Source organism: Aegilops tauschii, chromosome 7 (assembly GCF_002575655.3).
Source record: "Aegilops tauschii subsp. strangulata cultivar AL8/78 chromosome 7, Aet v6.0, whole genome shotgun sequence".
NCBI lineage: Eukaryota > Viridiplantae > Streptophyta > Magnoliopsida > Poales > Poaceae > Aegilops > Aegilops tauschii.
Window position 1 is genome coordinate 182,634,097 of NC_053041.3, and position 72,089 is coordinate 182,706,185.

Sequence of the window (72,089 nt, forward strand, 5' to 3'; positions counted from 1 at the left end):
ATGCAATACTCTTCTAATCTGCATGGCAGGTTGATGTATATCTTAATGTGTTCTAAGTGGCTCTTTTAAGCAGAGATGTTGTCCTGCAGAACATCTTTTGAAGAACACACATATATGAGTCTGATTGTTAAACGTCGCAATCTATGAGAGTAGGGTTCTCTCTAGTAAACTCATGAAAGGTCTCGGAGTATGACGCATAAGCTCCACCCGCGGGGAAGACCCACGGTAGCCACGTATCGGTCAAGGCTTTATGTGAAGCTAGATTCGCAGAAAACTTGCAGTTCAAGGCCCAATCTACTGTTCAAGTTGCTTACTAGTGTAGCATAGAGTTCTAGGTGGAAGTTCAACTTAACGGTCTCGACTGTAGTACCGGTATATAAAACAGTATTTTGGAACCAAAGGCAAATTTTGTGTGCCTCTGGGATCTGGTGAGGGATTGCTGGAATTTTGTCTATTTTTGGGCCTAGCCCAATAGCAGTTTCAGAAACTCCTAATAAATCCTAGAGGCCCACGCAGCCCATTCGTGCAAGGCAAGAGGAGGAACAAAAGTTTAGTCCCACATTGCTAGTTTATAGGGAGTTGGACCTCTTTATAAGGGAGGCTCTTTATCCACATGTATGAGGATGAGAACAAGAGGGACATCCACGCGCGCTCCTCCTCTGCCGCGCGCCTCGCCACGCCACGCCTCGACGCGCCGCGGGTTGCGGGAATGAGCTGAGCCGATGTCTAAGTTTTTGCCACGCACGACGGGTATACGAAAGGTCATGCGGGAGCTGAAACGTTTTCTGTAGTGGACACTGAATTCGAACGGCGCGCCTCTTTGGCCGCTGCCTGTTCGCTTCGTCTCCCTCCGTTGCTTCACCTCCCGTCGCAGCCTGTTCGCGTCCCTCTCTTGTGCCTATAAAAGGGAGGTCGCTCCTCCCAGAGAGACACACCAGAACAACGCAACCCTCTCGCCTCCAAGTTCCTGACCACCGAGCTACTGCTACGATCTTCCTCATCCCAGCTTGCGGCGTGCACCGCAGGTCGGGACAGTAGTCCTCCGGAACCGCACCTTTTGAGTCCTGTACGGGAGAAGGGTGATAAGATATTTGGGGAGCGCTCCGCGCGACTACTGGCCTCCTCATCACGGACTCCGACGACTACTTCCCTGACGACGACTTCTTCCCCGACGTCGACTACCTCAGCAACGACATGGCTGGAGAGGATGTCGACCCCAAGTCCAGTGCTTCTGCTGCTGTCTCGTACGTGTTTTTGCTCTTTCTGTTAGATGTCATGACACAGTTCTTTGCTCTAGTTTCTGCCCTACATATGATAGGTTCTACTTCATATATGCAACTTCACCTAGTGTCTGTTCTAGATGTGTTTAGTTCAAGTTCATATATGCAGATGCTATTTACCTTCACTCTGTCAGATTGCATGACTTACTTTATCTCTGCTATATTAGTCATGCTTTATCTAGTATTTCTGTTAATAAAATCATTTGGTAAATTGCTCATATTTCCAACACATCCAAACCGTGTACTGGTAAAAACTGAAAGAGAAGCAAGTGGGGTAGGCCCCAGAGCACGCGGAAACAGTATTTTTGTGTGTGTGTAAAAGCACGTGGAAAGAGTAGCAGCTCTGGGACCTCATCTTTTTTTTTGAGGGGTAGCTCTACGATCTCCCGTGTCGGCACCTGCGCGCCAAAAACCTGCCCTGCGCCCTTCTGGGTAGGCCCATGTGCGGGCGCCCCCTATTTTTCTTTACCTTTTTTCAATAATTCAGGATATCAAAATGTTATAAATTTTAAAAAGCTGTCAATTTTGAAAAGATATCTATAAATTCAAAAAACTTCATGATTTCACAGTAAATGTTCAGGAATTTAGAAAATGTTCATGAATCTAAACACTGTTCACGATTCAAAAAAATGTTCATGATTTCCAGAAAGTTCGTGAATTTAAAAAAGATCATCAATTCGTAATTTTTTTACGAACTTAAAAAATGTTAAACATTTCAAAAAAATCATGAATTTATAAAATATTCACAATTTAAAAAGATGAAATTTGAAAATGTTCAACATTTAAGAGAATGTTCACGAATTTGTAAAACATGTCAAAAAGTTCATGATTTCAGAAATTGTTTGTGCATTTAAAAAATATTCATGATTTCAAATAATGTGCATGATTTAAGAGAATGTTCATAAATTTGGAAAAAAAATTATCAAGATTTAAGAGAATGTTCACGACTTTTTAAAACATGTTCCCGAATTCAAAAAATGTTCACGATTTCAGAAATTGTTCATGAATATAAAAAATATTCAAGATTTAAAAAATGTCATAATTTAAGAGAATGTTCATGATTTTGCAAAAGAAATGTTCATGATTTAAGTGAATGTTCACAAATTTGTAAAAGATGTTCATGAATTTTAAAAATGTTCACAACTTCAAAAATTATTCGTGAATTTAAAAAATAATCATGAGTTCAAAAAATGTTCAATATTTAATAAAATGTTAAAAGTTTTGTAAAAAAATGATCATGATTTAAGAGAATATTCATGAATTTTTCAACACATGTTCACGAATTTCTAAAATGTTCGAGATTTTGGAAATTGTTTGTGAATTTAAAAAATATTCATGATTCCAAAAATGTTCATGCTTTAAGAGAATGTTCACAAAATTGTGAATGTTCATGATTTAAGAGAATGTTCATGAATTTAAAAATGTTCAAAATTTCGGAAATTATTCCTGAATTTTAAAAGTATTCATGATTTAAAAAAATCAATATTGGAGAGAATGTTCACAAATTTGTAAAACAAATGTTCACTATTTTGAAAAAATGTCGTGAATTTATAAAATATTCATGATCTCAAAAAATTTGCATGATTTACAAAATTCTCGAATTTAAAGATTTCCACAAATTAAAATAACAAGAATAAAAATGAAAACTAAAAACAGAAAAAGAAACATAAAAGAAAGAAGGAAAGAAAAAACAAAACAAAAAAGGTTCAGGTAAGATTCTATAACCTTTTCAAAACCGGTTGGGATGAAACCCAAAAAGGGGCTGGCCCATACAAAAACGCGCGCGTGAGGGGGTTACGCATGTGGTCGCTAACCAGCGACCCCCGCGCCAAATAGGATTCCACAACAGCTCTGATGCAGTGTCAATAGAGGAGAGAACGACCGGAATATAGGTCAACGTCTTTGAGCATAAATCGACTAGTAGGATGGTCATGTGAACTATTCCGAACAAGCGAGCGTGGGCCTAGCCGTTCGAATTCAGGTACTGGTTTTGTTTAGTCGAGGGGTGGCCCAAGCCCTGCATCTTGAAGGAGAATGCCATCCTAAAAAAAGGAGAATTTTTTGTGGATGAAGGAGAATGTTAGCACCACTGCAGCTATACTAGGCGTTGCTTTGGTTTTTGCCTCGTTTCTCTCAGTAAGCCAAGCAGTCATGTTTTCTATTCTTCTTTTTCCGGCACTCTTCTTTATGTGGTGCATTTCTTTTCTGGAGGTTGTAACGCCCGAATAATTATGCTACAGTAATCCATGCTAATGACGCCACGTCACCGCGATTACTGTTGTTATCCTCGCGATGATTCGGATTCAAAATTCAAAATTAAGTCAAACAGCAAAAGTAAATAAAAGAAAGGAGAAAGCAATCAAACAAAAAACAAAAGAAGACCCCCTGGCCAACTGGGCCAACAGGCCCAGCTGGCCACCCACGCGGCCCAGCCGGTGTAGGAGATATGCCCTAGAGGCAATAATAAAAGATATTATTTATCTCCGAGTTCATAAGTATGTTTATGTTCCATGCTATAACTGCTATGGTTCTCGAGTCTGCAATAACCACGAGGCTCGGAGGAAGACTCATATGCACGTGTGGAATAATAAACGGTAAAATGTATTCCTAGTCTGGCCTCTAAGACTAGCTCAAGTGTTGCATGATGGTTATGTTTTCCTGATCATGGGCATGTCTATGTCAGCAACCTTGAGGGCATAATGTTAAGAGAACATTTGTGTTGAATCGACCCGGCATGATGTTATGCTATAAGATTCATTCGTCACAAGTTTATTGGTACATAACACAGAGATGGTTAACGTTTGCATGATTCCTTAGACCATGAGAGTATCGAGTTTCTTCATGCTTGCTTCATGAACTTTGGGGTTTGTTAAACGTCATCCGTAAATGGGTGGCTATTACGGCGGCTTACGGGTTCATGGAAAAGTGTGTCAAGTAACTTGATAGCTCAAGATTGGGATTTGCTCCTCCGACGATGGAGAGATATCTCTGGGCCCTCTCGGTGTTACGGTATCCATCATCGTCTGGCCAGACACTTTGTGATTTGATCACGGGGATGCCGGAACACGATAACGAGAAAAGAGAACAATACCGGTAACGAGGTAACTAGCATAGTGGACAAGTTGTTGATCCACGGGAATGCCAACATGTCTCACCTCGGGTATTTGTAACATATCGCGAAGCAACAGGAATAGCACACGACAACTGGAGGTTCACTCGAATATTTATTCGTGTGGGTATAGGGGTCAATATGGGTGTCCACGGCTCCGATGTTGATCATTGATCGGAAGGGGTTCCGGGTCATGTCTATACTTCACCGAACCTATAGGGTCACACACTTAAGGGTCATCTATCTGCTGAATACTAGACAGGGAGTCTGAGAGAAAATCATCGAAAAAGTTTCGGACACCGAAAAGTTTCGGACAGCGGAATCGTACCGCAGAGAGAGGTCATCGGATAAGTTTCGATGATACCGAAAAGTTGTTTCGGGATACACCATTAAGTCAAATTGGTTTCGGCACATGCCTGATAATTCTTGGAGGATGCCAGAATTATTCTGGAAGCTTTTTGGAATTTTCTGAGATAAAAACCGGAAATGTTCTGGAGCTGCCGGAGCCACTTCATATGCGTTTCGCAGATGAAAATCACTAAAACCGGAATTGTTTCGGAACGCGTTGAAAATCATTTTAGTGGGTACTGGAAATGTTCTTAGCCCACATAAATATTTTCAGTTCGATCAGACGCTGAAAAATGTCGTCGTGAATAGTGAAAATCAGCTTTATGGTTACTTTATGGAAAGCCACCTTTTGGGGCTTTGCTCCAAAAGATCTTGGGGATGACATGGATGGATAGGAGCCATTTTTTGGGCCCCTCATAAGGGTGTGGCCGGCCACATGGGGTATCCCCCCTTGGGGACCCTCTTGTTCCTTGGTTTCACTCCTAGGTCCTTGTGGAAGGACTTCATTCATGTGCATTTTGGGTTTTTTTGTGAAACTACCCTACCCCCTTGGGATTTCCTATAAATAGAGGTGGAGGGGCAGCCCTCCACACTCATCCCTTGATCTCATACACATGCCATGCATTATCTGGCTTCTTCTCTCCCTCCCACGAAAAGAGTTTCGTAGGGCCGTAAGGCTGTCTGGGTTCCGGCAGGAACTAGTTCTGGACGGCGAAGCCCTGCCGGATAGATGACACCGTATGTGTGCAACTCTGTAGAGAGATCGTAGTTTCGGTCTTAGTTCGTGAGTGCCTCCCGAAGGGCTGTCCGCGTGACCGTCCGAGTTTCGAAGGTCCTCCCGAAGGGCTGTCCGAGTGACCGTTCGAGTTTCGAAGGTCCTCCCGAAGGGCTGTCCGCGACACCGTCCGGGGGGCTGTTCGACCGCCTCCTGGAGGGCTGTCTGAGGAGCAGATGAGGGTATACATCCTCGCGGTTGGGAGGTTGTAAATCCTAGCTGCGGGGATCTGCACCGCCGATCGTCATCGACTCTACTTCCCGCTGCGCTACGAGTCGGTAACGAAAAAGATCAAACCATGTATGCAGTCTCCATAGTGGTCCTGGGCTGGTGCGTAGGTCGGAAATTTTTTGTTTTCTGCTGCGTTCCCCTACAGCCGGCCCACCCCCGCTACCTCTAGCCTACAAGGCCACCTCCCCGAACCCTAACCCCCCACCCGATCCCCACTTTCCCCACTCTCCCCCTCGCCCCTCCTCTGCCCCGTGATTAGATCAGGGGGGATCGAGTCGCGCCTCGCCGCCTGGACGCCGCTGCCCCTTGGCGCCGCCCCGACGACCGCGCCCCGCCACCCGGTGCTCCTCGACGCCGTCTTCCCCGTTGCGCCGGACCTCGCCGTCGTCGTCCCCATCTCCCCCCGAGCCGCGACATCGCGCCTCGCCGCCCCGTACCCCGGCCACGCATGTGAGGCTTCCGCCCTCCTCTCTTTCCCCCACCCGTGGCCACCGGTGGCCGTCCCGCGCCACCTTGTACGCCCTGCGGCTTGCCTCGCTCGCTCGCCGCTACCGCGTCGCGCTGGCCGCCTCACCGTGCAGCCGCTGCTACTCCTCCACCCGCCGCGCCAAACCACGGCCCTGGGCTCGGCCTCCGCCCCGTCCACCACCCCGCGTTGCGCCCCCACTGCCAAGCGCCACGCTGCCCTGTCCTGCTCCCCGCGGCCGCCACATGCTGCCCCACACCGCCGCCGCCCTAGCGCCCGCGCGCTGCCGCCGCCGCGCTCCGCCAGGACCTCGCTGGCCTTGCCCGCTTCGCCCCCCGCGCCGGCCATGGCCGCTCGCCACGCCGGCGCATCTCCACGGCCAGCGCCCGGGCTCGCCCCATCGGGCGCCCGTGGCTGCGCCGTTCGCCCGCCCGTCGCCCGCTAAGGCTTTGTGGGCGCTGACCACAGGGGCCCACACCCCTGTCCAAAAAAGGATTAAAAAATATAATATAATAATAATTAATTAATTAACTAATCAATTAATAGGCAATTAACTATTTAACTTAATCAACTCTATTTAATTACCCTAATTAACTAGGTTAGCTAATTAAAACTATTTAATTAAGTTGTGCCTATGATAGACAGACACCGGCTGTCATGTTGAGCAGTCAAGGTCCCGTTGACTGCTGACATCACGCTGACCTCATCCTGATGTCATTATTCATTTTTCTGTCGAATTTAATAATTAATAATAATTTCAGGAAATTGCTAAAACTTTAATAATTCGTAGAAAATAAACCGTAGCTTGGATTAAAAAGTTTTATACATGAAAGTTTCTTAGAACAACGAGAGGAGTCCGAATACCCGGTCCGCTCGTCCACATGACCTAGCATAGCGAACATGGAACCGCCCCCCTTCGGTTCGTCTGCCCGAAAAATGCAAACTTCGGGAAAACATTCCCGAATGTCCCCCCTTCAACGGTATCGTGTAGCACCGCATTAGAGAACCCCTAGCGCTGCTTATTGCTTATCATGTATCTGTTTGCTTTGTATTTACTGTTTCTTCCCCCTCTTCTCTCCAGTAGACCCCGAGACCGATGTCGATGCCCTTGTGATCGACTACGTCAACGACGACCCTCCTTCCCTTTGAGCGAAGCTTCTAGGCAAGCCCCCCTTTGATCATCCCGATATCGCCCATTCCATTCTCCCATGCTTGCATTAGATTTTGCTACTGTAATTGATTGCTCCTATTCTGATGCATAGCCTGTTTTTGTAAACTGCTCATTATACCTTACCTGCTTATCCTAAACTGCTTAGTATAGGTTGGTTGGTGATCCATTAGTGACCCCCACCTTGTCCTTGTTGCCCCTTCTTCATGATCGACGATTCGATCAATGTGATTGACGACCAGAGCCCGACACCTCACATCACATCACACCCCTTTTGTTGCTCGACTCTGCAGAGCTACTATCGAGTGTCGAGGGTGATACCTCGTAACGCACTCCTGATGATAATTCTGTAGTGTAGCTATTCGGTCATGGGCAACGAGGGTGATTCCTCCTTCACCGTTCCCGATACGGCTCTGTCGTGCAACCTCTCAAGTGTGGACCTCGAGGGTGATTCCTCCCACGTTCACCTTGATGATTACATCGAGTGGAATCCACCGAGGGTGATTCCTCGGGTTTTCCCCTTGATGTTTTGGACCACGTTTACCCGGACTTTACTTGAGACCTTTGTTTAAGTCGGGTCGGCCCTAAGGGGTACCCTGGAGTTGACGTGAAAGTCAGACGGGCCTGTAGAGCACCCGCGAGTTTTCTACGAGGCACGGTCGGGCATTTTGGGCCCTTGCTACAAGTCCACAAGATGGGGCGACGGGGTCACATTATCTTGAGTCTCTGCTCGTCTCCGCGAGCCCCCAATGCACTAACAGGTTTGGGTATTTGTTCTGAGTTGGCCTTTGTCCTTTACGCACTAACCACCACGCGAGAATAGTTATGGGCCTCGGCATTGTAGTATCAGTTGAAGCTTTGTCCAGTTTAGCATGGCGGCACGGTCGGATCGTGCTGGCCATCCGAGGCAGTGCTGGTATCCACCCTGCGTGGAACGACCCCGAGTGCAACGGGCGATGGGCCCAAGACCCTAGAGCACTTAGGATGCAGACCGGCGGGGACCTCTCTGCTGAGCCTGGGTAGGGTTGCGACGTGTTGATCTTCCGAGGCCAGGCATTAACTCAAAAAGTGTGTCCCGCCAGAGTAATCAAGTGTGTTGGGTAACGCGGTGCACCCCTGCAGGGAAGTTATATATTCAAATGTCGTGTCCACGGTAATGGACGTTCAGACTTGTATCCTGGTCTATTACAACTAGAAATTGATACTTGAGATATGTGATGGATATGTTGGCTCCGGGATTGCTTTCTCGTAGGAAGTCGAGGAAGGATCTCTGGGCGTTAACGTTACAACATGCTTGTTAATTAATATGCTATTATGTACTCTTCTACATGCTGCAAGATGCTTGGAGCTACTTGAAGATGCTAGTGTTCGATAGGATAGGCCTTCCCCTCTATTCTGGCATTCTGCAGTTCAGTCCATAGATACAACCCTTACACTTGATACCAATGCATACTTAGTATAGACTGATGCTTGCGAGTACTTTGGATGAGTACTCACGGTTGCTTTGCTATCCCTCTTCCCCTTTCTTTGTTCTTTCCGGTTGTTGCAACTAGATGATGGATCCTAGGAGCCAGATGCCACCCCGTCGACTACTACTACCCAGAGGGTGCCTACTACTACGTGGAGACCGCCGACGACCAGGACTAGTTAGGAGGTCCCAGGTGAGGGAGTCCTGGACTAAGGGGTCCTCGGGCGTCCGGCCTGTTGGACATGGGCCGGACTAATGGGCTGTGTAGATACAAAGACCGAAGATTCTACCTGTGTCCGGATGGGAATCTCCTTGGCATGGAAGGCAAGCTTGGCGACCGAATATGAAGATTCCTTTCTCTGTAACCAACCTTATGTAACCCTAGATCCCTCCGGTGCCAATATAAACCGGAGGGCTGGGTCTGTAGAGGCGAAGACTCATAGCCATAGTCATACAGGCTAGACTTCTAGGGTTTTAGCCATTACGATCTCGCGGTAGATCAACTCTTGTAATACTCATATTCATCAAGATCAGTCAACCAGGAAGTAGGGTATTACCTCCATAGAGAGGGCCCGACCTGGGTAAACATTATGTCCCCTGTCTCCTGTTACCATCGACCTTAGACGCACAGTTCGGGACCCCCTACCCGAGATCCGCCGGTTTTGACACCGACATTGGGGCTTTCATTGAGAGTTCCACTGTGCCGTCCCCAAAAGGTTTTATGGCTCCTTCAATCATCAACGACGATGCTGTCCAAGGGGAAACTTTCCTCCCCGGACAGATCTTCGTGTTCGGCGGCTTCGCGCTGCGAGCCAACTCGCTTGGCCATCTGGAGCAGATCGACAGCTACGCCCCTGGCCATCAGGTCAGATTTGGGAGCTTGAACTACGTCACGGATATCCGTGGAGACTTGATCTTCGACGGCTTTGAGACCACGGCAGATGCTCCCTATCCCTATGATGAACATGACTTAAATCTGTCATCGGACCGTGCTCGGGAAATTGCACCTGTAACTACTCCGGCCGTAGATCCAGAGCAAATCGCGCCATTCGAGGCCGGGAAGCTCAACCCCGCCACGGAAGCCGCAGACCCCACGGCGTCGAAGCCGCACACAGACCTAACCTCGGGTGATATCTGTGTCTTCGGAACCTCGGACTCGTTTTCGGCCATAAGTTCCGAACCATGCGTGTCCGCACACGTCGAGCTGGATCAATCATCGATCATCGAATTCAGCGCCGCGGACATCTTCCGACACTCGCCTTTAGGCGATCTGCTAAACTCATTAAAAAATCTATCCTTAGCGGAGGGCTCTCAGCTGAATTATATCCGGTTTGAACTGGAGGCAGATGACGGGGAGTTTAGGCCCCCACCCACCATCCACTTCATAGCCACATTCGAAGACTTAACCGACATGCTCGATTACGGCTCCGAAAACATCGACGGTATGGACGATGATGCTGATGAGGAGCAGAGCCAAAACCCGCCATTCACCAGACGCTGGACGGCCACTTCTTCGTACGACGTATACATGGTGGATGCACCTAAAGAAACTAACGACGATGACAAAGAAGACCCAGTTGAGGATAAACCTCCTGAGACACAGCCCATACGCCGGCATTAGCGGCGCCGCTCTAAGTCACGTCGTGCAAAAGATAGCAATACCAGCACCGGAGAAAGCAATACTACGGACGATGCTGAAGACAACGAAGACCCTGTTGAGGCAACCTCCGAACAAGATGAACGGGAAGACGGGCACATTAGCCCTGATGAACAGGCCATACACGAAGACTCAGAGGACAGTAATTATCTTCCACTCTCCGAGGATGAGGAGAGCCTTGGCAACGAGGATTTCATCGTGCTTGAGGAACCCCTCGAGCAGGAGCGCTTTAAACGCCGTCTAATAGCCACTGCAAGGAGCCTGAAAAAGAAGCAGCAGCAGCTTCAAGCTGACCAAGACCTGCTCAACGATAGATGGACAGATATCCTAGCAACCGAAGAATACGGCCTCAAGCGCCCAACCAAGGGTTACCTGAGGCGCAGATTGCTATCTCAGTTCGATGAGGAGGCGACGGAACATGTGCCACGCCGTCGGGGCAATGCGGCTGACCGACCAGAACGCGGTCGGGATAAAGCGGCAGCTCAAGCCGAACAGCAGCCCGCCTCACTCCAATGAAAAAATAGAGATAAAACAGTTCGAGGTCATACATACGACCCTCGGCAGGACCTGGACAGTAGAGCAGAACATACAAGATCGATCTACGGATTGCGAGGACGTGCCTCGACACGCAACGTCGGCTACCTATTCGGACGTGACAAGTCCAGTCACGCCCAGGCCAAAACCCGCAGACGGACTCCATCTGAGCTACGTCGCGACGTGGCCCAATATAGAGGCGCCGCACACCCACTCTGCTTCACTGACGAAGTAATGGAGTATGAATTCCTAGAAGGGTTTAAACCCGTGAATATCAAATCATACGATGGAACAACTGATCCCGCGGTGTGCATCGAGGATTTTCTTCTCCATATCCATATGGCCCGCGGAGATGACCTCCATGCCATCAAATACCAACCGTTAAATCTCAAAGGAGCAGCTCGGCACTGGTTAAACAGTCTACCGAAAAACTCTATTGGCAGCTGGGAGGACTCGGAAGACGCCTTCCGCGACAACTTCCAAGGAACATATGTCCGGCCACCGGATGCCGATGACTTAGGTCACATTGTCCAGCAGCTCGGAGAGTCAGCCAGGAAGCTCTGGACTAGGTTCTTAGTTAAAAAGAACCAAATCATCGACTGTCCGGACGCGGAGGCCCTAGCGGCCTTCAAACACAGCGTCCGGGATGAGTGGCTCGCCCGCCACCTAGTCAAGAAAAACCAAAATCCATGTCAGCCCTTACCGCTCTAGTGACCCGCTTTTGCGTGGGAGAAGACAGCTGGCTCGCTCGTAGAAGCAACATCGCCAGCGATCCGGGCACTTCCGAAGTCCGAGACGGCAATGGCAAGCCACGACGCAGTAAACACGAACGTCGCAATGATAATCAAAGAACACACGACACGGCAGTCAACGCCGGATTCAGCGGCCCCAAACCCGGCCAACGGAAAAGGCCATTCAAGGCAAACAGAGATGGACCATCCAATTTAGACAAGATATTGGATCGGCCCTCCCAGATTCATGGCCACCCCGATAAACCAGCTAATCATACCAACAGAAGCTGCTGGGTCTTCAAGCAGGCCGGCAGGCTCAACGCCGAACACAAGGGGAGGAGGCCGCGCGGTGATAGCGACGACGAAGAGATTCACCAACAAAATACCGGGGGTCAGAAGCAATTTCCCCCCAAAGTAAAAATAGTGAACATGGTATGCGTGACACACAACTCTACAGGAGAGCGGGAGAAGCACTCCCTCCAGACTAAGGATCATACTACGACAATCTTAGCCGAAGCACAAAGCGGTCTTATTAAACCGCATACCTTGTCGGCCATTAAGCCACCGGTCTCCATTCAATAGGATCGACCAATTTCGGAGCTGGATTAGCAGTTCGGCTTCCGCCGTCCGCCCCATATACCTGCGCCATATGTACCGTGCATACATAACTATGCACTTAAGATACCCTGGGCATCGGTGGAAGCACAATACGGACGAGCCTGCAAGTACTCCCATAACCTCTTTTTTCTTTTCTAACTACTTTTTCTTTTTCATTATTCTCTCCACAGGTGGCTCAATGGCTGGCCACGGATTCTATCAGAGTTCGGCTTCGTATACTCACCCAAAGGCTATTCCCTTCAAGGAGTCCCTTCACCAAGGACATGCGGCGCAGACGTGCGACAGGATGTCCAAAATAACTTTTTTGTAGACCGCACTCTCTATTTCGAGCATGTAAAGTGCCTTTTTCCTCCGCCTTCGACCCCTGGCATGTCAAATAGCCGGGGTTGCGGCTTTGTTATCCATAAAATAACGATTGGCATATCACTCAGGTCCCAGTAAACATAATCCACATCTAGCATTCGCTTTTTTCTATAAAAAAACTGAATTTGGCTCCTTTGGTTGTTTCACACATACACCTCGGCATAACTGGCCAGGGGCTTGGTATGGGAACAAATGAGTTGCCGCAAGTCCGAACAACTTTACAACGTACTTCGGCGTCGCGAGTTTGGCCTTATATGCATCAGCTCCGAATCATGTCTTGGGTCAATAGTTGGGTTGCCCGGCTCCTGTGCTTGCTACCTTACGTTCCGCTCTATCGGCTAGGGTAGTAAAGGGAGAACTACTGCGATTGTGCTTCCGGTTCATCTCGTCAAGCACCTCAGTAGAGAAAGCCGAAAACTGACTGTCATGATGCGGCGAGAGCTGGTCAACCACTCGATGACTTACCAGAATCTTTCGCGGTTCCCTCCGTATTATACGAAGGACCTTTTTCTTCAGGTCATATATGTAATGCACCGTATTGGAATAAGCCGTATACATACCAGGGGCTATATCGTAGTCCCACCATAAAACTCCTATGGCTAAGTGAAAGTGTTAACGCCCTATAGTCCGATTGCCTAGTTCACCGCATTGACACCTCCTTAATGGACCAAGACGTTGGGTTAAGAGTGATCAAATGCTTTTCCATACACCCCCGTACTTTATAGGAGGGGGATGAAGCCGATGACTGGAAAACTTTCAGATTAATAAAAAAAGGCCGCATAGGAGGAACAAAAGTTTTAGGCGAAACTACAAAAAAATAGCCTTATTATAATATTGTCTTTTACAAAATCCCATACATTTCACTCGAATATCATGTTTTTCGAGCACTGACCCTTTATCAAGCGGGCACCCTCCAGGACATCCTCGAAATAATGCTCTGGTGCATGATGGTCCTTGCCCTTGGGTGGACCCTTCGCTGCAACATCAGTGGCCTTACATCTTCGCCCAGTATGTCTTCACACGGGCAAAGGCCATCCGTGCACCTTCAATGCACGCTGACCGCTTAACGACGTCGATACGCGGCACCGCATCAGCAAGTCACCGCACCAAACCAAAATAACTATCCAGAATTGGCTCGTTCGGCCACAGCCCGATCACAGTGTCCTTCATAGCAGAACCGGATAGTCTGTGGAGCTCGGCCCATTGGGTCATTTGTTCGTTCAGCAACAGTGGGCACTTTGACGCACCGAATTGTGACCAGAAAAGCTGTTTCGTCGCATACCCTTCTCGCGCTTGGTAAAACTGCGCCGCATCGGAAGCACTCTTCGGCAAGTCCAATAACGCGTCTAGAGAACTCCACACTTGAGTAAGCGGAGCATAATTCGGATCGCCGAACTTAGTTTGCAATAAAAAGGGCTTACCAGCCGTGATCTCCCTAGCTTGTCGGATCTCCTTCCGGGCCGCTCTAGATTCGGACCGTGCTTCCTTCGCCTCTCGTAAGGCCATGTCAAGATCAGCCGTTTTGGCTTTATTATCCTTCTCGAGGAATTCACAGCGGCTAGTAGCATCCTTTAGCTCACGCGCCATCGTGGATATTCTCTCCTCGCATTGGTGCCGTGCAGCCTGTTCGGCCTTTAACTCGGCAGATGCCCTCTCGGCAGATGCCATCTCGGCAGCCGCATTACCAATCCAGGCCTGCTCCTTGGCCTGGGCCAGCTCAGCCCGAAGGATCTCAACCGCTGCGACACCATCTGCAGTCATGCATATCTCAGTATACAATATTTCGCGTCATGCTTACATTACAAAGCACGTGCTTGTAAGGACTGCCCCAAAAACATACCTTGCGACTCGTCAAGACGTCTGTTGATAAGCGTAAGGTCATCTTCAGCCACATCAAGCTTCCGCTCCAGATCGGCAACTTCTGTAGTCCAGGCGGACGCCAGGGAAGTGACAGCCTGCGTTTCAATTCATCATATTATTTCCTGGACATATCTTTTTTGATCCTCTGATCGCCTCCCTCGGGAAGCCAATCCGAGTCTCTGGGGCTACTACCTATACACAGGTGCAGTTTGTGAATAAAACACAATCAAAACTTCTATAGTACAAACCTCGAAGCCTCTTAGCAGGCTCGTGCAGGCTTCATTTAATCCGCTTTTCGTGGACAGAACCTTTTCAACCACCGTACCATCAAGGTACGATGCTCCTCCGAGACGGACGCCTATCGCAGCATGTTCGTCAATGTATCCGGTGCTTATGGACCTCCGGAAGCTGCTGTAGGAGTACGGCCTCCCTTCGAAGGGATCAGTTTATCCGTCCCTAGAGTCGTCTTCGGCTGTAAGCCGGACAGTCCGGGGCCTTTATCATTGGGCCCCGGACTCTGGGCCATCGAAGTATTACCTTCAGGTTGTGTCTTCGCCACCCCTCGCACCACTTGTTGATCAGGAGAGACCCTCCGCGACGACACCTCAAAGTCGTCCGCCCTATTGGGCGAGGAGACCGGTGGAGGTGTCTCGCTTTCCATCATCTCTAGGAGAAGGTCCCACGAGGAAGAGGATTGCTGAAGACTGTTTGCCGAGCTGAAAAAATATATTTTAAATGTTACCTCGGCCGCAAGAAAGGAATGAGATATGTTTAAAACACCCTTGTTCACTTACGATTTGCCTGAAGGCTTGTCCTCTCTGTGGGACCGCGTGATGACGTCGTCCTCCAAGCCTGGGCCACCCAACAGGGGCATCTTGCCTCGCTTAGGAGCCGTTTCCTCCCAACCTTCGGAGGTGGCCCTTTTCTTACCATGGGGAGAAGAGATGTTGACTTCTCCCTTGTCTTCGAATGATGGAATTTTAATTACGCCGGACACAATGTCTGATATACCTTCGGGATGGAGGCCACTTCTGGTCGTCCCTTCATAGGCATCTGGTATGGTGCCGGGGCCAGCATCCTTGTTAGTACAAGATCCGCTGAGTCTTCGGGGAGGGGGGCCGAACACCTGATTCGCTCTGCTTTCTTTATCCAGCCCTGGAAAAAGATAAGTTTTACTCAGTATTGCATTGCGGCATACGTAATTACGAAGTGTTCGGGAGTTGAATGCTTACCAAGGTATCCGGGTGGTTGCAGTTGAGGTCGATGTCCTCGGTGGTGTCCGGCCACTGCTTTCGTTTCCCGAAAAACAACTTCCAGATCCCTTTGTGTGTAGTGCCGAAGAAGTGTTGGAGGGTTCGTGGTCCTTCCGGATTAAATTCTCACATGCGGAGAGGCCTACGCTGGCATGGCAGGGCTCAGCGGACTAGCATTACCGGAATCACGTTGACAAGATCGATGTCCTTCTCAAGGAGGGTTCGGATGCGGCTCTGTAGAGTCTGCACTTCATCAACTGATCCCCAATCCAGACCCTTGTTAATCTAGGATGCAAGCTGTAACGGAGGGCCAGAACGGAACGTAGATATAGCTTCCCACTTGGTACCGCGGGGTTCTGTGACGTAAAACCACTCCCGCTGCCATTGGTTGGAAGCTTTGGTGAAAGAGCCTTTTGGCCAGAGAATATTGGTAAGCTTGCTCACTACAACACCGTCGCACTCCGCCTGTTTCCCGTCGACCACCTTCGGCTTCACACTAAAGGTCTTGAGCCATAAGCCGAAGTGTGGGGGAATTCGGAGGAAGGCCTCACACGTGATGATAAACACCAAGACGTGGAGGAAAGAATCTGGGGCTAGATCGTGAAAATCTAGTCCGTAGTAAAACATGAGCCCCCGGACGAAGGGGTGAAGAGCGAACCCTAGCCCTTGGAAGAAGTGAGAGATGAATACAACCCTCTCGCCAGATCTGGGAGTTGGAATAACCTGTCCTCGAGCAGGAAGCCTATGGGGGATCTCCGCTGTCAGGTATCTGGCTGCCCGAAGCTTCACAATGTCCTCTTCTGTAACAGAGGAAGCCTCCCATCGACCCTGTGGGCTGGGTCAGGACATGATTGGGAAGCTTGAAGCAATGAAGTCGAACCTTGGGTGCTAGAACTCGAGGTTGGAAAGGCTGAGGAGAGGCTTGGCGTAAAAAGAGACATCCCTTGGCACCTTTATAAAGGCAACGGGTATCGAACGCCTCCTCCTAAGCCTCAAAACCTGCCTATTCCTAAGGAATCTTCCCAGTGGAACGGTTGGGTTACCCACGCTTGTATTGATGAGAATCCCGCAGTAAGGGGACACGATCTCTGCTCCGACAAGACGTGCCAATAAAAACCAAGCCTCGAAACATGGAACGGCAGGGCAGGAAACGGTTCGAAACAATGACCGGGCAAATGTGATGTCACATTACCAAAAGTTGTCAGCAGATTGGACTCTTGAAATATTATACTCTCTGTGGTTGTGTGTGGTCATTATGTTGTAGATCCGGACACGTTCATTGCATCTGAAGACTATATTGGAGTGTTCGGGAAAGGGAACCCGCCTTGCAATGCGGAAGACAATCTGCGCGCTGGACACCTTGTCATTGAAGCCTGGTTCAGGGGCTACTGAGGGAGTCCTGGACTAAGGGGTCCCCGGGCGTCCGGCCTGTTGGACATGGGCCGGACTGATGGGCTGTGAAGATACAAAGACCAAAGATTCTACCTGTGTCCGGATGGGACTCTCCTTGGCGTGGAAGGCAAGCTTGGCGACCGAATATGAAGATTCCTTTCTCTGTAACCGACCTTATGTAACCCTAGATCCCTCCGGTGTCTATATAAACCGGAGGGCTGGGTCTGTAGAGGCGAAGACTCATAGCCATAGTCATACAGGCTATACTTCTAGGGTTTTAGACATTACGATCTCACGGTAGATCAACTCTTGTAATACTCATATTCATCAAGATCAATCAAGCAGGAAGTAGGGTATTACCTCCATAGAGAGGGCCCGAACCTGGGTAAACATTGTGTCCCCTGTCTCCTGTTACCATCGACCTTAGACGCACAGTTCGGGACCCCCTACCCGAGATCCGCCGGTTTTGACACCGACACCAGGCAGGAGACCCTGCCTCTTCGATCGTTGATGTTTTTGCTAGCCTTCTTAAGGCAGACTTGTTTAACTTATGTATGTATTCAGATATTGTTGCTTTCGCTGACTCTTGTGTATTCGAGCCCTCGAGGCCCCTGGCTTGTAATATGAAGCTGATATTATTTTATTTGTGTTTAGAGTTGTGTTGTGATATCATCCCGTGAGTCCCTGATCTTGATCATACACATTTGCGTGTATGATTAGTGTACGGACGAATCGGGGGCGTCACAAGTTGTATCAGAGCCGACTGCCTGTAGCAACCCCTCTTTCCAACTCCTTGGCCGAAGTTGAGTCTAGTGTTTCAAAAAAATTGTTTTACTAACATGGTGATACGTCTCCATCGTATCCACTTTTCCAAACACTTTTGCCCTTGTTTTGGACCCTAACTTGCATGATTTGAATGGAACTAACCCGGACTGACGCTGTTTTCAGCAGAATTGCCATGGTGTTATTTTTGTGCAGAAATAAAAGTTCTCGGAATGACCTGAAACTTCACGGAGAATATTTTGAGAATTTATAAGAAAATACTGGCGAAAGAATCAAGGCCAGGGGGCCCACACCCTGTCCACGAGGGTGGGGGCACGCCCCCTTGCCTCGTGGGCCTCCTGGTGCTCCACTGACCTCAACTCCAACTCCATATATTCACGTTCGGGGAGAAAAAATCAGATAGAAGGATTCATCGTGTTTTAATAGACGGAGTCGCCGCCAAGCCCTAATCTTTCTCGGGAGGGCTGATCTGGAGTCCGTTCGGGGCTCCGGAGAGGGGAAGCCGTCGCCATCGTCATCATCAACCTTCCTCCATCACCAATTTCATGATGCTCACCGCCGTGCATGAGTAATTCCATCATAGGCTTGCTGGACGGTGATGGGTTGGCTGAGATTTATCATGTAATCGAGTTAGTTTTGTTAGGGTTTGATCCCTAGTATCCACTATGTTCTGAGATTGATGTTGCTATGACTTTTCTATGCTTAATGCTTGTCACTAGGGCCCGAGTGCCATGATTTCAGATCTGAACCTATTATGTTTTCATGAATATATGTGAGTTCTTGATCCTATCTTGCAAGTTAATAGTCACCTACTATGTGTTATGATCCGGCAACCCCGAAGTGATAATAATCGGGACCACTCCCGGTGATGACCCTAGTTTGAGGAGTTCATGTATTCACTAAGTGTTAATGCTTTGGCCCGGTACTCTATTAAAAGGAGGCCTTAATATCCCTTAGTTTCCAATAGGACCCCGCTGCCACGGGAGGGTAGGACAAAAGATGTCATGCAAGTTCTTTTCCATAAGCACGTATGACTATATTCGGAATACATGCCTACATTACATTGATGAATTGAGCTAGTTCTGTGTCACCCTATGTTATAACTGTTGCATGAATAATCGCATCTGACATAATTATCCATCACTGATCCATTGCCTACGAGCTTTTCACATATTGCTCTTTGCTTAGTTACTTTACCGTTGCCATTGTTACAATTACTACAAAACTGCTACTGTTACTTTTGCCACCGTTACCGTTACTTCCATACTACTTTGCTACTAAATATTTTGCTGCAGATATTAAGTTATCCAGGTGTGGTTGAATTGACAACTCAACTGCTAATACTTTAGAATATTCTTTGGCTCCCCTTGTGTCGAATTAATAAATTTGGGTTGAATACTCTATCCTCGAAAACTGTTGCGATCCCCTATACTTGTGGGTTATCAAGACTATTTTCTGGCGCCGTTGCTGGGGAGCATAGCTCTATTCTTTGAGTCACTTGGGATTTATATCTGCTGGTCACTATGAGGAACTTGAAAGACGAGAAAACCAAAATTTGTCCCTCAACTACGAGGGGAGGTAAGGAACTGCCATCTAGCTCTGCACTTGATTCTCCTTCTGTTTTGAGTAAACTTGCGACACCTAAACTTACTTCTGCTATTGATTCTGATATGTCGCATGTTATTGATGATGCCACTTCTGCTATGCGTGATACTTATGATGAAACTACTTCTATGCTTGATAATACTGTGCCACTAGGTGAATTTCTTGATGAACAACTTGCTAGGGCTAGAGAGAATGAAATTATTGAAACTGATAATATTGATGAAAGTGATGATGAAGATGCTCCCCCTAGATAGGAATTGCCTGTTGTGCCTGAGTGTTATGTTATGGATGAAGAAACCGCTAGAGACTTTCTTGCTTGCAATGATAGATATGATGTTAAGAAATTATTAGCTAAGCTGAAAGAAAAGTCTTTGAATGCTAGAATGAAATATGACCCTGCTTTTGCTACTTCACCTATCTGTATTACTGATAAGGATTATGATTTCTCTGTCGACCCTGAGATAATTACTTTGGTTGAATCTGATCCCTTTTATGGCTATGAATCTGAAACTGTTGTGGCACATCTTACTAAATTAAATGATATAGCCACCATATTCACTAATGATGAGAAAACTCGCTACTACTATATCCTTAAATTATTTCCGTTCTCATTAAAGGGTGATGCTAAGACATGGTTTAATTCTCTTGATCCTGGTTGTGTGCGTAGTCCCCAGGATATGATTTATTACTTCTCTGCTAAATATTTCCCCGCTCATAAGAAACAAGTTGCTTTAATGGAAATATATAATTTTATGCAAACTGAAGAAGAGAGTCTCCCACAATATTGGGGGAGGCTTCTCCAATTACTTAATGATTTGCCTGATCATCCTCTAGAGAAAAATGAAATACTTGATATCTTTTATAATGGACTAACCGATGCTTCCAGAGACCACCTGGATAGTTGTGCTGGTTGTGTTTTCAGGGAAAGAACAGTTGATCAAGCTGAATTGTTATTGAATAATATGTTGACTAATGAAAATAGTAGGACACTTCCTGAACCAACTCCTAAGCCAACTCCGAGGAAAAGGAGTATTCTATTTCTCAGTCCTGAAGATATGCAAGAGGCAAAGAAATCTATGAATGAAAAAGGTATTAAAGCTGATGATGTTAAGAATTTACCTCCTATTGAAGAAATACATGGTCTTAATTTGCCACGTGTTGAAGAAATACATGGTCATGATAACCCGACACATGTAGTAAAGGTAAATTCTCTTTATAGGTTTGATGAAGGTGATATTCCTCGTTATAAGTCTGCTAGCCAATGCTTAGATGAGTTTGATAATTTTATTGTTAAACAAGAAAACTTCAATGCTTATGTTGGTAGACAATTGAAATGCAATGCTTATATGATTGAACACTTGAGTGATTATATGTCTAGAGTTAAAGGTGAACTTAAATTTTTTAGTAAACATGCTTCTATGGTTACCACTCAAGTAGAACAAGTGCTTAAAGCTCAAAATGATTTGCTCAATCAATTAAATAATAAGAGAAATGATAATGCTATTAGAGTTGTTACTAGAGGTGGTAGAATGACTCAGGAACCTTTGTATCATGAGGGCCACCCTAAGAGAATTGAGAAAGATTCTTAGAGGACTAATGTTGATGCACCTAGTCCTTCTAAGAAGAAGAAAAAGAAAAATGATAGGACTTTGCATGCTTCTACTGAACCTGTTGTTGACACACCTGAGAATCCCAATGATATTTCTATTTCTGATGCTGAAACACAATCTAGTAATGAACATGAACCTAGTGATAATGTTAATGATGATGTTCATGTTGATGCTCAACCTAGCAATAACAATGATGTAGAAATTGAACCTGCTGTTGATCTTCATAACCCACAATCAAAGAATCAACGTTATGATAAGAGAGACTTTGTTGCTAGGAAGCACGGTAAAGAAAGAGAACCATGGGTTCAGAAACCCATGCCTTTTCCTCCTAAACCATCCAAGAAAAAGGATGATGAGGATTTTGAGTGCTTCGCTGAAATGATTAGACCTATGTTTTTGCGTATGCATTTGACTGATATGCTTAAAATGAATCCTTATGCTAAGTACATGAAAGCCATTGTTACAAATAAAAGAAAGATACCAGAAGATGAAATTTCCACCATGCTTGCTAATTATACTTTTAAAGGTGGAATACCTAAGAAACTTGGAGATCCCGGAGTACCAACTATACCATGCTCCATTAAAAGAAACTATGTTAGAACTGCTTTATGTGATCTTGGAGCCGGTGTTAGTGTTATGCCTCTCTCTTTATATAGTAGACTTGATTTGAATAAGTTGACACCTACTGAAATATCTTTGCAAATGGCCGATAAATCAACTGCTATACCTGTTGGTATTTGTGAGGATGTGTCTGTTGTGGTTGCAAACGTCACTATTTTAACGGACTTTGTTATTCTTGATATTCCCGAGGATGATAGTATGTCGATTATCCTTGGTAGACCCTTTTTGAATACTGCAGGGGCTGTTATTGATTGCAACAAAGGCAATGTCACTTTTCATGTTAATGGTAATGAGCATACGGTACACTTTCCAAGGAAACAACCTCAAGTTCATAGTATCAACTCTATTGGAAAAATTCCATCTATTATTATTGGAGGTTTTGAATTTCCTCTTCCTACTGTCAAAAACAAATATGATATTCTTATTATTGGGGATATGCATATCCCCGTTGAGGTAACCTAGTGCTATTCAAAAATTCTCCAGTTTCATGCGATTCGAAATGACTTTGTTAACAAGACCTGGTCAACCTTGTTAGTAGATTCCTTTTGATGAGCATGAGATGGATGAAGTTAGAAAGCACAACCTTCTGTACCCTCCTTTTAATTTCTGTTATTTCGATTAAATAAAGCAAAAATAATATTTTCTATCTGTTTTCTGATTTATCCGTGCAATAAAAAAATACGCCGAAAATAAAAGTTCTCCAAATGACCTGAAATTGAAATATGATTTTTTGTAGAATATTTAAGAATATCTGGCACTGAGAACACATCAGGGGGAGCCAGCACCTGGCCACGAGGGTCCAGGGCGCGCCCACCCCCTAGGCGCGGCCCCCTGCCTCGTGGGCCCCTGGTGGCACCCTCCACGTACTTATTCCAGCACCCACATACTTCGTCTTCCTCCAGAAAAAATCACCACCTAGCTCAAACCCGTGTTTTAGCTCGTTTTGCTACGATTTTCGATCTCCTTGCTCAAAGCTCCACTCACAAACTGCTTTGGGGGATTGTTCTTCGGTATGTGACTCCTCCAATGATCCAATTAGTTTTTGTTCTAGTGCTTTATTTATTTTTGCTGCTTAGGTGACCCTGTTCTTGAGCTTGCATGTCAAATTTATTTGGTCCCAAGTAGTTCTAATGCATGATATAGTCTCTAGGCACTTGTGGGAGTAGTTGCTATCAATTTTGTTGAGTTTGGTTCACTTTTATTTTGAGTTACTAAAAAATTTTAGAAATTTTTCAGAGGAAGAAATATGTTTAGGAAAATGTACCAAGGTGGTTCTTCAAGGAAGCAAGGACCCAGGCCCGCAATACGTGAGACGGACCATGAACCACCAAGAGAAGCTCAAGTGCGGCCTTGTGAATGGCCGTCGGAAAACTTCATGGTTCAAGCCGGAATTGAGGGTGAATTCGATGCGTATGTGAGTAGTGCTGAACTCGAGGGCTTCATGCTAGATAAGTGCCCTCAATACTACCACCTTACTGATTCCTTTGTGAGAAGATTTAAATTTACATCATCACGCAATTCTCACACTGTCCTATTTGATCTCTATAATAAATTTTATACCATGGACTTAGAGGATTTTAATACTGCTTGTAAACTCCCGCAATGGGGTAGTGCTAGTGAACCTCGCAAATCTGAGTTTAGAGATTTTCTTGCTAGTATCACTGTGGGGGAATCTAGAGAAATAACACAAGTCACCATAGGGAGCATTCATTTTCCTGCTATACATTATTTTGCTCTCTTTATAGGTAGATGCATAAACGATAAGGATGAGGCATGCCACATGTGTGTTCCAGATCTTAGTGTTCTCAAGAGTGTTGTGTTAGGAGATAGACAATATAACTTGGGGGCCATAGTTGCACGTAGGTTGCATAATAACAGTATTAGTGGAGATTTGTTTGGTGGAATTTATGCCGTGTGGCTAATTATCTTGAGATACCCATACATGAAAATGATACGGAATTGCCTCCTACTTATTTAGATTATAATGATATGGTTCGCCATCAGTTTGTTGAGAGGAATGAACAGTTCCTCCAATACCGACTAATCTTCAACAGACGTTGCACTTTCCATGTTGCTCTCCCCGCTCCGGCTTTCTTTGACTTTCAGGCAAAAGGGAGATATGTTATAACCAGGGAGGAGGCGAACGAGTATGAGAGGAGGTTGGAGACAGCCCGCCTCCAAGCTGTAGCTCATCAGGCAATAGCCGCAGCATCTCAGTACGACCCCAACTACAACTTTGGATATCCGCCAGGCCAGCCGTGGGCATAGACCAACTTAGGCCAAAAGCCTAAGCTTGGGGGAGTACGTATTTCCCACCGACATTAAATTCATGTTCACACACTCATTCTAGTTGTCGGTGCTCATACTTTTTCATTGTACTATCCATGCAAGTTTATTTTCTTTTTCTCGCTTTCTTCTTGTGTGTTTGGATATCCTTAAGAAAAACCAAAAAAAAAATAGTTGTAGCTTTTAGCTAGTTTACTTTTCATGCTTGTAGTAGTAGCAATTAAAAGAAAACCCAAAAAGATTTATCGTTCTTCTTTTGCTTGTTGGGAGCTTTCCCGTGTAAATAGTTTTATTTCTTTTCTTTGGGGGTCGAGAGGAGAAGACCATATTGAAAATTTTGAAGTGGCTCTTATATGCATTATTGTTGATTTAACAAAGAGCCCATATTACCTTGTCTTCTCCCTTGAGTTAAATGCTTGCAGATTCTAGCTTAGTCCAATGCACGTGCACTATTATTATTATCCACATCGTTCGGTCGTGCAAGTGAAAGGCAATAATGACGATATATGATGGACTGATTGAGATGAGAGAAGCTGGTATGAACTCAACCTCTCTTGTTTTCGTAAATATGATTAGTTCATCGTTCCTGATCCAGCCTATTATGAATGAAACATGTTTGCAATAACAATTAGAGATTATAGGTGCTTATGCCATGCTTAATTAGCTATGAGTTTATAATGGTTTACCTTGCGTGCCAACATGCTATTAAAATGGTTGTGATGTGGTATGATAGGGTGGTATCCTCCTTTGAATGATTCAAGTGGCTTGACTTGGCACATGTTCACACATGTAGTTGAAACAAAATCCACATAGCCTCCACGATATTTATGTTCATGGTGGATTATATCCTACTCATGCTTACACTCAATGTTTATTAATTTTAATGCATGTTCATGACTGTAGTCGCTCTCTAGTTGGTCGCTCCCCAGTCTCTTTCTAGCCTTCACTTGTACTAAGCGGGAATACTGCTTGCGCATCCACTTCCATAAACCCCAAAGTTATTCCATAGGAGCCCACCATACCTTCCTATATGCGGTATCTACCTGCCGTTCCAAGTAAATTTGTATGTGCCAAACTCTAAACCTTCAAATAAAATTCTGTTTTGTATACTCGAATAGCAAATGTATCAACTAGGGCTGTCTGTATCTTCCATGCTAGGCGGGTTATTCTCAAGAGGAGTGGACTCCGCTCCTCACTCACGTGAAAATGGCTGGTCACCGGGATGCCCAGTCCCATGCTCAAACCAAATCAAAATAATTGCAAACAAAACTCCCCCGGGATTGTTGTTAGTTGGAGGCACCCATTGTTTTGGGCAAGCCATGGATTGATGCTTGTTGGTGGTGGGGGAGTATAAACTTTACCATTCTGCTTGGGAACCGCTTATAATGTGTGTAGCATGGAAGATACCGAGATCTCTCGGTTGTTATGTTGACAATGAAAGTATGCCGCTCAAAATATTATTTATCTCTATTTCAAAAATCGAGCTCTGGCACCTCTACAAATCCCTGCTTCCCTCTGCGAAGGGCCTATCTATTTACTTTTATGTTGAGTCATCATCCTCTTATTAAAAAGCACCAGTTGGAGAGCACCGCTGTCATTTGCATCCATTACTATTAATTTATATTGAGTATGACTATGACTGGATCTCTTTTACCATGAATTACAATGTTTAGTCAGTCCTTGATCTTCATAGGTGCTCTGCATTTATGTTTTGCGGTCTGAGAAAGGGCTAGCGAGATATCATCTTGTTATATCATATTATGATTGTTTTGAGAAAGTGTTGTCATCCGAGATTTACTATTATTGCTCGCTAGTTGATTATGCCATTGATATGAGTAAACATGAGACCTAAGTGTTATTTTGAATATGGTTACTTCATAATCTTTGCTGAAAACTTGAATGCTGGCTTTACATATTTACAACAACAAGAGCAAACAGAGTTTGTAAAAGTTTTTCTTTGTCACTTTCAGTTTGTCAACTGAATTGCTTGAGGACAAGCAAAGGTTTAAGCTTGGGGGAGTTGATACATCTCCATCGTATCCACTTTTCCAAACACTTTTGCCCTTGTTTTGGACTCTAACTAGCATGATTTGAATGGAACTAACCCGGACTGACGATGTTTTCAGCAGAATTGCCATGGTGTTATTTTTGTGCAGAAATAGAAGTTCTCGGAATGACCTGAAACTTCACGGAGAATATTTTTGGAATTAATAAAAAATACTGGCGAAAGAATCAAGGCCAGGGGCCCACACCCTGTCCACGAGGGTGGGGGACGCGCCTCCCCCCTAGGCGCGCCCCTGCCTCGTGGGCCTCCTGGTGCTCCACCGACCTCAACTCCAACTTCATATATTCACGTTCGGGGAGAAAAAATTCAGGGAGAAGGATTCGTCGCGTTGTACGATACGGAGTCGCCGCCAAGCCCTAATCTCTCTCAGGAGGGCTGATCTGGAGTCCGTTCGGGGCTCCGGAGAGGGGAATCCGTCGCCATCGTCATCATCAACCTTCCTCCATCACCAATTTCATGATGCTCACTGCCGTGCGTGAGTAATTCCATCGTAGGCTTGCTGGACGGTGATGGGTTGGATGAGATTTATCATGTAATCGAGTTAGTTTTGTTAGGGTTTGATCACAAGAATCCCTACTACGGTAGCCGGGGCGCAGGGTTACGAGAAGAGCAGGATTAGTAATTAGCACAAGGGTCGTTTACCCAAGTTCGGGCCGCGAGGATGCTTAATACCCTAGTCCTGCTTTGGTGGTTGTATTTCAGAGAGTTCTTGAGCTCTCGAACTAGCTATGGTGGATGCGTGGTTCGAAAGAGCCGAATCCTTCTCCAGTATGCCAAGGGCCTCCTTTTATAGTCGAAAGGGGCTGCCACAGTGGCACACAGGAGGTGGAAAGGCGTACAGTACTGCGAGCTTATCGCTCATATTACAGGACAAGATGCATTTAATGCGTCGCTGAGGTGTCCCCTGGCTTTATCGGGGACGGGAGCGAGGCCCTTCCCGTCCGTCGCCGCTCCTCCTTTCTTCGACACGCGCCCTAGCCAGCGATGCATGCGGCGCCATGTAGGCAGGCAGGCAGCTGGGGTGGCGCGGTGGTGGAGCCTTCACGAAGATTTGCATGCCGCCACGCAGGCGTGTGCCAAGTTGGCCCGGAAGCTGCATGTTGCCATGTAGGTGCCTGCCCAGCTGGTTGGGCTGGCAGCTGCATGCGAACGGTAGTGGTGACTTGGTTGGTGCGGGCCTGGCTGTGGCCCCGCTGGCGTCCTTGGTGAGGGCCTTGCCGGGTGGCCCGGCAAGGGTCTTGCCATGGCGTGCCGTTGTCCCCGGCAAGGATCTTGCCGGGGGTCTTGTGGCTCTCCTTGGCAAGGGTCTTGCCGAGGACCGTCATCTTTTAATCCTCATCTGATCTTGAATATTCCTTGTCTTCACAAAGATCTGCATGCCACCACAGAGGTAACTCCCGAGCCCTGGCCCAACGTGGTTGATGGTGTTGGAGACCGTGCTCTGTTGGTGTTTGGGCGTGCTGCCCCGGCAAGGGTCTTGCCGGGGCTGCTAAGGCCGTCCCCGGCAAGGGTCTTGCCAGGGGAAACTGCTCTGCCCCTCTGCCTCTTTGCGTTCTTGGCCTTGGCGTCGTCTTGATTGTCTTGGGCTTCGGTTTTACCTTGGTTCACCTCCCCTATTCTGCTTGGTGTGGCCGTGGGTGCGGCTCCGACTGCCCGTGCACAAGTAAGGGGTACAAAGATGAGCCCCTTCTTTCGTACACCGACATAACTGTTGCATGAATAATCGCATCTGACATAATTATCCATCACTGATCCATTGCCTACGAGCTTTTCACATATTGCTCTTTGCTTAGTTACTTCACCGTTGCCATTGTTACAATTACTACAAAACTGCTACTGTTACTTTTGCCACCGTTACTTCCATACTACTTTGCTACTAAATACTTTGCTGCAGATATTAAGTTATCCAGGTGTGGTTGAATTGACAACTCAACTGCTAATACTTGAGAATATTCTTTGGCTCCCTTGTGTCGAATCAATAAATTTGGGTTGAATACCCTATCCTCAAAAACTGTTGCCACCCCATATACTTGTGGGTTATCACATGGTTGTGTGGCTTAGGGCCCACGTCGCCATTGGGTGGTAGTAGGATCTTTTACTCCTCGTCTATACTCTGGGATTCTGATCTCTCTTCTACTCGGGTTAAATAATTTTGCTAACTCTACCCTAGGTTCTTGTGATCACATCCATCCGGAGATTTGTATTATGCCTTTCTTGAATTGAGGGCCAAGATCTTCTTCACCTTGTTCACGGGCCACGGGATCCTTTTATCGAGGGCACCCTGCGTTGTCCCCTGCAGATTCCTCGTTCTAGTGGTTTTCTCCGACATGGATGTAGCCTTTTGCTATGTCTCGTTGTTGTATCCCTCCATCGCATGCCAGTGTGCCGCCTAGTATGTCTAGGATGATTCTCTTGTCCGAACTCATACTAACAACATAACAACGTGTAATTGGCTCTGTATATGTATTTGTATGTCTTTAATGACTACTGTTTTGTACATACTGTGCCTTTGCCCATTGTTCAAGTTACATCATGAATGACTCCATACACTGCTCCACCCCTTGTTAAACTGCTCCCTAATGTTTTTAGCAGGATGGCTGACGATCCTCCACCTCCACCTTATATTTCCGCAATGATGCAGCAGTTTGTGCTGAATCGTCAGTTTATGACTGGGGTAATGGCCCAGTTTCCAAACCAGAATGCTAATCAACAGCCTGCCCTAATAACACTGCAAGAATCCGTGCGCCTCAACTCGTCCATTTTCCGCAATTCCACCAATCCTATGGATGTTGATGATTGGCTTCGTGACATCCTGTTTGAGATGGAGTCAGCTAATGTTGCCCCTGCCAGTTACGTCACCTTTGCGACATTCCACTTGAAGGGTCCAGCTGCTCAATGGTGGGAAAGCCACACGGGTATGTTGCCTGCAGAGACTGTAACCACTTGGCAAGAATTTCAGTTAGCCTTTCGTGCAAGATACATTCCTCAAGGTCTGATGGACCAGAAGAAGGAGTTCCGCAAATTCTCACAGGGCACAATGACTGTGGATGAATATCAGAGGAAATTCCTTGAATTATCCCGCTATGCTACGGATGACGTCTGCACTAACGCTCACAAGCAGGAGAAATTCTGTGAAGGGTTGCGTCCCGATATAAAGCTCGCACTTGTTGCTCATGATTGCGTAGACTTTGTGACGCTTGTCAGCCAAGCTTTCCGAACTGAAACTGGTCTGACTGAGTACTAGGAGTCGCTCAAGCGTACTCGAGATGTTGGCCCATCCCTCGAGTCAGCCTGCTCAGAAACGTCGAGTCTGGATCCCACACAATGTTCATCATTGACCTGCTCCAACACCAAGCCTGTCTTATGTTGCACCTCGTCTGCCTCTGCCGCCGAGACAGCTACGATTCAGAGTGGACAGTTCAATGCTATGCCTCCTCCCCATAATGATGGCTTATGCCACAAGTGTGGACAGCCAGGACACCTTACCCTCGATTGTCACCAGGGTCAGTCTCAGGATGCACCACGCCCTCCTGTTGGTCGTAAGAAGAGTTGTCGAAACCGCCGATTCAGGAACCGTAATATCATACCGGCTGCTATTGTACTTGGCCATGTCAATCATGTCGATGCTGAAAAGGCTCAGAAGGAACCGACAATCGTGATGGGTACCCTTCGCATTAATTCAGTGTGAGCTTCTGTCCTTTTTGATTCAGGAGCATCGCATGCTTTCGTGTCCCAACAATTTGCTCGGCTGCATGGGTTAGCTAGGGAAAATTTGCCCACTCCTTTAGCGATTCAATCTCCGGGATCCAAGTGGCAAACAACAATGTTATGCCCTCGCAACCAAATCGAGATTGGAGGTCTACTTTTTTCGGCTTCTCTCTTTGTACTCAAACCTTCCAACATAGACGTCATTCTTGATATGGAATGGTTGACCGCCCATAATGCTTTGATTGACTGTGCTACCAAGACAATCCAACTCACTCACCCTTCTAGCCAGACAGTCCAATACTCAGCCCGAGCAGCTCAGGATGCCGAGAATCAGATATATGTTCTGAATGCATTGAATGCCTCACCTCTTGAGGGAATAGATAACATTCCGGTCGTTCGTGATTTCGAAGATGTCTTTCCAGAAGAACTTCCAGGAATACCCCATGCTAGAGCTGTTGAATTCATCATAGACTTGATGTCGGGCACTACTCCTATTGCCAAGCGGCCATACAAGATGCCGCCGCATGAACTCCTTGAGCTTAAGGAGGAAATCGACAAATCTTTTAGCAAGGGTTTCATTCATCCTAGTTCATCTGCTTGGGGAGCACCTTCTCTCTTTGTCAAGAAGAAGGATGGTATGAATCGTTTGGTCCAAGATTACCGACCTATCAACCAGGCAACAATTCAGAACAACTATCTGCTTCCCAGAATCAACGATCTGTATGATCAACTTGCTGGTTCCTCAATATTCTCTAAACTTGATTTGAGGTTGGGTTACCACCAGATCCGGGTTCGTGAAGAAGATATTCCCAAGACTGCTTTCGTGACTCGCTATGGTGAGTACACCGTCATGTCCTTTGGTTTGACAAATGCTCTAGCTAATTCTCTCGTCTGATGAACTATATATTCAGGGAATACCTCGATAAGTTCGTCGTGGTTTATCTGGATGATATCCTTGTATATTCCAAGAATAAAGAAGAACATGTTGAACACCTTCGACTTGTTGTGGAAAAGCTTAGAGAACATCAACTATATGCTAAGTATTCCAAGTGTGAATTCTGGCTTCCTAAAGTGACCTACCTTGGGCATGTTATCTCCAAGGATGGTATTGCCGTCAACCCCGAGAGAGTTCAGGCTATTCTCGATTGGACTCCTCCGAAGAATGTCAAGCAAGTCAGAAGTTTTCTCGGACTCGCCAGCTACTGCCGTCGTTTCGTCGAGAACTTCTCCAAAATTGCCAAGCCCCTGACTGGTCTGCTTCACAAAGGCGTCAAGTTTGAGTGGACGAAAAGTGTAAGGATAGTTTCCAAGCACTCAAAGACAAGCTGACTTCTGCCCCAGTGCTTGCCCCTCCAGATACTAAGAAGATTTCGTCATTTACTGCGACGCTTCACGTCAAGGATTAGGCTATGTCCTAATGCAAGAGCACAAAGTGATTGCTTATGCCTTTCGTCAGTTGCGCCCTCACGAAGAGAACTTCCCAGTTCACGACCTCGAGCTTGCTGCTGTTATACATGCACTAAAACAGTGGCGACATTACCTTCTCGGTAATCATTGCGAGATCTTCACCAAGCACCAAATTCTGAAGTACATGTTCACCCAGCCAGACCTGAACCTCCGTCAACAGAGATGGATGGAGACCGTAGCAGACTTTGACTTGGGTATTTCCAATACACCAGGCAAGGCTAATGTAATGGCTGATGCCTTGAGCCGCAAGTCATATTGCAACCATCTAGAGGTTTGCAAAGTTCAGCCTCGCTTGTTGAAGAATTCAGAAAGTTGAACCTCCATATTGTTCCTCCGGGTGCACTCGCTCCCCGTCCTAAGGAGTTCCGCAAGATGAACCTCCATGTTGTTCCCCAGGGTTCCCTCAATACCCTGGTTGTCGAGCCAGATCTCGTGGAGAGCATCAAGAGACTGCAGAAGTATGACTCTCAAGTTGAGAAGATTAAGCGCTACCTCGCAGAAGGAAGGCCCTCGTTCTTCACTGTTGAAGATGATGACACCTTGTTCTTTAAAGGTCACCTAGTGGTTCCTTCAAAAGACAACCTGGATATGACTCGAAAAGTTATGAACGAAGCTCATGATACGCCTCTGTCTATTCATCCGGGTAGCACCAAGATGTACCAAGACATTCGTCAGAGATTTTGGTGGTCAAACATGAAGCAAGACATTGCTCGTTATGTTGCTGAATGGTGACGTTTGCCGTCGTATCAAAGCAGAACACCAAAGGCCTATTGGAACTCTGCAACCTATCTCTATTCCTGAATGGAAATGGGACCATGTTGAAATGGACTTCATCACTGGATTTCCCAAATCACAGAAAGGTAATGATGCTATTCTTGTCGTCATTGACCGGCTTTCTAAAGTTGCACACTTTGTGGACGTCAAAGAAACAATCACTGCTAGTCAACTGGCAACTCTCTATATGTCCATAATTGTTTCACTTCACGGTATTCCATTGGTAATCAGTTCAGACCGTGGCAACTTATTCACTTCAAGATTCTGGGCAAGTTTCTAGGAAGCTATGGGAACTCATCTGTCTTTCAGCACCGCTTTTCACCCTCAATCTCAGGGACAAGTTGAACACATCTATCAAGTTCTCGAAGACATTCTTCGAGCTTGTGTTATTTCCTTCGGCAAGAAATGGGAGGAATCCCTCCCGTATGCTGAGTTCTCCTACAACAATAGCTATCAAGCTAGTATAAAGATGGCCCCTTCGAAGTGTTATATGGATGAAAGTGTCGAACCCCTCTGAACTGGTCAGAAACTGGGGAATGTCCACTCTTCGGTCCGGATATTATCCAACACGCCAAAGAACAAGTCCGCGTCATTCGCGAGAATCTCAAGACTGCTCAGTCACGTCAGAAGAGTCAGTATGACCGTCATCATAAAGACATGGTCTATCAACCTGGCGAAAACGCTTATCTTCGAGTTACACAAATGAAGGGTGCACACCACTTTGGGATCAAGGGCAAGCTAGCTCCTCGCTATATTGGTCCTTGCACTATTCTCGAAAGGCGTGGAAAAGTGGCATACCAACTGGAGTTGTCGTCGAACCTTTCTCAGGTTCACGATGTGTTCCATGTGTCACAGCTCCGCCGCTGCTTCAAGGACCCAATCCAAGCAGTGGATCATGAAGTTCTTGAATTGCAACAAGACCTCTCCTATAAAGAGCATCCGGTACGCATTCTCGACCAAGCTGAACGCCACACACATCAGAAGGCGATCAAGTTCCTCAAGGTCCAGTGGTCGCATCACTCTAAAGACGAAGCCACTTGGAAACGCGAGGAATTCCCCGCATTGTATCCTTCTACCTCCTAAAATCTCGTGACGAGATTTCTTGTAGTGGAGGAGAATTGTAACGCCCGGATAATTATGCTACAGTAATCCCATGCTAATGACGCCACGTCACCGCGATTACTGTTGTTATCCTCGCGATGATTCAGTCACGTTCGGATTCAAATTTCAAAATTAAGTCAAACGGCAAAAGTAAATAAAAGAAAGGAGAAAGAAATCAAAAAAAACAAAAGAAGATCCCATAGCCAACTGGGCCAATAGGCCCAGCTGGCCACCCACGCGGCCCAGCCGGCCCACCCCCGCGGCCCAGCCGGCCCACCCCCGCTACCTCTGGCCTACCAGGCCACCTCCCCGAACCCTAACCCCCACCCGATCCCCACTTTCCCCACTCTCTCCCTCGCCCCTCCTCTGCCCCCGATTGGATCAGGGGGATCGAGTCGTGCCCAGTCGCCTGGACGCCGCTGCCCCCTGCGCCGCCCCGACGACCGCGCCCCGCCACCCGGTGCTGCTCGACGTCGTCTTCCCCGTCGCGCCGGACCTCGCCGCCGTCGTCCCCATCTCCCCCGAGCCGCGACATCGCGCCTAGCCGCCCCGTACCCCGGCCACGCATGTGAGGCCTCCGCCCACCTCTCTTTCCCCCTCCCGTGGCCACCGTCGGCCGTCCCGCGCCACCGCGTCTACCCCGCGGCTCGCCTCGCTCGCTTGCCGCTACCGTGCCGCGCTGCCCGCCTCGCCGTGCAGCCACTGCTGCTCCTCCACCTGCCGCGCCTAACCGCGACCCGGCCTCGGCCTCGGCCCCGTCCACCACCCCGCGCTGCACCGCCCGCTGCCAAGCGCCGCGCTGCCCTGTCCTGCTCCCAGCGGCCGCCGCCTGCTGCCCCACACCGCCGCCGCCCTAGCGCCCGCGCGCCGCAGCCCTTGCTCCGCCGTCGCTGCGCTCGGCCACGCCGGCGCCATGCCGCCGCACTCTGCCAGGACCTCGCCGGCCCTGCCCGCTCCACCCCCCGCGCCGGCGCATCTCCAAGGCCCGCGCTCGGGCTCGCCCCATCAGGCGCCCGTGGCTGCGCCGTTCGCCCGCCCGTCGCCTGCTAAGGCTTTGTGGGCCGCAGACCATAGGGGCCCACGCCCCTATCCAAAAAAGAGATTAAAACAATATAATATAAAATAATAATAATAAATTAATTAACTAGTTAATTAAGGGATTTTTATTTCTGTGCCCCAGGTTCCTTAGTTCTACTCATTCATCCCCACGATCTTAACTTTTGCTCACTTTCCCCACTCCCTTGCCCGAAACCCTCATAACTGGTCACAGCGGACGTTGCCGTTGGGTCAATGGCTTGACCGTTAACTCTGACGAGTGGGGCCGCATAGGGCCGAGTCCACATAATTGACCGTTACGTGGTAACTAGTGGGGCTGCGAAACTGACACTCACTGTAACCTGAATCATATCGAGTAACTTCCGCGCCGCCCCCTCCGCCGCCGTCGTGCCGCCTCTGCTGTCGTCATGTCGCCTCCGCCACAGTCGTGTCACCTCTGCCGCCATCATGCCGCCTCCGCCGCATCTACCCTCTCTCCCCATCTAGGGTTAGGAAGCGATGTCGGGGGAGCACCCCATCTGGCCCATCGACCGTGGAGATGATTGGGTTGAATCAGAGGCGGATAATTCATGGATTCCACCTGGGTAAGTATCGCTTTCCTCTCATATTGATTAGGTGATCCGTAAATTAGGTTGTATTTGACCACCGTTGGCGTGAATCAGTGCAATTTATCTGAAAATTTTCGGCCTAACTACGCCCTTTATCTTATTTCAATCGAATAGGGTTGATCCTGCACTTGCTTTTCGGCTGGCGGTTAGAATGGAAACTAGCTAGCTGCGTGGAACTAAGCCGTGTCTGATTTCTGGGTTTTTCTATCCTAAAGTGGTAGAAACCAGTGTTTCATTCACAGATTTCCGTGAGGCACTCTGTTGTGAGTATCCGTGGATGTCGATGCTGTTGAACTGAGATATTTTGACAGTACCGAGCAGAGATTTGTCCCATTAACTTGTGATGAGCATTTGGGATTGCTATTTAGTTTGAATGCTGACAGCCGTTTCGGTAAAATCCATATCGGTGTGCTTCAGGCACGCAAACAACGTATCCCGAAGGGGAAGGGTGTTCAGACATCATCTGTCTCTGCTAATAGCAAGCATCCTCGCACTCCTTGTAGGTCAAGACCAAGTAAACCTAGTGGTTCTGAAAGCCACAACATGTCGGTTGCCGCTAATTCTGCCACTTCTCCTCTCCCTTCTGCACCTGGTGTAGAAGTAGATGCAGAGCCTGATGAGGAAGTGCCTTGACATGGATGAGGATGAGATTCTATTCCCTGAACTGGTAGATAGAGTCAGTCAACAGGCAGTGGAAGATGAATATCCAGAGGAGCCTAGCAGTCGTGCTAGATTTGATGACACTGACAATGAAGAGAGGGAGGAGAACATTGACTCCTTAGTTTTACAAGAATATGATGGTGAGGACATGCCAATAATTGAGTGGAACAGGGAAAATCCTGAGCTTACTCCAGGGACCGTATTCGAATCGAGAGTGGACTGTCGTAATGCAGTGACTACATATTGCATTCTCACTGAAAATTCCTATGAGGTTGATAGGAGTGAGCCAGGAAGATTCACTGTTCATTGCCCTTATGATAGGTGTAGGTGGAGGTTGCATGCATCCACTATGCTAAAGAGAAAATTGATTCAGGTATTACAACTGAATCTTTTTATCAGATTATTTATCCATTCTATATTTAGATCATGTGTACTCTTTCTTAATTGTATTTGACATCATTTTTCATTTTGTTTCAGATAAAAAGCAACCCACACGGGCACACTTGCCCACCTGGAGGGGGGAAGGAAGAATCAAAGCTTGCAAAGACTAGGTGGGTGGCAGATGCAATCTAGGATTGGGTGAGGGAAACACCAACAATTGGTCCAACAACACTCCATGGGAAGCTATTTGAGAAGTACAAGATTAATATACCTTACATGAGGATTTTATATGCTAAGGAAAGGGCTCTTGATAGGATTAATGGTCCATGGAATGAGAGTTTTCAGTTGGTTTACACCTTCAAAGCTGAAGTGGAGACGGGTAGTCCAGGGAGTGTTGTAGAGATTGACAAGCATACAGTTAAGTACAAATTAAAAGGGAAGGCACTGGAGAAGGAGTGCTTCAGGAGGGCTTTTGTTTGTTTCAAGGCTTGCTGGCAAGGGTTTCTAAATGGTTGTAGGCCCTATTTGGTTGTCGATGCAACTGATTTGAATGGAAGATGGAGAGGCCAGCTAGCATCAGCTTCTGCAGTTGATGGACACAACTGGCTATTCCTAGTTGCATTTTGTGTGTTGAAGGTAGAGTCCGAGGAGAGTTGGGTCTGGTTTCTGCAGCAGATGCGCAACATTATAGGTACACCCTCAGGTTTAGTTATACACACAGATGCTTGCAAGGGTTTAGAAACTGTAGTAGAAATTGCATTCCCTGGAGTGGAACATAGGGAATGTATGCGACACCTAGCATAGAATTTTAAAAAGAAATTCAGAGGCAAAGTTTATGATGAGAACCTATGGCCAACATCATACACATGCAGCTTGAGGAAGCATGAGCACCATTTGAGAGTGTTGTATGCTCACAATCCTTTGGTGAAGTAGTACATGGATGAACTGTAACGCCCACGATGCGGCTATATCTCCCACGTGTCGAGGCACGACTTAGAGGCATAACCGCATAGTGGTTTTGTCGCAAGAAGGGTCATCTTCACACAATCCCATGTAATGAACAAGAATGGGATAAAGAGTTGGCTTACAATCGCCACTTCACACAATACATAAATATTATTCATACATCATCCAAAATACAAACATATAGACCGACTACGGTCAAAATCCAGATGAAAATAAGACAACCCCAAATGCTAGATCCCCGATCGTCCCAACTGGGCTCCACTACTGATCATCAGGAAAAGACACATAGTAACGACCACGTTCCTCATCGAACTCCCACTTGAGATCGACGCCATCATCTGCACTGGCATCGTCGGCACCTGCAACTGTTTTGGTAGAATCTGTGAGTCACGGGACTCAGCAATCTCACACCCGCGAGATCAAGACTATTTAAGCTAGTAGGAAAGGATGGTGTAATGAGGTGGAGCTGCAGCGGCAAAAGCATATATGGTGGCTAACTTGCGCAAATGAGAGTGAGAAGAGAAGCAATGGAACGGACGTCATCTAGCAATGACCAAGAAGTGATCCTGAACCCCTACTTACGTCATACATAACTCAGACCGTGTTCACTTCCCGGACTCCGCCGAGAAGAGACCATCACGGCAACACACGCAGTTGATGTATTTTAATTGGGTCTAGTGACAAGTTCTCTACAACCGGACATTAACAAATTCCCATCTGCCTCATAACTGCGGGCACGGCTTTCGAAAGATAATACCCTGCAGGGGTGTCCCAACTTAGCCCATCATAAGCTCTCACGGTCAACGAAGGATAAACCTTCTCCCGGAAAGACCCGATCAGTCTCGGAATCCCGGTTTACAAGACATCTCGACAATGGTAAAACAAGACCAGCAAAGCCGCCCGAATGTGCCGACAAATCCCGATAGGAGTTGCACATATCTCGTTCTCAGGGCACACCGGATGAACACTACATACAGCTAAAACCAATCCTCGAGTTTCCCCAAGGTGGCGCTGCAAGTGGCTCTAGTTTGGACCAGCACTCAGAGGAACACTGGCCCGGGGGTTTAAATAAAGATGACCCTCGGGCTCGCGAAAACCCGGGGGAAAAGGCTTAGGTGGCAAATGGTAAAACCAAAGTTGGGCCTTGCTGGAGGAGTTTTATTCAAGGCGAACTGTCAAGGGGGTCCCATAAATCACCCGACCGCGTAAGGAACGCAAACTCAAGGAACATAATCCCGGTATATCAGTAACTAGGGCGGCAAGAGTGGAACAAAACACCAGGCATAAGGCCGAGCCTTCCACCCTTTACCAAAATATATAGATGCATTAATTTAAAAAGAGATATTGTGATATCCCAACATTTCCATGTTCCAACATGGAACAAACTTCAACTTCACCTGCAACTAGCAACGCTATAAGAAGGGCTGAGCAAAAGCGGTAACTTAGCCAAACAACGGTTTGCTAGGAAAGGATGGTTAGGGGCTGACATGGCAAAAATGGGAGACATGATATAGCAAGTAATAGGTAGCGGAGCATGGCAATAGAGCGAACAACTAGCAAAGCAAAGATAGAAGTGATTCCGAGGGGTGGTCATCTTGCCTGCAAGGTTCTCAGAGTTGTCGAAAGCTTGATCCTCGTAAGCGTACTCGACAGGTTCCTCGTTCACGAACTCGTCTCCCGGCTCTACCCAAGACAAGAACACAAACAAACGGAACCACAATCAACCACGATAAATGCACAAGCAACATGATGCAAAACATGTATGATATGCAAGATAAGATATGCGATGCATATGCGTGCTCCGGAAGGAAAAATGATGAACATGGAAGTAACTTGGCAAACCAAGCATGCCACTGGAAAGGTGAGATGATTTCGGTCGAAATCGATATAAAGATCACCGGAATCGGATGCACGGTTTGCAGATGGCAAGCAAAACAAGAATGACACTAATCTGCGATAAACAGCAAGATAGCACTTAAAATGCAACAAACAACAATGCTACAGCACCCCAACATAGCAACAAAGCACATGTAAGTAATCTACAGGAGATGCTTGACAAAAGATGAACACTGAGATACGGCTAGTTCACAACATATCAAGCTCAAACAAGCATGACAAAAGTGCAAAAGATAACAGGTTCACAGACTTGGTGAAAAACTGGACATGGCAGAAAACAGCATCAGGTAGCAACGTTCAGAGCATGAAATCAACATGATACAGGAACTTAACATAGCAAAACAAGGCATGGCAGTGTTCTACTAAACGCACATGACAAAAGTCCCTTACTGACCATAAGCCAAAAAGGACCAGAAGATATGATGGCAAGCATGTAAACATAGCAAGTTTCGTTGTCAGGTTTCAGACTTAGCAGAAAACAGAGCATGACAGAAATAATAATGTGTAGGCCTCTTTGTGAGCTTGATGCACTCACTACAGAGCAATTCATGACAAGCCAAGCACACCTACAGCAAGATGGCATGTTTATGAAGCTAACCATGGCAAGAACAATTGCATAGCATGTATGGATCAACTACAATAAGCTTGGCAAAATTGCATATCATGTTAAGAATCTGCCAGAAATATTTTATAGCAAAAATAGAGCAAGATTGAGTCATGCTATGGCACTCCATAATTGCAAACAATTGCAGGAATGGATCAATTACAACTATAGCTACAAAACATCCTTACTGAACATCTCCAAAATATGCATGGATCTCTCTGTAGCATCAAGTTTACATGGCAACAAAATAACAGCAGACAAGGACTTGGAGAAATCACTAAGTCCCTGAAATCAGAAATATTACGGAGCCTGCTTTGCATGCTTGTGCTAGTCACCACAGAGATCACAAAAATACATGGACTACACCACTGGAAAGATGGCATGGCATAATTCAAAACACATGTAGAGCTCATGCTCATAAGATGCACAAATTAAATGATACAAAAATAACAAATCTCCAAGTTCTGTCAAGAACCAGAGAATAACAGCAACTAGCCCTCTTCCAACAGAGATTTGGGCATCAAGATGAGCTCTAATGAACATGGTGCAATTGAACAAAATGTAGAGCATCACGATACGAACAATTTGACATATTACACGCACGAATCGGAGCTACATGCACGGAGTTATGACATCGGGAACAGGTGCACATGCTATGAAATTATGAGGACTTGGAGAAAAAAAGGAGGGGGAGAAAGTCAACCGATGGGTTACTGTGGATCTGGATCGTGGCCGCCCTGGAGGGAGCTCGAGTTCGCCGACGGGCTACGGGAGAGGAGAGGCGACGGCGGCGGGTCGCCGGAGGGAGGAGGAGCTGGGCGCCGCGCGGGGGAGAGGCGGCGCCGGCCGGGGACGGCGACGGGCGGCGGACACGGGCGGAGGGGAGCACGGCCGGCGGCGGCCGGAGAGCTCGCCCGGCGCGGCGGCGGCGCGGGACCACGGCGGCGGCGCGGCGAGGAGAAGGCGTGGCGCTCGGGCCCGGCGCGGGGACGGGCGGGCCGGCCTCGGGCCTCGCGGGCCCGCGGCGGCGCGCGGCGGTGCTTGCCACGCGGCGTTCACTGGTTGGCGCGGGGGCGGCGTCTGAGGGTGGCGGACATGTCCGGGCGGCGGCGACTTTGTCCGGTGGCGCGAAGGAGGGGGAAGGCTAGGGTTTAGACTGCGATTGTATTTCGGGAGGGTCACATATTTATAGGTAGAGGGAGCTAGGAGGCTCCAAATGAGGTGAGGTTTTCGCCCACACGATCGTGATCGAACAACCTAGAGAATGGAAGAGAGTTTGGTTGGTTTTGGGCTGGTTTTGGAGGGGGGTTTTGCTGGACACTCAAATGGACTTTGCGGATGCCCGGTTAACCGTTGGAGTACCAAACGACCTCCAAATGGAACAAAACTTGACCGGTAGTCTCCGGGTGGTATATTGAGGCCACTTGACAAGCCTCGGTCCATTCCGAGAAAGTTTGACACCCGCACACGAAAGAAAACAAGAGGGGTGCACCGGAGGAGATAGGAGCGCCGGATTGCAAAACGGACAACGGGAAAAATGCTCGGATGCGTGAGACGAACACGTATGCAAATGCAATGCACATGATGACATGATATGAAAATGCATGACATGAAAAAATACAAAACGAAAGACAAAACCCGACCACGGAGGGAATATCATAACACATAGCCGAAAATGGCAAGAGTCGGAGTTACAAATATGGCAAGTTGCATGCGGGGTGTTACATGAACATCATGGAAAGGTGTGGTCAAGAAGCAAATTCAATGAAATCTGCAAAGTAGACTATGTGACCAATAACCTTGCTGAGTGTTTCAATGCAAAGTTCAAGTCAGTGAAAGGGCTTTTGTTGTGGCAAGCATTTGATAAGATCAGGCAGATGATCATGATAAAGATAGCTCTTCGTAAAATAATTGCAGAAACACAATATGTTGGCCATCTTATGCTCCCATCTCTGATTAAGGCATTGCATGCCAAGGCAAGAGGACTAAGGATGAAATGCATTCGACCGTCGACATACGAGGCTGAGGTGACATACACTGACAGTGAAAATAGGGAATGGAGATATCCAGTGAACCTTGCAACCAAGGAATGCATCTGTAGGCAATGGTAGATTCGCGGGAAGCTGTGCATACATGCCCTACATCTTATGACTGTTATTGGATGTGAAGATGGTGAAGTTGATCAGTATTGCTCTGAATATTTCTCTGTTGCCAAATTTAGGGCTACGTATGCTGAAAATGTGCCTGCACTCTTGGGAAAAGACCAATGGAACATAGTAGACCCAGGGTTCAAACTCCGTTCTCCTGTACTGACTAGACCACCAGGAAGACCAAGGAAAAATAGGATAAGAGCTGGTGAAGAGGGTCGCGTAAAAAACAATGTAAGTGCAAAAGATATGGTATCCTAGGGCATATTGCTAGGCGTTGTACCAATCCAGTTGATGCATCATTTGGAGAAGAGGAACAATGGGCAGTAGCAAATGCAGAGGAGAATGCAGCGGCAGAGGAGCATGCAGCAAGTTTAGAGGAGAATGCAGCAGCACAGGAGAATGCAGCGAGTTTAGAGGAGAATGAAGCAACTGAAGTAGCAGCTTGGTACATGTGCAACCTTTCCCTTTTTTGCATTTGTTATCGATGGCTAAGCTTATTTCTCTTTGACCCAGGTCTAGGTTAATTAGAGGCACAGGACAGAAAAGACCTAGAGAGGAAGAAACTTCATCGGTTGAACCATCATCTGATGCAGAATTTGAAACCATGGCTTATGAAGGTTTTGAAGCTATAAGAGAGGAGGAAGTTATTTTGTCTGAAGTTCCTTTAAGTATTACTGAACCCACAGATGACCGTCAACTGGTCATCACTTGCTCGGTCAGTCAAAGCTCAACAAAACCGCCACCACCAGAAGTGAAGATCAGAAGCAACAAGACAAAGCTTTCAAAAGCACAAAATATCCCAGCCAGGGAAACCAGAAGCAAGATGGTTAACCCATCCCGGAATATGAGGAGCAAGGCAAAGATTTGAATTTGAACTTGAATGCAAGTCATAAACTTTGAACTTTAAGGATTTGTAATAAGGATTTTGTCATCAATTTGAACTATTGTGAAAACTTGTAAGGTGTAATAATTCTATTTGTAATTTGATGTGAAATTTGAGGTAGAATACAAAACTGAGGCAAAATTTGAATTATAGGCAAACTTTTAATTTCAACCAACACTTGAAGTCCATTCCCCTGTGGCGTGAGTTGCAAAGTTTGCTGAACTATTATAAACGTTAGGTGATCAATTCGATCTCTTTTGCGTGGTAAAACTTGTAGTCATGAGAAATGTGCTCCAAATGAGCTCCCAAGCTAGGGTAAACAGCCCCATTTGTAATCAAGTTTTTTTTGGACCTACTCCATATGAGCCAAATATTTTTTATTAACACCTATTCAATCTATATAGTGTAGATACGAAGAATCACTATTTATTGAATTAATCTTTATATTTTTACATTTTTTTTGAAAAAAATATACTTTAATAGAAAACCATTAAAAACACGTTTGGAATATGAAAATGGAAAACTAAGTTCAGATCCTTCTTATTCACTTTGAAATCAAGCTTTGGTGATTTTTTTGATTTTTTTTTAATTTTCAAAAACCGAAGGGAACCCTACCTCCTCTCCTTGGTCTCTATGAAACGTTGCACGTAATAGCTCATATGTGTGGAGGTTTTTTCATGAAATGTCCATAGAAAAAGTTTATGATTTTTTGTTGGTAACATGTCACACAAGACATCATTGTGCGCAGGTTTTATATTTTTTTGATTTTTTTAATTAATTGTGCTCATTTGACCTCGATCGTGCTAGCTAGGTTTTTTTATAAATGTCTGTATACCAGGTTTAGTATTTTTCCTCGTTAGTGTGTCTTATAAAACTATGTACGACGAAGGTTTCATATTTTTTTGATTGTTTTTAAATTAGTTATGCTCAGTCAAAGCCTTGGAACCCCGTTGACCAGCTCAAAACCCCTCCAAACCCCGCGGGGTTTCCCCTAACCCTAGCTCCGAATGTCAGCCATCCGATCATATACCCTAGCACCAAGCGACAGCCCTCGGATGTGGTCTTCTAGAAGGAATTCCGAGGGTAGGCTGCGTGCAGGCTCCGCGCCATTGGATCACATGGACGGCTCAGCATCGTTGGATCGTGGGGCGATCCGCGAGAGGCGATCCGCGAGACTTGTTGGTTGTGCCTCGCTTTTCTTCTGCTGCTTATTCTGCGGCGACGAGAGGAGCCACTCCTCCTCTGCTTCTTCTTCTCCGATGACGAGAGGAGCCACTCCTCTGCTTCTTCCTCTCCGGCGACTTTGGGCGATATGTCGAGCTCCACTTCAGCCTTCCGCCCCTCGTGGACCCAGTATGGTCCACTTCCCATGGAGCGATGTCCTGACTGCCCACACATTGCACCATTGATACGGTTGACTCCGAAGGAGGTCAAGAATGGCAATTATGGGCGCGAGTTCATGAAATGCGAGAGCAAGCTAGAGGGGCAGGTTAGATCTCATGATTTTTCTCTGATTTATTTTTCTATTTGTTTCTAATTCTTTTTCGATCTAGGATTTAGGGTTCATGTTTCGTTTCAAATCATGAAAAAATGCACACATTTTGAATGGCTGGATGACAACGTTAAGCGGATTCAATTCAATGGGGCCCCAACCCGGGAGCTCAATATGCCGTCAGCACCAACGAATTTGGTCTCTGAAAGTGCTCCTCTGACAGTTGGGATGCAGATCTGAAGGGGGAATTAAAGAAGATGAACAAGAACTTGAAGCAGATGATTTAATTGAACAAGCAGGCGAATCTAATAGCTTTAGGATTTTATCCCTTTTATTTTTGTGTAGTTGCTCTAGGATTTGCTTACTTGTTGGTCACCACTCGTTAGAGATGTTATTAGTGTGGTGTCATGTGCTCTAGGATTTGGTTAAATTTGTGGATCATGTGCTCTATGCTCTGTGTTGCTTAATGTGTGGATCATGTGCTCTATGCTCTGTGTTGCTTAATTTGTGGATCATGTCAGTTTCGTCAATTTTGTACACTTTCAGTTTCTTCATTTTCGTTAAACAACACCGACTGCAGAAGAAAAAACATAGTTTTAGGGCCCAAATTGAAACTAAGCTCTGGTTGGGCCGTCTCATTGCATTGAGTGTCGAAGGCACACAAAGATAAAAGAGGCCTAGAAAATAGTGCACGCGCTGGCTCTATTTTTTTCCTTGATTATTGCCATGCCGAACAAAAATAGTGCATGATGGTAACTCAATTTATTGTTAGACTTGCCCATGTCAAATTTATTTGTACATATCGTGGAAATTTTCTTCTGTATATAGCCTACGGCACAACACTTTGATTTTTTGACATGCGGGTATTATAAACATGTTTTTGTTGCAAGAAAATATTGTATACATGATTTTTTTTGTTTTTCTTTTTGTTTTTGTTATTAAGAGCATGTCAGACTTAATTATGTAGATCATGATGTCCATCTGAAACCACGTCTAAAATAAAGTCCGGTGGCACCATTAGCCACCATATCCATCTAGAGAGCATGTCTAGGGATCGGCTACGGCACCATATCCATCTAGAGAGCATGTCTACGGCTCGGCTATGGCACCATATCCATCTACCGATATCTCACGTAGCAAGCATACATCCATAACATAGAAAGTAGCAACCATAGCATACTTATTACATAAAACATAGGGTGCCCTAAACCATAGCATAGGCCACAAACTATTCAAAAATTAGCTTGTTTTTGTTCATACAATATACAGAATAGGGCCACTGATACGTCTCCAATGTATCTATAATTTTTGATTGCTCCATGCTATATTATCTACTGTTTTGGACAATATTGGGCTTTATTATCCACTTTTATATTATTTTTGGGACTAACCTATTAACCGGAGGCCCAGCCCAGAATTGCTGTTTTTTGCCGATTTCAGAGTTTCGCAGAAAAAGAATATCAAACGGAGTCCAAACGGAATGAAACCTTCGGGAGCGTGATTTTTGGAACAAACATGATCCAGGAGACTTGGACCCTACGTAAGAGAAGCTTCCAGGATGCCAAGAGGTAGGGGGCGCGCCCACCCCCACAGGGCGCGCCCTCCACCCTCATCGGCCCCACGTTGCTCCACCGACGTACTTCTTCCTCCTATATATACCTACGTACCCCCAAACGATCAGATAAGGAGCCAAAAACCTAATTCCACCGCCACAACCTTCTGTACCCACGAGATCCCATCTTGGGGCCTGTTCCGGAGCTCCGCTGGAGGGGGCATCCATCACGGAGGGCTTCTACATCAACACCATAGCCCCTCCGATGAAGTGTGAGTAGTTTACCTCAGACCTTCGGGTCCATAGTTATTAGCTAGATGGCTTCTTCTCTCTTTTTGGATCTCAATACAATGTTCTCCCCCTCTCTTGTGGAGATCTATTCAATGTAATCTTCTTTTTGCGGTGTGTTTGTTGAGACCGATGAATTGTGGGTTTATGATCAAGATTATCTATGAACAATATTTGAATCTTCTCTGAATTCTTTTATGTATGATTGGTTATCTTTGCAAGTATCTTCGAATTATCAGTTTGGTTGGCCTACTAGATTGGTTTTTCTTGCAATGGGAGAAGTGCTTAGCTCTGGGTTCAATCTTGCGGTGTCCTTTCCCAGTGACAGTAGGGGCAGCAAGGCACGTATTGTATTGTTGCCATCGAGGATAACAAGATGGGGTTTTTATCATATTGCATGAGTTTATCCTTCTACATCATGTCATCTTGCTTAAGGCGTTACTCTGTTTTCATGAACTTAATACTCTAGATGCATGCTGGATAGCGGTCGATGAGTGGAGTAATAGTAGTAGATGCAGGCAGGAGTCGGTCTACTTGTCTCGGACGTGATGTACATGATCATACCTAGATATTCTCATAACTATGCTCAATTCCGTCAATTGCTCAACAGTAATTCGTTCACCCACCGTAAAATACTTATGCTCTTGAGAGAAGCCACTAGTGAAACCTATGGCACCCGGGTCTATCTTCATCATATTAATCTTCCAACACTTTGTTATTGCCTTTGCTTTTTCACTTTGCTTTTATTTTACTTTGCGTCTTTATCACAAAAATACCAAAAACATTATCCTATCATATCTATCAGATCTCACTCTCGTAAGTGACCGTGTAGGGATTGACAACCCCTTATCGCGTTGGTTGTGAGGATTTATTTGTTTTGTGTAGGTGCGAGGGACTCGCGCGTAGCCTCCTACTGGATTGATACCTTGGTTCTCAAAAACTGAGGGAAATACTTACGCTAATTTCCTGCATCACCCTTTCCTCTTCAAGGGAAAACCAACGCAGTGCTCAAGAGGTAGCAGCCACCAACAATTCAAAAAAAATTACCTTTTCTTCTTCTTTTCAACATCAACATGGCTCATTTTTCTAGCTTTAGTTTCCTTTTTGACACTTCAACTAGTCCATTATCTGCGCGTGCGAAAACTTGACCCTACTCTAAATGGGCCATTTAAACTTGACCTACACAAGTACACACCATGAATATAACAAGACGAATGGACTACCCTCCAACCATTTTTACAAGGCTAACCCCAAAACTTGCTGGTTTTCATTGAGGGATACCCTTTCATTGATTGATTTAGCAGAAGGGCTCGTGTACAGCACCATATCCATCTAGCGATATCTCACATCAAATAAGATAGAAATAGCAAGCAAAACACAGATAACCAACAGCATATCAAATAAGGGTAGCAAGCATAACATAGTTCTTAGGGGATAACACAATATAGATTAAAAGTTCACGGTACAACCAACGACATAATTAAGATAGAAATATATAAAAGATAAAAAGCCCTAAAACCCTAGGGCAAGACAAGCTCACGAGACCGGGCCTTCACCACCATCTTCACTGCGCCTCCTCTTCACTGCTCCTCCTCTCCATGCCATCCTGGCCGATGTAGTAGGGGAGGCTGTGCATACCGTCGCGAGTGAGGAAGATGTATTCGAAGTTTGTGAAGATGTTGTGAGTTGTGAATGCGATGAATTCGCATCCACACCAAAACACCTTGCCGAGGAGGTAGTACGCATCAAATCTGTTGGTGAAGGTGACGGTGAGCCCTATCGGTGGAGTCCTGGAATTTGGACGCACTTCCTCCAGTCGGAACATCACCGGCAAGCCCGTCGGGAGGTGGGCGAAGCCCGCACGGAGGAACCATTGGGCAAACCCCCTTGCACCCCTCCAGCGTGAGAACGCCCACACACAGAGCGTCCTCTCCACGACGACGCCGGCTGAATACCGTCTCTCCGGCACGGTCGGTGGGAGCTCAAAGGTGGGGCCATTGTACTGCATCCTCGCCTCACTTTGAGGGTGCCCTGGGTTTGGGTGAACAAGAGAAGGGGGCGGCGCAAATGGATGTGTGGAGAATAGGTGGAGGGGTGGTGGTTTAAATAGGGAAAGGGGAAGGGAAGGGGAGTAGCACCGGCCGCACTTTGGATTTGCTACGTTCAAACGAGCCGCGTCGATCGATATGCCACTTTAATTGCCAACAGGTTTTAATTGCCACATTGAATATATGCGAGTGGATCGAAAAGTGTGAAACAATGCTCTACATCGAGGAGATACGCGTGTGAGATGATACGAACCAGTGGCAGCAACCGTCCCTGCGTCCGTGGCAGCCCGCGTGAAAAAGAGGCCGGTCAGCGCATTGTGGCGGCGGGCAGCGGCACATGCAGGTAGGCTAGCTACGTGCATGCATAGCACGCTAGCTGGACATGTCGTGCATGCATAACAAGCTTCTGTCGTTGCGGCGCGCGCACGGCCCAATAGTCTAACCACGGCCCAACGGGCTAACAGCGGCACCGTCCGCCGTGACCCCACTCATCAGGTCCAACAGGCGACACAGTCAGCGCGGCCCCACTCGCCAGAGTTAACAGTCAAAGCACTGACCCGACGGCATCCACCGTTTGTGACCAGTTCTGAGGGTTTCGGGCAAGGGAGTGGGGAAAAGTGAGCAAAAGTTAAGAGCGTGGGGATGAATGAGTATGACTAAGGAACCAGGGGCACAGATGTAAAAAACCATTAATTAATATGTAATTAATTATTTAACTTAATTAACTCTGTGTAATTACCCTAATTAACTAGTTAGCTAATTAAAATTGTTTAATTAAGTTGTGTCTATGACAAATGGACCCCAGCTGTCAGGTTGACCAGTCAACATCCCGTTGACTGCTCACATCACTCTGACCTCATGCTGATGTCATTATTCATTTTTCTGTCGAATTTAATAATTTCAGGAAATTGCTAAAACTTTAATAATTCGTAGAAAATAAACCGTAGCTCGGATTAAAAAGTTTTATACATGAAAGTTGCTCAGAACGACGAGACGAATCCGAATACGCCGTCCGTTCATGTGCCACATGCCCCTAGCATAGGGAACATGGAACCGTCCCCCTCCGGCTCGTCTGCCCGAAAAATGCAAACTTCAAGAAAACATTCCCGGATGTTTCCCCCTTCGCTGGTATCATGTAGCACCGCGTTAGAGCACCCCTAGCGCTGCTTATTGCTTGTCATGTATCTGTTTGCTCTATGTTTACTGTTTCTTCCGCCTCTTCTCTCCAGTAGACCCCGAGACCGATGTCGATGCCCTTGTGATCGACTACGTCAACGACGACCCTTCTTCCCTTTTAGCGGAGCTTCCAGGCAAGCCCCCCCCCCCTTTGATCATCCTGATATCGCCCATTCCATTCTCCCATGCTTGCATTAGATTTTGCTACTGTAATTGGTTGCTCCTATTCTGATGCATAGCCTACTTTTGTAACCTGCACATTGTACCTTACCTGCTTAGTATAGGTTGGTTAGTGATCCATTAGTGACCCCCACCTTGTCCTTGTTGCCCCTGCTTCATCATCGACGACTCGATCAACGTGATCGACGACCAGAGCCCGACACCTCACATCACATCACACCCCTTTTGTTGCTCGACTCTGCAGAGCTACTATCGAGTGCCGAGGGTGATACCTCGTAACACACTCCTGATGATAATTCTGTAGTGTAGCTATTCGATCGTGGTCAACGAGGGTGATTTCTCCTTCACCATTCCCGATACGGCTCTATCATGCAACCTCTCAAGTGTGGACCTTGAGGGTGATTCCTCCCATGTTCACCTTGATGATTACATCGAGTGGAATCCACCGAGGGTGATTCCTCGGGTTTTCCCCCTTGATGTTTTGGACACATGGTTACCCGGACTTTACTTGAGACCTTTGTTTAAGTCAGGTCGGCCCTGAGGGATACCCGTGAGTTGATGTGAAAGTCGGGCAGGCCCGTAGAGCACCCGCGAGTTTTCTACAAGGCATAGCCGGGCATTCTGGGCCCTTTCTGTAAGTCCACGAGACGGGGCGACGGGGTCACATTATCGTGAGTCTCTGCTTGTCTCCGCGAGCCCCCAATGCACTAACAGGTTTGGGTATTTGTTCTGAGTTGACCTTTGGCCTTTACGCACTAACCACCACGCAAGAATAGTTATGGGCCTCGGCGCCGCAGTATCAACCGAAGCTTTGTCAGACGTCCATTTCAGCATGGTGGCACAGTCGGATTGTGCTGTCCATCCGAGTCGGTGCTGGTATCCACATTGTGCGCAACGACCCGGAGTGCAACGGGCGATGGGCCCAAGACCCCAGAGCACTTAGGATGTAGACCGGCGGGGACCTCTCTGCTGAGCCTAGGTAGGGCTGCGACGTGTTGATCTTCCGAGGCCGGGCATTAACTCAGAAAACTATGTCCGGCTAGAGTAATCACGCGTGTTGGGTAACGTGGTGCAAACCTGTAGGGAAGTTATATATTCAAATACCGTGTCCACGGTAATGGACGTTCAGACTTGTATCCTAATATATTACAACTAAAAATTGATACTTGAGACATGTGATGGATATGTTGGTTCCGGGATTGCTTTCTCGTAGGGAGTCAAGGAAGGATCTCTGGACATTAATGTTACAACATGCTTGTTAATTGATATGCTATTCTGTACTCTTCTATATGCGGCAAGATGCTTGGAGCTACTTGAAGATGCTAGTCTTTGATAGGCTAGGCCTTCCCCTCTATTCTGGCATTCTGCAGTTCAATTCACAGTTACAACCCTTCCATTTTATACCAATGCATACTTAGTATAGATCTGATGCTTGCGAGTACTTTGGATGAGTACTCACGGTTGCTTTGCTACCCCTCTTCCCATTTCTTTCTTCTTTCCAGTTGTTGCAACCAGATGATGGATCCCATGAGCCAAATGTCACCCTGTCGACTACTACTACTACCCATAGGGTGCCTACTACTACGTGGAGACCGCTGACGACCAGTAGTAGTTAGGAGGTCCCAGGCGGGAGGCCTTGCCTCTTCGATCGTTGATGTTTGTGCTAGCCTTCTTAAGGCAGACTTGTTTAACTTATGTCTATACTCAGATATTGTTGCTTCCACTGACTCTTGTGTATTCAAGCTTCTGTATTCGAGCCCTCGAGGCCCCTGGCTTGTAATATGAAGCTTGTATTATTTTATTTTTGTCTAGAGTTGTGTTGTGATATCTTCTCGTGAGTCCCTGATCTTGATCGTACACATTTGCGTGTATGATTAGTGTACGGTCAAATCGGGGGCGTCACAGGGGTGCTTTTCAAATATCCCTTTCTAATCAATGAATTTGACAGTTCTTCTGTGAAAAAAAATAGTATGGCATGTGATTGGAGTGGAGTGGATCCCGGTCCTTGCCCGTGGGAGGGTTCCGTTTTTATATCTTTCTTCGAGTTTTATTAGGGTTTGTGTCCTGCTCAGGAAGACGAGACGGCGGCGGCTCCCTAAAGATGGAATAAGGTTCTCCCCGCCTAGGCCCCGTTCCGATGGTGCTTCTAGTATCGTTGGTAGGCATGTGGAGGTTTGTCTCCGGCAGATCTGTCTTTGGTGGATCTTGTCGCCGTTTGTCTATGTTCATGTGTCTTCAGGTTGGATTCTTCTAATCTACACTACTCTTCATCGGCGGCGGTTGCTATTCGGTTGCGCTGGTTGTTGGAGAATGTTGCATGGAAAACAAAAAATTTCTATGCACACGCAAGATCTATCCATGGAGATGCGTATCTACGAGAGGGGGAGAGCATCTTCATACCCTTGAAGCTCGCTAAGCGGAAGTGTTTATCAACGCGGTTGATGCAGTCGTACACCTTCACGGTCCGTCCCGATCAAGTACCAAACGTACGACACCTCCACGTTCAACACACGTTCATCTCGATGACGTCCTCGCCTTCTCGATCCAGCAAGAGAGGCGAAGTAGTTGATGAGTTCCTGTAGCACAACGTTGTGGTGACGGTAGTGGTGAAGAACAATCTCCGCAGGGATTCGCCAAGCACAACGGAAACTATGACGGAGGACAAACTAGAGGGGAAGGGGTTGCCGGCACACGGCTTGGTGAATCTTGATGTGTCTTGGGTGCTAGCCCTGCCCCTCTATTTATATGTTGAGCCCTGGAGAAAAAGCCTCCTCAAAGTCGGTTTTGCCCGCAAGGCAAGAGTCCTACTCGGACTCCAGGACCATATGCAAGGGTCCTTGGCGTCTGGCCCCTGGCCTTCGCAAAACTTTCTTTTGCACTTTCCAAAAACCTCGTAGGCCTTATCCCTTGGCCCAAATAAAGAGTTCTCGCACCAAAACATTTCGGGATACATCCAAAACCCCTTCCGGTGAATTTTGGAACCCTTCCGGAGACCAAACACTATTATACCATATATCAATCTTTACCTCCGGACCATTCCGGAGCTCCTCGTCGTGTTCGTGATCTCATCCGGGACTCCGGACAACATTCGATCACCAACATACATAACTCATATAATAGTATATCATCAACGAACGTTAAGCGTGCGGACCCTACGGGTTCGAGAATGATGTAGACATGATCGAGACGCTTCTCCGGTCAATAACCAATAGCGGGACCTGGATGCCCATATTGGTTCCTACATATTCTACGAAGATCTTTATCGGTCAAACCTTTATGACAACATACGTACTCCCTTTGTCTGTCGGTATGTTACTTGCCCGAGATTCGATCGTCGGTATCCTCATACCTAGTTCAATCTCGTTACCGGCAAGTCTCTTTACTCGTTCCCTAATACACCATATCGTAACTAACTCCTTAGTCACATTGCTTGCAAGCTTCTTGTGATGTGTATTACTAAGAGGGCCAAGAGATACCTCTCCGATATACGGAGTGACAAATCCTAATCTCGATCCATGCCAACTCAACAGACACCTTCGAAGATACCTGTAGAGCATCTTTATGATCACCCAATTACATTGTGATGTTTGATAGCACACAAGGTATTCCTCCGGTTTCCGGGAGTTCCATGATCTCATAGTCGAAGGAATATGTATTTGACATTAAGAAAGAAATAGCAATAAACTGAATGATCATATGCTATGTTAACGGATGGGTCTTGTCCATCACATCATTATTCTAATAATGTGATCCCGTTATCAAATGACAACACGTGTCTATGGTTAGGAAACCTTAACCATCTTTGATCAACGAGCTAGTCTAGTAGAGGCTTACTAGGGACATGGTATTTGTTTATGTATACACACATGTATTTAAGTTTCTGATCAATACAATTCTAGCATGAATAATAAACCTTTATCATGAATAAGGAAATATAATAATAACAACTTATTATTGCCTCTAGGGCATATTTCCATCACTGGTCCTATGGGAAATTAGCACGACGACTTCCTGATTGTCTACTACAACAAGTTTTGCTCGGTTATGAGAGGGAGGGGCGATGACAGCAGCTCGCCTTCGGCCAGCTTCAATGCTTGTAGTCGTCGCTAGGTGGTCTATGGATCTGAAAGCAATTTTTATTATTTTCAGTGTTTGTTGTACTACCATAATTGAAGATGAATAGATTAAATTTAAAAAAAATGTACACCCATTCGTGTACGTGAAGATCAGTACCAATGCAGCATACGATGCTGATGCAGGTTCTACAGATTACAGCTACAGGAAGTCTGATGTTTAATGAATGCTTTGTGCTTGCTTGATGTGCTTAGCACGAAGGCTTTCTTTCACTTTTTGCTAAAGAATACGGTGTGCACAACCAACTAGGGGGGCTTCTTTCACCTTTTTTTCTAAAGGATACAGTGTGTTCTCGCCATTTTTTGCAGCATGTGCTAGTTTTCTATGGGCCAGTTGTATTTTGCACCATCACACTTTTTTTTGTGCACATGAGTCACACTCGTTTCTTATTTTATAAAGGCAGGATCAAGCCCCCTTTAAAGTAGTAGAAGTTCCTAAAGATAACTAATAGTTTCAGTAGATTAATGGTTCAAAATAAAATTAGTTTCAGTAGATTGTTGTCTTTTTTTCAATGCAGCCCAACATGTGTAACGAAATTGTGTGGGAAAACAACAGGCACAATGCTCTCGTATTAGGGCATCTCTATCAATCCCTTAAACACCTTTGACTCCTCAATTTGTGGAGTTAACTGCACCTAGATGATCTCTCAAACCCTTAGATGGCCTCAAAAGGCAGGCCAACTCTCACAAATATACTCAACCAGCAACTCCCGTAGTAAAATTTTGCCGCCTCCCTCTCCCGACCGAGTCGCCACCACTTCCCACCATTGCCTCCCATTCTCGCCGCCGCCACCACGATGCCCCCGATTTCGGCCGGAATGGAACCTCAAGACCCTTACATCACCCCATCGGCCATTGTCACCAGCACCAAGGAAGAGGTTGGGGACAAAAAAACTTTGGCCCCCCGCACCATCAACCAAGGCCGACAGCATGGGTGTTGGCAGGGCCACAATGGCCCGACGACAGTAAGTCGCCCTCCCCCTTCTCCAGTCGGCGGCAAGCAAGCAAGGTAGCCGACGATGGCCATGAGGCGCTCACCAGGGAGGAGACTAAGAAGAAGAAGGCGAATCGGGCACCTCGTCCTCATCTGTTGGCTCGTACCACGTCTTCATCCACCCCTACGCCACTTCGTCTGGCTCATCTGGCTGCCGCGGCCGCCGTCAAGGACCATGTCCATCAATTGGTCGATGAAATGTCGGAGAGGTAAAATTTTGTGCCTTTTCTTTTTGACTGATACATTGGTAATTTCTTGTGGCCGTAGGGTGATGAGTTTGTTGTTGTTGCTGTTGATTGTAGTGTGGAGGAGTTGAATGTGGCTGAATTCTTGTCTCGGTTGGAGGAGTCACACATGCTTGCCCTTGATGATCTAGATTATGAAGAGTCGATGTTTGCTCGAAGAAGAGATCGAGGAGGAGGAGGATCTCAAAGTGGAGTAGGAGGAGGAGGCCGAGGAGTTCGATGATCCCATGGAGACACAAGGAAGCATGAAGAGATCAAGGACACACAACTATCCCAAAAAGAAGAAGTTGCTTTGTGCCATGCTGGGATGAACATGTTGTTTGATGCATCAATTGGCACGGATCAATCAAAGGACAAGTTTTGGGGTAGGATTGAAGAGTACTATAGCATCATTGTGGATGTCCCATCAAGCTGCACTCAAGGCTCTCTTGGGCACCGTCGGAGCACCATCCTAGAGCAATTGTATTGTTCAAGTCAACCACTCACCATCGAGTGGGTTGCAAATCATGGTGTATGGGCCTATCATCCAAGAGCTATACAAGCAACACAACAAGAAGCACGATCACATTCCACCATTGCTACAAAGAACTTTGCAACAATGGGAAGTGGATTAGGAGGAACTTCAAGACCACACCGAAGAGGTCAAGGATTAGCATATCCATTGAAGCCGATGAGGAGAAGGATGGTAACAAGATTGCAATAAGATAGGAAGCATCGACGCAGACAAGAAAGATCATTTGGTAATGATTGAGGCCAATAAAACATTAGCGGCCGAACACAAGAAAGGGAAGGCGGCAAGGTGGTATGAGCTCAAGTCCTTGGAGGACGAGAAATGAAGTTCCAAATTGGCGGCCAAAGAGAGGAAGGTGAAGGCGGAGGCGCGTAAGCTTGCACTCGAGGAGAAAAGGCTTGTGAAAGAGAAGATTGAAGAATGTGCTATCATGTTCATGAACCTAATCATGATGGATGACACGACAAAAAGGTATTGGGAGCTCACTCGTGTAGAGATCATGAGCCAACCGAAGGATGGTGGTGGTGGTCAAGGAGGTGATGGTGATGGTGGCCGAGTGGGGATGGTTGTGGTAGGCGTGGGAATGGTAGTAGACAAGGAGGTGATGGGTGCTACTTCTTGAGCTTGAGTTGGTTTTTCCCTTGAAGAGGAAAGGGTGATGCAGCAAAGTAGAGATAAGTATTTCCCTCAGTTTGAGAACCAAGGTATCAATCCAGTAGGAGACAACACACAAATCACCAATACCTGCACAAATAATCAAACAACTTGCACCCAACGCGATAAAGGGGTTGTCAATCCCTTCACGGTTACTTGCAGAAGTGAGATCTGATAGAGATAGATGAAACTAAACAAACGATAAAGTAAATATTTTTGGGTTTTTTGGTTTATAGATCGGAAAATAAAAGATTGCAAAATAGTAGATCAGAAACTTATATGATGAAAAATAGACCCGGTGGCCATAGGTTATGATGATATTTAAGGCAATGATTATGAAATATAGGCATCACGTCTGTGTTAAGTAGACCGAAACAATTCTGCATCTACTACTATTACTCCACACATCGACCGACACCTTCCTGCATCTAGAGTATTAAGTTCATGAAGAACAGAGTAACGCATTAAGTAACATGACATGATGTAGAGGAATAAAATTGTTCGCGCACGAACACGTCACCGTGTACCCTCGACGACGGGGGTGATGCACCGCAGCTCACGTCGAAGGAGACCCGGCCGGAAGCGCGGTACGCAGGAAATCCGGCGGGTGCTTTTGATCACCCCAAACCCCACACGCCCGGGAGGGACCCCGTCAGGGCGCGCGGCGGCTATGGGCTGTCCTAGGTCGACCTGATCGCCCCTAGGGCCTCGAGGTTCGCCACCCTGCAACAAGAAGAACAGCCGAAGAATGAGGAAGAAGAAGAACTAGGGTTAAGGAGAAAAGATAAAAGATAAAAAGTGATAGATGATTTGATCGATTGTGTGTTGTTCAATCGGCCGTCACCTCTTGTCTATATAAGAGGCGGATGAACTTCCCGTACAAGAAAAGGACTTGCCTTGCCATCCAAATCATCAAAATCTAACTAAATTCGGACTTCTCACGACCTCCGGCCCGGATGATCCGGCCAAGCCCAGATTTCTAATAGCAGTCCATTAATCGGGCTGTAACTTTTTCTTACAAACTCGGATTAAGATGATGTTTATACCAAAATCAACCGTCTTGACGAGACGCACAACTTTCGTGTTGAACACTTTTCGATATGAGGCCATATTGAGGGTGTTTCGAGCAGTTTTCTAAAGTATGCAGCAGAAAAACTTGTCCGGACATCCAGACGATTTCCCGGATTGTCCGGCCTTTACCCAGATCATCCGGCTTCAACTTTTAGCTTCTTTTGTTTGGTTCAATTTTTCGGCCCCCGGCCGGATGATCTGGACCCCGGTCCGGATGATCCGACCATGCAGTGCAGCAGCGCACAGTTTTGATTGTAACTTTTGCATATAACCTCGAATTAAGACAATTTTTATATCAAAATCGTCCGTTTCGACGAGACGAAGAACTTTTCTGTTGAAGACTTTTTCATCCGAGGTCATCTTAATTAAGATTCATGCTATTTTCTAATCTGATGTCAACACGGGTATCTCCGAAACTGTCATATCTTTTGCACTTGAGCTCCTTTTTGGTCCATCTTCATATTTATTTCGATCATCTTGAAGAGGGCCATCAAATGGTGACATGAACTCATAATTTTAACCTCATCTCATTATAGACTCAAGTCACTCTTTGCGATCATGCCATTTTTGAGCGTCAACACATGCCCCCCTGTTTTTCGGCAAAAGGTAGTGTGCCGAAAAATAACTTGTACCGTGTTGGTTCTAAGGACGACGTCAACACTCCATCGGCCACTTTGCATGTGCTTAGGGCGATAAATATATATCAGCCATTATTTGTTTGAATCCTTGATGCAAATTTGGGTGAAACCTTTTCAACTTCATTAACAATTCGATGATAAAGTTTCATAGATATGTATCTCAAGGTCATCCTCCGAACCATATTGTTCACCCTTTTGTTAGGACTTTGCAGATAATCAACAATAAACTTTCTTCAATCCTCACTTTTACCTGCATAAAAAATATTAGTGGCCAAAGCGGTGGACTTCGGTTCGGCCTTACCTCTGGTGACGAGACTATGCATCGGCTATTGATAGAAATGCAATACACCATGATTAACATAGTAGCCGGATACTTGCTGTGCCAACTCTCTTGAATTGTCATGTCTAGAAATATGAACAATTTTAAAGCAAGCCAAGGTGAATTTTGCATCTAGACATACCTCAAGATAAACTATAAGTGATTTGTCAAAACATTGATAACTCTTGGATATTCGTTGTACTACTCATAACGAATCACCCAAAGTCTCAATATGTATAGCACCTATGGCAACCAAAAGCTCCAAACCGAATAAAATTTTATATTCGGCTTTGATTATTGTGAAAAAAATATTTTAAGCGGCATGAGGCTTGTTTTGGTCTCCAATTGAACTAAGGACGATGTTAGGATACTACACCGGCCATACTTTGACATATTCTTAGGGCGATAGATAAATATCAGCCATTGACATGAGGTCCATGTAGAATTCACACACCAAAATATGTATAGCCAAAATATACAAATAAAATAGGAATAAAATATTTCGGCCCCTTTGTATTAGCAACAATGTAACTAACCAAATGTATAGTAATTTGCTAATACCCTCTCATGATTTAGAAAATTATGTTGCATCCATGGGTCAAAATAAATCCATGGAGGGTAATTGATCATACCTAGGGATGAATTCCATGGCAAAGGCATCAATGGCATGGTTGAAGAAAATGGACGATGTGCTAACCGAAGATTCTGATGTTGTGATGCACGCCTTTGGCTTAATTGTTTGTTGCTTCCATCCTTCTCTTTCTTCACTTTTATTGTACTTGTTGCAATAGATGCACGCAAATCATTTTTATTATGATTGATCTTCTTGGGAACCCATGCCATGTTCTTCTGTCTCAGCTCTTGTGCGCTAAGATTTTGTAATTTCTTCTTTTGCCAATACGATAAGCCGAGTGGGCATCTCAGCTGTGGTTCTGTCTTGACCAATGGCAATTCCTTTTTGGCCTTGTGCACTCTCAACTTCTTTTCTTCAGATTTGACATTTTGACTCTCAACAATTGATTGCTTCATCTCATTGCCTTTAGTACCCAAACTTTAATTGGCTCTTTTTCATTTGAGATAAAATCTGAAGTAGCACTCTTACGACCATTTCTTTTAACACAGTAAACTTGTTTGACCACCTCTTTCTTTTTCCTTGAGCTCCGGACCGGCTCCTTATGATTGAAACAGTCTTTAATATATGATTGTTCAAATGTTGATCTTCTCGGAGGTGCATAATATTGGTGAGATGGTCTAAAATAAGATGAAGAATGTGCCCTTGTATCATACCTGTCCCATGATGGATATGGATCTACATGAGCATAGGGATGCATCCACGACATTGGCATTGGCGGCCCAAAATAAGGATATGAATATGTTGCATTAAAATTCTCACTTTGCCAATATCGATCCTCATATTTGCGCCCAGGGGGTGATCTTGATGTGTTTGCACTACTTCGCCGATAAGCACTTTTTTCTTCACTTGCTTTTTGATATTTAGCTAGTAACTCTGTGAAAGTGATTTTTGATCTCTTACCCTTGTGCTTATTTCGTCCTTTGTTTCCTTTGGTTGTGCTTGCACTGATCTCTGAATTTGCTTGCTGCCCCCCAGTCCTTGGTGTCTTCATTGTAGCTTCGACAGAATTCTCGCCCTCAAGATTATGTTCATTGTGCTCTTGAACAACTTATTTTCTTGAAAGCTTGATCCCATCACCTGTAGTTTTTATCTTCTTTTTAAATGGATCAGCTTGAAGCAGCCGATGCATAAACCTTTTGCCATCAGGACCAATTGGAATAGACTGGTCATCTCTTGGTGTTTCAACAAATTTCAACCGTCCTTTTTCGATGGCCGATTTAACTATTTGACGAAACATGTTGCAATCCTCAAAATTATGCTTGAATGAATCATGCAACTTACAATACATTCGTCCTTGGATAGATGGCTTGACATGGTGATCAAGAACTCTAATGTAATTATTTTTCAACAACAAATCAAAGATTTGATCACACATGTTTGAATCGAAAGTATACCTTTTGTTTTCTAGCCGATCTTGTTGTGAGAACGGCTTCAGAGTTAAGCAAACGAATGGTTCAGATTTGGCATCTTCCCATTCGGCTATGAATTCTCTTTCGCATTCTTTTCCCGATGCCCTTAAATAAGAAACCATACTAGCATCGGTTTTCTCAAAAGATTTTAACCTTGGCTTTAAATTTCTGAAATCAAAGTAGTTAGAACATAGATGTCTCAATTGAGACCATGCATAAGCCAAGTATGATGCAAGCAAAGCTACCCAATTAGATATGAACTTTAAATACAGCAATGGGGAACGCTTTGGCTGTTGTAATAAGTCACTATCGGTCTCTTTGAATGGTACAATATATTGACCGATATGCTTAGTAACAATTTTATTGCTAACACGTAAATTACCCTTCTTCATTGGTCTTTGAAAATTATTAATGAGAATTTTTCTAATAGATGCATCAACAATAAAGTTACGACCAAATATGAAAATAGGTAAATTACTGGCTAGGCATACCTCTTCAAATATGTTGGGAGAGCATGATGATTGCATGGCATGAATAATATCGTGCTTTGCTTTTGGATGGCTTCCCAACACCGCGTCACAATTTTCTTCTTGATTCTGTGCATCATAAATTTGAAGATCTTTTTCAATTGAACTTTGTTCAGCTACTTGTTCTTGTCCTTGAAGCTCGTCAATTTCTATGGCACGAAACTCATAGGGCAGGAAGTAGGTTCCATTAACTTCAGAAAAATCAAGTATGGTTGTCTTGCTATACTTTCCATGCCCTTTCTCAACAATGTTTGCCTCTTTGGATTTGATGGATTCAGAATATATACTACTTGATTTGGCTTTTTCAACCGAAGCACTTTTAGTTTCCGAATCATCATTCTTTTCACCGGTTATATTAATTGGCAAGGCTTCTTTTCTTTGAGCTGATTCCCTATCAATTCTCTCTTGGCGAAGTACTTGCACCCTATCGCGCAAAGCTTTAACCCCCCTCTCAATTTCAGCCCGCTCTAGATTAGTTTGCCCCCCAATGCTTTTAGGATCTTTTGGCAATGAAGTGTTAGTGTTGCCGAAATTTTGCAATTGTGTAGGGGGTGTATAATATGTTGCGGTACTAGGTGGAGGTGTATGCACTGCTGTACAACCATATGCACTCTCACCAATACTACCGATTGATGAAGTTTCATCTTCCTGCAGAACTCTAGCTTTTATTGCAGCATAATCAGGAAACAACCCCTTTTCATATTGTTGAAGGCAAAGAGCACTAATTCTCTTGTTTTGTGCCAAGCTCTTTTTTAATGCAACCACAACCGCTTCTGGAAGGGATTGCTCCGCAATACTTTCAGATTCTTTCGGCAATGATTCGTGAGTGTTGCCGAAATTCTTGAATTGCGTAGAGTATGCATTATATGCTACAGTATTTGATGACGGCACATGTGTTCCTGTAAAATTTTCACGTATTCGGCTATGACCATGAAGATGCGGGGCCGAATTATGAACATCTACAGTTGCATACGGTGCTGAAAAGTTACTAACATGAGGTGTAGCATATGATGGTTGAGAGTAACTGGCCGAATAGCTAGTAGTAGCATGGCCAATTCTCCCATCCATCGGCAAGGTTGGATTCACATATTGCAAATTAGTTGCCGATGAATAAAAAGGTGAAACACTTTCTTGTATGCTATTGGAAATTTTAACATGAGGTGTTTCAATTTGATTAACCAAACCCATCATGTTGTTCATCAGCATATGGATTTGTGGGGTTGCCAATGCATGAGAGTTTGGATACATATGTTGTACATTGCTAAATCATAAGAATTTGATGCATGGAGATTGTTTTGCATCGGTCCTTGCGCATAATTAGATGCATGATTGATAAAACTAGGGCTAGCCGATACATTAAGCTCATTAGGTGATCCAGCAACAACATATGGATTATTTGCATCTACAAAGGGGAATTGGTTATTCATATTACCTTTGTAGATTGCAGCAACTTGATGACGATCTCTTCGTAGCAAGAACGGGCTGGAGACCGTTCAAAACTTCGTCCCCAGCGGAGTCGCCAAAAAGGGTGTTCGCACACGAACACGTCACCGTGTACCCTCGATGCCGGGGGTGATGCACCGCAGCTCACGTCGAAGGAGACCCGGCCGGAAGCGCGGTACGCAGGCAATCCGGCGGGTGCTTTTGAGGACCCGAAACCCCACACGCCCGGGAGGCACCCCGTCAGGGCGCGCGGCGGCTATGGGCTGCCCTAGGTCGACCAGATCGCCCTTAGGGCCTCGAGGTCTGCCGCCCTGCAACAAGAAGAACAGACGAAGAACGAGGAAGAAGAAGCACTAGGGTTAAGGAGAAAAGATAAAAGATAAAAAGTGATAGATGATTTGATCGATTGTGTGTTGTTCAATCGGCCGTCACCTCTTGTCTATATAAGAGGCGGATGGGCTTCCCGTACAATAAAAGGACTTGCCTTGCCGTCCAAATCATCAAAATGTAACCAAATTCGGACTTCTCACGACCTCCGGCCCGGATGTCTGGCTCTAGGCCCGGATGATCCGTCCAAGCCCAGATTTCTGACAGCAGTCTACTAATCGGGCTGTAACTTTTTCATACAAAATCTGATTACGATGATTTTTATATCAAAATCAACGTCTCGACGATATGCACAACTTTCGTGTTGAACACTTTTCGATATGAGGCCATATTGAGGGTGTTTCGGGCTGTTTTCTAAAGTCTGCAGCAGAAAAACTTGTCCGGACGTCCGGACGATTTCCCGGATTGTCCGGCCTTTACCCAGATCATCCAGCTTCAACTTTTAGCTTCTGTTGTTTGGTTCAATTTTTTGGCCCCCGGACGGATGATCTGGACCCCGATCCGGATGATCCGACCATGCAATGCTGCAGCGCACAATTTTGGCTGTAACTTTTGCATACGACCTTGGATTAAGACGATTTTTATATCAAAATCGTTCGTTTCGACGAGACGAAGAACTTTGCTGTTGAAGACGTTTTCATCCGAGGTCATCTTAATTAAGATTCATGCTATTTTCTAATCTGATGCCAACACGAATATCTCCGAAATTGTCATATCTTTTGCACTTGAGCTCCGTTTTGGTCCATCTTCATATTTATTTCGATCATTTTGAAGAGGGCCATCAAATGGTGACATGAACTCATAATTTTAACCTCATCCCATTATAGACTCAAGTCACTCTTTGCGATCATGCCATTTTTGAGCGTCAACAAAAATCAAGCAATATGATGTAAACCCCATCCTTTTATCCTCGATGGCAACAATATAATACGTGCCTTGCTGCCCCTACTGTCACTGGGAAAGGACACCGCAAGATTGAACCCAAAGCTAAGCACTTCTCTCATTACAAGAAAAAACAATATAGTTGGCTAAACCAAACCGATAGTTCGAAGAGAATTAGAAAGATATCAAATCATGCATATAAGAATTCAGAGAAGATTCAAATAATATTCATACATAAGCTGATCATAAATCGACAATTCATCGGCTCTCGACAAACACACCGCAAAAGAAGATTTCATCGGATAGATCTCCAAGAACATCGAGGAGAACATGGTATTGAGAATCAAAAAGAGAGAAGAAGCCATCTAGCTACTACCTATGGACCCGTAGGTCTGTGGTAAACTACTCACGCTTCATCGGAAGGGCAATAGAGTTGATGTAGAAGCCCTTCGTGATCGAATCCCCCTCCGGCAGGGTGCCAGAAAAGGTCCCGAGATGGGATCTCACGGGTACAGAAGGTTGCGGTGGTGGAAAAGTGTTTTCGTGGATGCCTGGTGGTTTGGGAATATATGTGAATGTATAGGCGAAATAATTAGGTCAGGGGAGTCACGGGGGGCCCACAAGGCAGGGGGCGCACCCTACCCCCCTGGGTGCGCCCTCCACCCTTGTGGCCGCCCCGTGGCTCCTCCGACTTCATCTCCAAGTCTCCTGGGTGTCTTCTGGTCCAAGAAAAATCATCGCGAAGGTTTTATTCCTTTTGGACTCCGTTTGGTATTCCTTTTCTTCGAAACTCAAAAACAAGGAAAAAACAAAAAATGGCACTGGGCTCTAGGTTAATAAGTTAGTGCCAAAACTGATATAAAATAGCATATTAATGCATATAAAACATCCAAAATAGATAATATAATAGCATGGAACAATCAAAAATTATAGATTCGTTGGAGACGTATCAAGCATCCCCAAGCTTAATTCCTTCTCGTCCTCGAGTAGGTAAATGATAAAAACAGAATTTTTGATGTGGAATGGCCTAACATATTTATCCATGTAATTTTTCTTTATTGTGGCATGAATGTTCAGATCCATAAGATTCAAAACAAAAGTTTAATATTGACATAAAAACAATAATACTTCAAGCATACTAACAAGGCAATTATGTCTTCTCAAAATAATATGGCCAAAGAAAGCTTATCCCTACAAAATCATATAGTCTGGCTATGCTCCATCTTCATCACACAAAATATTCAAATCATGCACAACCCCGATGACAAGCCAAGCAATTGTTTCATAGTTTTGATGTTCTCAAACTTCTTCAACTTTCACGCAATACATGAGCGTGAGCCATGGACATAGCACTACAGGTGGAATAGAATATGGTGGTTGTGGAGAAGACAAAAAGAAGGAGATAGTCTCACATCAAGTAGGCGTATCAACGGTCTATGGAGATGCCCATCAAAAGATATCAATGTGAGTGAGTAGGCAACGGATGCACTAGAGCTATAAGTTTGAAAGCTCAAAAGAAAACTAAGTGGGTGTGCATCCAACTTGCTTGCTGATGAAGACCTAGGGCAATTTGAGGAAGCCCATCGTTGGAATATACAAGCCGAGTTCTATAATGAAAAATTCCGACTAGCATATGAAAGTGACAACATAGGAGAGTCTCTATCATGAAGATCATGGTGCTACTTTGAAGCACAAGTGTGGAAAAAAGGATAGTAACATTGCCCCTTCTCTCTTTTTTTTGGCTTCTTTGGCCTTTCTCCTTTTTTTCCTCACATGGGACAATGCTCAAATAATGAAGATCATCACACTTTATTTACTTACAACTCAAGAATTACAACTCGATACTTAAAACAAAATATGACTCTATATGAATGCCTCCGGCTGTGTACCGGGATGTGCAATGACTCAAGAGCGACATGTATAAAAAATGATGAAAGGTGGCTTTGCCACAAATACGATGTCAGCTACATGATCATGCAAAAGCAATATGACAATGATGAAGCGTGTCATAATAAACGGAACGGTGGAAAGTTGCATGGCAATATATCTTGGAATGGCTATCGAAATGCAATAATAGGTAGGTATGGTGGCTGTTTTGAGGAAGGTATATGGTGGGTGTATGATACCGGCGAAAGTTGCGTGGTACTAGAGAGGCTAGCAATGGTGGAAGGGTGAGAGTGCGTATAATCCATGGACTCAACATTAGTCATAAAGAACTCACATACTTATTACAAAAATCTATTAGTTATCAAAACAAAGTACTACGCGCATGCTCCTAGGGGGATAGATTGGTAGGGAAAGACCATCGCTCGTTCCCGACCGCCAGTCATAAGGAAGACAATCAAAAATAACCTCATGCTCCAACTTCGTTACATAACGGTTCCCCATACGTGCATGCTAAAGGAAATATGCCCTAGAGGCAATAATAAAGTTGTTATTTATATTTCCTTATATAATGATAAATTTTTATTATTCATGCTAGAATTGTATTAATCGGAAACTTAGTACATGTGTGAATACATAGACAAACAGAGTGTCACTAGTATGCCTCTACTTGACTAGCTCGTTGAATCAAAGATGGTTAAGTTTCCTAGCCATAGACATGAGTTTTCATTTGATTAACAGGATCACATCATTAGAGAATGATGTGATTGACTTGACCCATTCCGTTAGCTTAGCATTTGATCGTTTAGTATATTGCTATTGCTTTCTTCATGACTTATACATGTTCCTATGATTATGAGATTATGCAACTCCCGAATACCGGAGGAACACTTTGTGTGCTACCAAACGTCACAACGTAATTGGGTGATTATAAAGGTGCTCTACAGGTGTCTCCGATGGTACTTGTTGAGTTGGCATAGATCGAGATTAGGATTTGTCACTCCGATTGTTAGAGAGGTATCTCTGGGCCCTCTCGGTAATGCACATCACTATAAGCCTTGCAAGCAATGCAACTAATGAGTTAATTGCGGGATGATGCATTACGGAACGAGTAAAGAGACTTGCCGGTAACGAGATTGAACTAGGTATTGAGATACCAACGATCGAATCTCGGGCAAGTAACATACCGATGACAAAGGGAATAATGTATGTTGTTATGCGGTTTGACCGAGAAAGACCTTCGTAGAATATGTAGGAGCCAATATGAGCATCCAAGTTCCGCTATTGGTTATTGACCGGAGATGTGTCTCGGTCATGTCTACATAGTTCTCGAACCCGTAGGGTCCGCACGCTTAACGTTCGGTGACGATCGGTATTATGAGTTTATGTGTTTTGACATACCGAAGGTAGTTCGGAGTCCCGGATATGATCACGGACATAACAAGGAGTCTCAAAATGGTCGAGACATAAAGATCAATATATTGGATGACTATGTTTGTGTTGGAAATACGCCCTAGAGGCAATAATAAATTGGTTATTATTATATTTCCTTGTTCATGATAATCGTTTATTATCCATGCTAGAATTATTGATGGGAAACTCAGATACATGTGTGGATACATAGACAACACCATGTCCCTAGTAAGCCTCTAGTTGACTAGCTCGTTGATCAATAGATGGTTACGGTTTCCTGACCATGGACATTGGATGTCGTTGATAACGGGATCACATCATTAGGAGAATGATGTGATGGACAAGACCCAATCCTAAGCCTAGCACAAGATCGTGTAGTTCGTTTGCTAAGAGCTTTTCTAATGTCAAGTATCATTTCCTTAGACCATGAGGTTGTGCAACTCCCGGATACCGTAGGAATGCTTTGGGTGTACCAAACGTCACAACGTAACTGGGTCGCTATAAAGGTGCATTACAGGTATCTCCGAAAGTGTCTGTTGGGTTGGCACGAATCGAGACTGGGATTTGTCACTCCGTGTAAACGGAGAGGTATCTCTGGGCCCACTCGATAGGACATCATCATAATGTGCACAATGTGACCAAGGAGATGATCACGGGATAATGTGTTACGGAACGAGTAAAGAGACTTGCCGGTAATGAGATTGAACAAGGTATCGGGATACCGACGATCGAATCTCGGGCAAGTAACATACCGATTGACAAAGGGAATTGTATACGGGATTGATTGAATCCTCGACATCGTGGTTCATCCGATGAGATCATCGAGGAGCATGTGGGAGCCAACATGGGTATCCAGATCCCGCTGTTGGTTATTGACCGGAGAGTCGTCTCGATCATGTCTGCATGTCTCCCGAACCCGTAGGGTCTACACACTTAAGGTTCGGTGACGCTAGGGTTATAGAGATATTAGTATGCGGTAACCCGAAAGTTGTTCGGAGTCCCGGATGAGATCCCGGGCGTCATGAGGAGTTCCGGAATGGTCCGGAGGTAAATATTTATATATGGGAAGTCTTATTTTGGTCGCCGGAAAAGTTTCGCGCATTATCGGTATTGTATCGGGAGTGCCGAAAGGGGTCCGGGGGTCCACCAAGGGGGTCCACCAGCCCTGGGGGGCCACATGGGCTGTAGGGGTGTGCGCCTTGGCCTATATGGGCCAAGGGCACCAGCCCCAAGAGGCCCATGCGCCAAGAGATAAGGGAAAGGGAGAGTCCTAAAGGGGGAAGGCACCTCCGAGGTGCCTTGGGGAGGATGGACTCCTCCCTGGCCGCACCCTTCCTTGGAGGAAGGGCCAAGGCTGCGCCCCTCCCCCCTCTCCCTTGGCCCTATATATAGTGGGGGGGAGGGAGGGCAGCAATATCTAAGCCCTGGCGCCTCCCTCTCCCTCCCATGACACCTCTTCCTCCCCGCTTGCGCTTGGCGAAGCCCTGCCGGGATCCCGCTACTTCCACCACCACGTCGTCGTGCTGCTGGATCTCCATCAACCTCTCCTTCCCCCTTGCTGGATCAAGAAGGAGGAGACGTCGCTGCTCCGTACGTGTGTTGAACGCGGAGGTGCCGTCCGTTCGGCGCTAGGATCATCAGTGATTTGGATCACGACGAGTACGACTCCATCAACCCCGTTCTCTTGAACGCTTCCGCTCGCGATCTACAAGGGTATGTAGATGCACTCCCCTTCCCCTCGTTGCTAGAGTACTCCATAGATTGATCTTGGTGATGCGTAGAAAATTTTGAATTTCTGCTACGTTCCCCAACAGTGGCATCATGAGCCAGGTCTATGTGTAGATTCTATGCACGAGTAGAACACAACGTAGTTGTGGGCGATGATTTGTTCAATTTGCTTGCCGTTACTAGTCTTATCTTGATTCGGCGGCATTGTGTGATGAAGCGGCCCGGACCGACCTTACACGTACTCTTACGTGAGACAGGTTCCACCGACTGACATGCACTTGATGCATAAGGTGGCTAGCGGGTGTCTGTCTCTCCCACTTTAGTCGGATCGGATTCGATGAAAAGGGTCCTTATGAAGGGTAAATAGCAATAGGCATATCACCGTTGTGGCTTTTGCGTAGGTAAGAAACGTTCTTGCTAGAAACCCATAGCAGCCACGTAAAACATGCAACAACAATTAGAGGACGTCTAACTTGTTTTTGCAGGGTATGCTATGTGATGTGATATGGCCAAAAGGATGTGATGAATGATATATGTGATGTATGAGATTGATCATGTTCTTGTAATAGAAATCACGACTTGCATGTCGATGAGTATGACAACTGGCAGGAGCCATAGGAGTTGTCTTAATTTATTGTATGACCTGCGTGTCAATGAAAATGCCATGTAATTACTTTACTTTATTGCTAACCGTTAGCCATAGTAGTAGAAGTAATAGTTGGCGAGACTACTTCATGAAGACACGATGATGGAGATCATGATGATGGAGATCATGGTGTCATGCCGGTGACGAAGGTGATCATGCCGCGCCTCGAAGATGGAGATCAAAGGCGCAAGATGATATTGGCCATATCACGTCACTTTATGATTTGCATGTGATGTTTGTCATGTTTACATCTTATTTGCTTAGAACGACGGTAGCATAAATAAGATGATCCCTCACTAATATTTCAAGAGACGTGTTCCCCCTAACTGTGCACCGTTGCGAAGGTTCGTTGTTTCGAAGCACCACGTGATGATCGGGTGTGATAGATTCTAACGTTCGAATACAACGGGTGTTGACGAGCCTAGCATGTACAGACATGGCCTCGGAACACATGCAAAACACTTAGGTTGGCTTGACGAGCCTAGCATGTACAGACATGGCCTCGGAACACAAGAGATCGAAAGGTCGAACATGAGTCGTATAGTAGATGCGATCAACATGGAGATGTTCACCGATGATGACTAGTCCGTCTCACGTGATGATCGGACACGGCCTAGTTTGACTCGGATCATGTATCACTTAGATGACTAGAGGGATGTCTATCTGAGTGGGAGTTCATTAATTAATCAGATGAACTTCATTATCATGAACATAGTCAAAAGGTCTTTGCAAATTATGTCATAACTTACGCTTTAGTTCTACTGTTTAAGATATGTTCCTAGAGAAAATTTGGTTGAAAGTTGGTAGTAGCAATTATGCAGACTGGGTCCGTAAACTGAGGATTGTCCTCATTGCTGCACAGAAGGCTTATGTCCTTAATGCACCGCTCGGTGTGCTGAACCTCATCGTCGTCTATAGATGTTGCGAAACATCTGACATACACGTTTTGATGACTACGTGATAGTTCAGTGCGTAGTGCTAACAGTTTAAGATTGTGGCGACAAGACGGTTTTGAAACGTCGCAGAACATATGAGATGTTCCAAAGACTGAAATTGGGATTTCAGACTAATGCCCACGTCAAGAGGTATGAGACCTCTGACAAGTTTCTTAAGCCTGCAAACTAAGGGAGAAAAGCTCAATCGTTGAGCATGTGCTCAGATTGTCTGAGTACTGCAATCGCTTGAATCGAGTGGGAGTTAATCTTCCAGATGAGATAGTGATGGTTCTCCATAGTCACTGCCACCAAGCTATTAGAGCTTCGTGATGAACTATAACATATCAGGGATAGATGATGATCCTTGAGCAACTCGCGATGTTTGACACCGCAAAAGTAGAAATCAAGAAGGAGCATCAATTGTTGATGGTTAGTAAAACCACTAGTTTCTAGAAGGGCAAGGGCAAAAGGGATACTTCATGAAACAGCAAATCATTTGCTGCTCTAGTATAGAATCCCAAGGTTGAACCCAAACCCGAGACTAAGTGCTTCTGTAATGAGGGGAACGGTCACTAAAGCAGAACTACCCTAGATACTTGGTAGATGAGAAGGCAGGCAAGGTCGACAGAAGTATATTGGATATACATTATATGAATGTGTACTTTACTAGTACTCCTAGCAGCACTAGGGTATTAGATACCGGTTCGGTTGCTAAGTGTTAGTAACTCAAAATAAAAGCTGCAGAATAAACGGAGACTAGCTAAAGGTGAGATGACGATATGTGTTGGAAGTGTTTCCAAGGTTGATGTGATCAAGCATCGCATGCTCCCTCTACCATCGAGATTGGTGTTAAACCTAAATAATTGTTATTTAGTGTTGAGCATAAACATGATTGGATTATGTTTATCGCAATACGGTTATTCATTTAAGGAGAATAATGGTTACTCTGTTTATTTGAATAATACCTTCAATGGTCTTGCACCTAAAATGAATCTCGATCGCAGTGATACACATGTTCGTGCCAAAAGATATAAAATAGTAATGATAGTACCACATACTTGTGGCACTGCCATTTGAGTCATATTGGTATAGAACGCATGAAGAAGCTCCATGTAGATGGATCTTTGGACTCACTCGTTTTTGAAAAGATTGAGACATGCGAACCATGTCTATTGGTATATATGCATGAAGAAACTCCATGCAGATGGATCATTTGGACTCACTTGATTTTGAATCACTTAAGACATGCAAATCATACCACATGGGCAAGATGACTGAAAGGCCTCGTTTTCAGTAAGATGGAACAAGAGAGCAACTTGTTGGAAGTAATACATTTGATGTGTGCAGTCCAATGAGTGCTGAGGCACGCAGTGGATATCGATATGTTCTTACTTCACAGATGATTCGAGTAAATGCTGAGAATATTTACTTGATGAAACACAAGTCTGAATTATTGAAAGGTTCAAGTAATTTCAGAGAGAAGTTGAAGATCGTCGTGACAAAAGGATAAAATGTCTGTGACATGATCATAGAGATGAGTATCTGAGTTACGAGTTTGGCACACAATTAAGATATTGTGGAAAGTGTTTCACAATTAATACCGCCTAGAACACCATAGTGTGATGGTGTGTCCGATCATCATAACTGCACCCTATTGGATATGGTGCATACCATGATGTCTCTTATCAAATTACCACTATCATTTATGGGTTAGGCATTAGAGACAACCGCATTCACTTTAAAAGGGGCACCACGCAATTCCGTTGAGACGACGCCGTTTAAAGGAACCTAAGCTGTCGTTTCTTAAAAGTTTGGGGCTGGGATGCTTATGTGAAAAAAAATTAGGCTGATAAGCTCGAACCCAAAGCGGATAAATGCATCTTCATAGAATACCCAAAACAGTTGGGTATACCTCCTATTTCAGATCTGGAAGCAAAAGTAATTGCTTCTAGAAACGAGACCTTTCTCGAGGAAAAGTTTCTCTCGAAAGAATTGAGTGGGAGGATGGTGGAGACTTGATAAGGTTATTGAACCGTCACTTCAACTAGTGTGTAGCAAGGCACAGGAAGTTGTTCCTGTCGCACCTACACCAATTGAAGTGGAAGCTTATGATATTGATCATGAAACTTCGGATCAATTCACTACCAAACCTCGTAGGTCGACAAGGATGCGTACTACTTCAGAGTGGTACGTAATCCTGTCTTGGAAGTCATGTTGCTAGACAACAATGAACCTACGAGCTATGGAGAAGTGATGGTGGGCCCATATTCCGACAAATGGTTAGAGGCCATGAAATCCGAGAATAGGATCCATGTATCAGAACAAAGCATGGACTTTGGTGAACTTGCCCGATGATCGGCAAGCCATTGAGATAAATGGATCTTTAAGAAGAAGACGGACATGGACGGTAATGTTACCGTCTA

General features: G+C 45.6%; 1 protein-coding gene across 1 annotated transcript; it reads left to right on the forward strand.

The window, feature by feature from the left end:
* Positions 1-28,900: 28,900 nt before the first annotated feature.
* LOC141027012 (uncharacterized) lies at positions 28,901-29,467 on the forward strand. Its single transcript, XM_073503922.1, has one exon. It carries the CDS (start codon positions 28,901-28,903, stop codon positions 29,465-29,467), a length of 567 nt encoding a protein of 188 aa, XP_073360023.1.
* Positions 29,468-72,089: the final 42,622 nt, after the last annotated feature.

Excerpts from the sequence above, each read along its gene's own strand:
- LOC141027012 (XM_073503922.1), top strand. The coding sequence starts at position 28,901 with ATGGCCCAGTTTCCAAACCAGAATGCTAATCAACAGCCTGCCCTAATA.